This window comes from Mya arenaria, chromosome 16 (genome assembly GCF_026914265.1).
Source record: "Mya arenaria isolate MELC-2E11 chromosome 16, ASM2691426v1".
Taxonomy (NCBI): Eukaryota; Metazoa; Mollusca; class Bivalvia; order Myida; family Myidae; genus Mya; species Mya arenaria.
In genome coordinates this window covers 6,724,075-6,792,988 of record NC_069137.1, presented here as the reverse complement: position 1 = coordinate 6,792,988, position 68,914 = coordinate 6,724,075, and the positions used below count along the sequence as shown (strand labels likewise).

Sequence of the window (68,914 nt, the reverse complement as noted above, 5' to 3'; positions counted from 1 at the left end):
GTATTTTATATAGCCCATATTCACTAGGAATCATGGCACTTCATTGGAAGAGTTTCTGGGTGCAAACAAATTGATGATGGGGCAGCCAGAGCTTGATCCAATTTAAAAGAAAAGTGTGCATTTGGTAGACTGACTCTATACATGGTAATATACCAAGCTTTGATCGGACCATTTGTTTTAAGAGCTCAAACAAAATATAGCTTATGCCATAAGACAAGCCAGTTGTTTAACCATTATAAGCGAAAATTTAGTTCATTTAAAAAGTATTGTGTCATTGATGAATACAGTTTTATGTTTTTCATACAACACATTACCCCCATGATGTTGGAACAGCGCTAGGTTGGTTCTTTTTAACAAAGAGATGTGTCCTTGTTAGACACAGCTGTATGCTTTTCATACAACACTTTACCTCCATGATGATGGAACAGCGCTAGCTTGGTTCATTTTAACAAATAGCTGTGTCCTTGTTCGATACAGCTTTATGCTTATCATACAACTCTTAACTCCATTATAATGGAATTGCGCGCATTTGGTTAATTTTAATAGAGCTATGGCCTTGTTGGATACAGCTGTATGCTTATATTACAACTATCAACACCATTAAGATGGAGCTGTGCACGCTTGGTTCATTATAACAGAGAGTTATGGCCTTGTTGGATACAGCTTTATGCTTTTATTATAACTTTCAACACCATGGAGATGGAGCTGCTCACGCTTGGTGCATTTTAACAGAGAGTTGTGGCCTTGTTAGATACAACTTTATGCTTATATTAAAACCATCAACACCATAAAAATGGAGCTGCGCACCCTTGGTTCCTTTTAACAAAGAGTTATGGCCTCGTTGGATACAGCTTTATGCTTTTATTACAACCATCAACACCATAAAGATGGAGCTGCGCACGCTTAGTTCATTTTAACAGCGAATTGTGGCCTTGTTAGAAACAGCTTTATGCTTATATTAAAACCATCAACACCATAAAGATGGAGCTGCGCACGCTTGGCTCATTTTAACAGCGAATTGTGGCCTTGTTAGATACAGCTTTATGCTTATATTACAGCTACCAACAATATGAAATTGGAGCTGCGCAAGCTTGGTCCATTTTAATAGGCAGTTGTGGCCTTGTAGGAGACAGCTTTATGCTTATATTACAGCTACCAACACCATGAAATTGGAGCTGCGCACGCTTGGTTCATTTAAATAGGCAGTTGTGGCCTTTTAAGAGACAGCTTTATGTTTATATTACAGCTACCAACACCATGAAATTGGAGCTGCGCACGCTTGGTTGATTTTAATAGAGTTGTGGCCTTGTGAGAAAGCCTTTGTTTTTCATACACCTTTCAACACCCTACGGAAGATAGTGTTACCTCCCTTCAGGAAATGGTTGTCAATTTTTCGCTCCGTGAAATGTTTAAATATAAAATGACGTAAAGGTTTTTTAAAGTGTCAAAACTTGCAAATGTGATTGGGATAATGTAACTGGACTTATATATAAAAACTGGAACTAAAGGTACTGTAACTTGAAGTAATAAAAAACGCATTGTTCTCAAAATTTTCACCTGGATATTAATAGCCATTTTATTGTGACCACGACATACATGTGTGATAGCTGTTGTTACATGTAAAAACTTGAATACATCAGTACATAATAGTGTAGAGGATTACAAAGGATTATTTTCTGCGCTCATAGTTCTGGTCGCTCATTAAACTACACTGCGCAGCGAAAGTTATGTCTAACCCAAATAGTACATCTACCCCGATTTCTAAGTCGGCGGCCTCCAAAAGGGACTTATCATCACCCATGGACGATGCAGACACCAAAAAGTATAAACTGTCTGAATCAAACACAACAGTACATATTGAAGATACCAGTGGCATCGCCCCTTGTGCACTTTCCAAAGAAGATCTGTTTTATGTCTCAAAGCAAATATCAGCAACATTTCATGATGACATGTCCACTCTGGTTGAGACACTGATATCAAAGTTAGTGCCTCCTCTTGTCAAGAGTATTCATGCTGACTTAACATCACGCATCAATGCTCTGGAATACGAAAATGCAGAACTTAAAAGCAAAGTCTTTAAGCTTGAAAATGAAGCCGATAGAGCTGAACAATATAGTCGGCGAAATTGCTTGCGTGTTGCTGGTGTCGCAGAAACGACTAGCGAAAATACTGACGACATCGTTTTGGGCATATCTAATGCTGTCTCGAGCGGCTTATTGATCGAAGAAATTGACCGCAGCCATCGTGTTGGGCCGGTGCGCAACGATAAAAAGCCGCGCGACATCATCGTGAAGTTCGTCTCGTATCGCTCTAGGCAAAAACTGTACCAGCGTAGATCAGCTCTCAAAAAGTCTAGCGAGCACTCGTATGTCTACGTCAACGAAGACCTCACCAGAAAACGAAGCTCTCTTCTTTATGAAGCTAGAAGACACGCCAAAACTGGTTCCCTGTCAGGCGCTTGGTCGTCCGACGGGAAAGTGCTTATTAAGGACAAGGCAGGCAAAATACATGCTATTAACTGTCCTGATGAACTGTACGCTGCTCTACCTGCAATGTCCTATGCCTCAGCGGTGCAGAAATAATACACATTTTCGTCATATGACACAGACTTTTTTTTGTTCTGCAGTATACTTCGATCGTTATTTTGCTCGTCAACTGGCGAGTTCACCTGTACCATATTCATTGTAATCTTGTCTTACTGGCCGTTCTGCATCCGTGATCCTATAATATTAAATTAAACAATTATGTTCAACATATCATTTATCTTTTATTATTATAAAGTGAGTGTAATACTGATAAATTATCTTAGTGACGACTGAACAGATAATCCGTTACTATTCTTTGAAAAATAGCAGTGTTATTATGTCACCATATGCTTTTTATAAACTGGTATAACATGCATCGTACTGATTAAATAATAAGCTATTCACTCTAAGCTATGTTTAAATATATAAATTATCGATCTTGATATTTAAATATAGCCTTAAAGATATATTTGGTAATATCCATAAAATATTGAAGATATTGTTACTTGTTTTTAAACATTTGGATTATACCAACATAATATTTTTCATAACTATAATATATATAGTGTAGATAAAGTACTTTTGTTGCCAAATTTTAAGAGAAAACAATACAAGTCCTATTTGTAAGATATTTTATGCACTACTGTTTTGACCAATTCACCATTATCATGTATCGTGGAACATTATATTTTTGTTCCGTTTTTCTTTTTACTTCCATTTTTGTTCACTCATTGTGTCTCCAAGATATTACACTTTACTCTGTAAACAGATATGAATTCAGCGACCGCACTGTTGTATACTTCCTTATGCGACTGCGTCTCTTCTGTACACTTGTTTCACATATAACCTAAATATGCCCCTTGAGTTTGTTCATTCCCCTACTCAACAAACCTTTGACATAGGATCAAGACTTACTCGTCTCTTAACCCTGTTGTTTTCCCTGGTAATATTGTTCAACACCATCTTCGCTTTCTCAGTGCTTGTGAACTTAAAGTCACTAGACACCTGTGGTAAGATATACCGTGGTCTGCAATCCAAGAAGTATGACCTCGCAGGAAGCCGAGTGTTCCAGTGTAATAACACTTTTATTAGGAATTGTATACTCACACTATCCGTATGTACTCTTTGCACCTGGTTGGCAGTACTTCTTAACCAGAGTGGTGACATCCATCCTAATCCAGGCCCTGCAGATCACTCATCACGATCATCGTTAGATTTGTCCCATAATTTATCCTTGGTTCATTACAATGTCCAAAGCATATTACCAAAACTTGACATAATCAAAGCTGAACTTCTAGACTTCGATGTTTTAGCGTTTTCGGAAACTTGGTTATCACAGTCAGTTGACACCAACAATATTCTTCTTCCACATTTTCAGGCTCCTGAACGCAAAGATCGGGCAACCAACAATTATGGAGGTGTTATTTTATATGTCAAGGAAAATATATTTTATAAGAGGAGATTTGATCTAGAAATTTTGGACACTGAATGCATTTGGATCGAGTTGGCTATTAAACCTAACTTGAAGATGCTTGTTGGATTGTTTTATCGACCCCCAAACACTTCTGCTGTCTTGGATTCACGTATTGAGGAGTCTATTGACACGGCTGTAAACACTGATATTTCTAACATTGTTTTGGTGGGTGATTTTAACTTGAATGCTACTCCATATTGTATCAGTCCTAAAATAGTGTCTTTATGTCAGCAATATGGTCTTACCCAATGCATTGATGAGCCCACTCATTTTACCGAACATTCTTCGTCTATTATTGACCTGGTATTTTTAAAAAATACTAGAAGTTTGCTTCTCTGTGAAGTTGGAGATCCCTTGTTTGATCAACAAGTTCGCTATCACTGTCCCACTTTTGTCTTCTTTAAGTTTTGTAAGCCAAAGTTAATTTCTTATCGTCGTCTTGTATGGCTGTATGACCGTGGTGATTACAATACATTTAGAGCACACCTCGAAGATTTTGATTGGGACTTGATTCGCTCCAATGATCTTAATACATGGGTTTCTCGTTTTACTTCTACTATTCTTGATGGTGCCAAGCGCTATATACCTAATCGTATGATCACTATCAGACCTCAAGAACCCAGATGGATTTCATCGGATATCAAGAGGCTAATTCGTCGTCGCAAACGCTTATATAAAGAGGCGAAGAGGTCAAACATACCACCTACATGGAGGAAATTTAGAGAGCTACGGAATCTTATTATTTCTAAAATTAGAGAAGTCAAGGCTTTGCATATTGACTCTATCTCTAAATCTCTACTCGAAAAGAAACATTCCAAAGGCTGGTGGTCTACCATTAAACAATTCATGTCCCCTAACTCTGGTTCTCTTTCGATTCCACCTTTAGTTGTTGAATCTGGTATTATTCATAGCAATGCAGATAAGGCTGATGCTTTCAACACTTTTTTCGCCAATCAAACACATCTCACAGAGCCTAACAGTGAACCTGTACCACCGACTTACCATATATCCTCCCTACTATCAACAGTCGGTTTTAGACCCTCGGATATAGAGCCTCTCCTTCGTTCTTTGCCACTAGGGAAAGCTGTAGGTCCAGACACGATTAATAATCGTGTTCTTATTGAACTATCTGCCGTCCTCGCAAAACCACTTAGTGATATTTTCAATTATTCGATGTCTATTCAATCCTTTCCTGATTCCTGGAAGATTGCTAATGTTTGCCCTATCTTTAAGAAGGGTGAGTCTAATCTTGTCGCTAATTATCGACCTGTATCTCTACTTGACTCACTTGGCAAAGTCTTTGAACGTGCAGTCTATAAGCACTTGTTTAACCATATTGTAGACAACAATATATTGACGGATTTTCAGTCTGGCTTCCGACCATGTGATTCAACTGTGAATCAACTATCTTTTATATATAACAGCTTCTGTGAAGCACTTGACAACGGTAAGGAGGTGCGTATCGTATTTTGTGATATAAGTAAAGCCTTCGACCGTGTCTGGCATAGAGGCCTTCGTTCGAAATTGCATGCTATTGGCGTCCGAGATCATTTGCTTCACTGGCTTGGTAGTAACCTACAACACCGCAAACAACGTGTTATACTTCAGAATTCTTCGTCTTCCCTTCGTTACATTAAAGCAGGTGTTCCTCAAGGTTCCATTTTAGGACCCTTGCTCTTTATCATTTATATTAATGACATTGTTCGCGACATCGAAGCTAACATCAGTCTTTTTGCTGATGACACTAGCCTATCTATGGTAGTCGATACCCCTAACAATACTGCTTCTGTTCTTAACTCGGACTTACAGAAGATAAGCCGTTGGGCAGATACTTGGTTAGTCTCCTTTAATCCCCAGAAAACCAACTCAATGATGATTTCCAGGAAACTCCACCGAACCCTACATCCCCCTTTGACTATGCTTAACCATAACATTTCAGAGACTTGCTCCCATAAACACCTCGGTATGTTTCTTTCTAGTGACTGCTCCTGGTCTGCCCATATTGATTATATCAAAGACAAAGCATGGTCCCGTGTTAATATTCTACGTTCGCTCAAGTTTACTCTTGATCGTCTCACCCTTGAGACAATTTATATGACCTTTATCCGACCATTGCTTGAATACGGCGATATTATATTTGACAACTGCACTGCAGGGAAAAGCAGGAACTTGACAAAATACAACACGAGGCTGCGAGAATCGTCACAGGTGCAACAAAGCTAGTTTCTATTGATAAACTTTACAGTGACCTGAACTGGCAGCCCCTTTCAGTTCGCCGCACCAACCACAAACTTATTTTTATGTTGAAAATCAAATCCAATATTAGTCCTATATACCTTGTTAATCTCATTCCTTTACGCCCAGCCGATCCTAGGTACAATCTTCGAAACTCTTCGGATATTCCACTTATACATTGCAGATCCACACTATACTATAACTCTCTTGTTCCGTCTGCCATTCGTGCTTGGAATACTCTCGATTCAAGTTTCAAGTCCGCTGACTCAATACAAAGTTTTAAAAGGCTGATTAGTAATACTCCTAAGGTTCCTCATTATTTTAACACAGGACCTAGGCGTTTACAAGTCCATCACACTAGGCTTAGGCTAGGCTGTAGTCCACTTAATTATGATCTTTACCGGAAGAATATTGTTTCCTCACAAGCTTGTCTCTGTGGTGTCTCTGAATCTGTCCGCCATTTTATGTTATTTTGTCCCCTTTATACCTCCTACAGAGAGGATATGTTCGAGTCAATAAATTTGCTCGTCCCTGGTACAGCCATCACGCTCGACTTATTGCTAAAGGGTAACGTTCGATTTACTGATCCCGTCAACTCGCAGCTTTTTTCTATTGTTTACTCATACATTGATTCTACCAAGAGGTTTCTTTGAGTACTAACTCTCTAAACAGCTTATGTGTGCGTTGAAATTCATCTAATCTGTTTACTTTGAGACACATCATTCCCACAATCTTCTACTGTTTCTAATGATTTTGTATTATGAGCGCTTAACTCATTTTATCTATATGTTTGACTTACTAAAATATTTACATTTTACTATAGCAATATTCATTTGTAGTACCGCTCAACTTAAAACTTGCTCTATGTTTGATTTATTACAATACTTAAATTTCATAATAGCATTATTCTTCTACATTTATTTTAGACATATTCATCTTCTTGGTAAATATAATAAATGATATTTTGTGCGACAACCTTTTTCTGATTCGTAAAGTATACATGCATACGAAAATGATCTATATAAGCTATGCTTTCGATCAAATTCTTTGTTTTTCATTGATGTATATATGTTGTCTTGTGTTATTTTCCTCAATAAATATGTTTAAACTAACACCCTACGGATGGTAGAGCGTTAATTTGGTTCAGTTTAATAGAGAGTTGTGAAATTGCTATAGAGAGCTTTATGCTTATTCTACATTGCATAAACTCCATGTTGGTAACATATCAAACCGCCTTTTGCCACTATTACCTGTCAAAAAAACGTAGTTTGTGTCATTAGATAAGCCAGTTGGCCGGCAACCTGACTTCTATATTTTGGAAACCAAATTCGTTAGCGCAATCATGACGATTTTGCAATTCTGTATTGGAGAAAACCAAATAAGTGCCATCTAGAAAGTACTACATAAGGTCAAATGCCCATTAAGTCGCGCTTTATAAGAAATGAAACTTTACAAACAGATCATTCACAGACATTTATTCAATCTATCATAGCAATGTTTATCAAACACACACATTTACTCAATCTCTAGTAGCAATACACACCACATAAACACATTTGTTCAATCTCTGAAAACAAGATATATATCATACTCAACTATTCAATTATTGGCTATAATTATAGTTATTTTTGAACAAAGCTAGATATGTCCATTATTACAGTTAAAATACGACTCCACAAATTAGTACACACACTCCATGAAAAGTTACTAAACATGGTCCGTTCATACACTTATTACAAACAATCCATACATAGTTACTACACATCGTCCGTACATATACTCATTACACATACTCCATACATATAGTTCGAATGCATCATACATACACATATTTCTACACACAATTCATACATATAGTTAATGTTAACCATCTATAAATATAATAATTACACATAATCTATACATACAGTTATTACACATAATCATACATACAGTTATTACACATAATCCATTCAAACAGTTATAACACATAATCCATACATACAGTAATTACACATAAACCATACATACAGTTGTTACACATAATCCATACATACAGTTATTACACATCATCATACATACAGTTATTACACATAATCCATTCAACCATTTATAGCACATAATTCATACATACAGTAATTACACATAATCCATACATACAGTTATTACACATAATTCATACATACAGTTATTACACATAATCCATACATAGAGTTAATACACATAATCCATACATACAGTTTTAACACTTAATCCATACATATAGTAAGAATGCATCATCCATACACACATTTTTTACACACAACCTATACGTGGAGTTATTACACACTCTCCAAACATAGAGCTGTTATCCAGAACCCACACATACAATTATTGCACATCATCCATTTAAAAAGAGTTATTACACACCATAAAAATATTTTTATCAAAAACATTCCATACATAGAGTTATTACGCACGGTCCATACATAGAGTGATAAAACATAATCCCTTATAAAGAGTTAGGACACACCATCCAAACATAGTTTTACACACCATGCAAACATAGAGTTACTAATCACCATCTTAAAAAAGAGTTAATATATACCATCCATACAAAGAGTGATAAAACATACTCGCTTATTAAGAGTTAGGACACACCATCCAAACATGTAGTTGTACACACCATGCAAACATAGAGTTATTAATCACCATCTTAAAAAAGAGTTATTATATACAATCCATACATACAGTTATAACATACCATCCAAAAACTATTATTACACACCGTCTATACATTGGGTAATTAAACACCATCCATACATAGAATTATTACACACCGTGTATACATAGAGTTATTACACACCGTATATACATAGAGTAATTAAACACCATCCATATATAGAGTTATTACACATAATGCATACATATATTTTTTCACACCATGCATACAAAGAGTTATTACACACCATTCATACATAGAGTCAATTCACACCATACACACATAAATATATTACACGCCATCCAAACACAGAGTAAATACACACCATCACGCTTATAGTAAATACACACCATCAATACACATAATTAGAACTCACTAGTCCACTCAATACAAAACGGAATAATTACACATCGTCCATACATAGACTTTAATTTCTTCATCTATGAATTGTGTCTACAGCAGAGGTCATTAACACAGCATGCTTGCAGCACTTATATTTTACAACATTATTATAACACAATAAGGGTGATTGAAAGCTTCCAAAGCATGGATATTTAATTCACGATTGGGAATATTTGACTTTATCCAATAAAGTTACATCTTTCTTTTATGAACGGTATAAGACTGAATAAAAAAAAACACTTACATCATTTTGAAACTTGTAAACGATTGTGGCCTAGACAGTTAAAATTTGGCCATATTTCGAAAAAAAAAATCTTAGCCTTTTTCTAAAACACCCTTATGTCGAAACAAAATAATTATGAAAAGTAAATAAATTGCAGATACAATAAGCTTACGTTAATAATACGTCTTCGTAGTTAAATAAGTAAACACTATCGTAATTAACTTATAAAAAGTTAATAAATTGCAGACACCAAAAGCCTACGTTAATATTACGTCTACTTAGTTCAATAAGTGAACAATATCGTAATTAATATGGAAAAAAAAATAAGTTGCAGACACCATTAACTTACGTTAATGTTCCATCTACTACATTCAGTAATTCAACAATATCGTAATTAACTTATAAAAGTTAATAAATTGCAGACACCATAAGCCTACGTTAATATTACGTCTACTTAGTTCAATAAGTGAACAATATCGTAATTAATATGGAAAAAAAAATAATTGCAGACACCATTAACTTACGTTAATGTTCCATCTACTACGTTCAGTAATTGAACAATATCGTAATTAACTTATAAAAGTTAATAAATTGCAGACACCATAAGCCTACGTTAATATTACGTCTACTTAGTTCAATAAGTGAACAATATCGTAATTAATATGGAAAAAAATAAATTGCAGACACCATTAACTTACGTTAATGTTCCATCTACTACGTTCAGTAATTGAACAATATCGTAATTAACTTATAAAAGTTAATAAATTGCAGACACCATAAGCCTACGTTAATATTACGTCTTCTTATTTCAATAAGAGAACAATATCGTAATTAATATGCGAATAGTTAATAAATTGCAGACACCATTAACTTACGTTAATGTTCCATCTACTACGTTCAGTAATTGAACAATAGAGTAATTAACTTATAAAAGTTAATAAATTGCAGACACCATAAGCCTACGTTAATATTACGTCTTCTTATTTCAATAAGTGAACAATATCGTAATTAATATGCGAATAGTTAATAAATTGCAGACACCATTAACTAACGTTATTGTTCCATCTGCTAAGCTTATAAACTTAACATTATGGTTATTAACCATTGAAAAGTAAATTAATTGCAAACACCATAAGCCTACGTTAATATTACGTCTTCTTATAATCATACAATGATCTTTCATTTCACGTACCGCTTACGTATTACTATTATTTACTTACAAAAGAAAATTACAATTGATAGCAATTAGAAATATAGGGTTAAAATTCTTGTAAGTAATATATTAAACACAAAATCCATCAAAATGTGCACAGAAGTACGAACTTTTTTTTCATTTCTTGGTGTTTTTAGTTCAAAATAACGTATTTTCATTCAAAAATCATATGTACAAATTGTACAAAGCAAACATTCAACTATCATTTATTATGTTCAGAACTTATGAATAGGAACATAACGACACAATTATTTCTGTATGAATAGATACTGATTGATAAAGGATATTGAAACAATGTCCATGAATGTATAAATAAAAGAAAACGAAAATCAATCATGGAAAAATGTATATAGCAGACAGTATGTTATACACGCTTTTGCTTGCTTCTTTTCCTCCAATGATACATATTGTATATGTAATCTTAAAACACACTATTGTTATTCTATGATATCTGAATGTAGTTATGAAAGAAAGGTATTTTAATCGTTTGATTACTCATAAATCTATTTGAAAGTTTTGTATTATTATAAATGTCCCATGTCAGCCTTGGGATGTTATTGAAACCAATGGTGAATACCAACGTGGGTATCCAAGAACACCTAGAGTGTTAATTGATAAAGGGAACCAAATAGAAAAAAAACAACTATTGATAAAGGTCGGGTTGCAAAATGGTAAAGATAAGTCTTGAAAAAGGGATCCAAATGGACAAGATCATTCCTGATAAAGGATACCAAATAAATTAATTGATTAATTGGTCAAAATAGAAAATATACCTCTTTGTAAATGGGGCCAAAATTGAAAAGATAATTCTTGATAGAAACGGTTTTATATAAAAGATAACTCTTGAAAAAGGGGGCTAAATTTAGAGACAACTCTTGATAAAGGGTCCAAATTGAAAATATAACTCTTTATAAAAAAGGGCCAAATATAAAAAAAAACAATCTTGATAAGGGGGGCGAATAAAAATAACAACCTTTGATAAAGGGGCAAAATGGTAAATATAACAGTTCATAAAGGGGCCAATTGGAAAGGATAACTGTTGACCAAGGGGAACAAAATACACACTATAACTCTTGATAACGGGGGCAAAATGCAGAAGGTGACTCTTAATACAGGAGTGGGGGCAAATGGAAAAAAATAACATTTGTTGTTTTCACCGTATGTGCCTGAGTTGTTATAATTTATAACACATATTTGCATCACTCTATCAACAAGAAACTAAGCAATTATCTTTCAAAAGTTCTTTTAAAAAACGATACATATGCTTCAAATAAAGGGACAAGTCTATACCTTGTGAAAAGAACTATCAAATGAAGAGAGTATTTACAGAAATTTATGCTAAAATGAATTTGTAATTTAAGTATCTACAAAAGCAATTCCCAATACATTTCAGTCTCACAAATTGTGTACATTGTTTTTCTTACACTTTGCATGAGTGTACTCTAGTATCCCCATTTAAGGCACCAATTGTGCCAATTTTTTTGTTACACTTTGCCTTATTGAACTCTAAGTCTCCATGCAGGCACAAATTGTGTAAAACATTCTAATAACACTTAGCATGAATGAACTCTCCGTGGTGATCGCACGTTGTCAATCATTTCGACGTCCGTTCTACATGCGTGTTTATTCCGTAACTTCGGGCTTCTCTGCAGTGGACTCTGCGAGTGCAGACCTGAATCGACAGAAACATTTCAGCTGGGATATAATTTGATTTCCGTTTTATTTTTAAAGAATAGTTTTTTTTATTCAAACAAACAAGTTATATCATTATTAGCTTATTAAGTCGTTTCAGATCAGTGTGTATCTAAACTATGAAACATCTTGGCTGGTATTCATTATTTTTAATTGGATTTAAGAACGATGTAGCTTATCGGATTAATTGTTATTTATAACTGTCCAATACAGTGACTGAAGTAAATGATGTATGACGCTATGATTAACTTAAGTTGCAAATTGAATACCACCCCAGATGTTTAACTGTGTATCATTCTTAAAATAAAAATAAGTTTTAAACGGCATCATAGTGTTGAGCTGTTTGTAATAATTTGATTTGTTTTTAAATCCGCCTGAGGCATTCGCACAATCATAACCAGTAGGGCATCAGCCTTACAGACAACGATTGCGTCACTATCACTGTCATTTCTAATAATATCCATCATGTGTTTCCGGTCCGGATTGAAATATCCGACCAGAGTGCATGCGCTTAAGTCGATAACGGGGCTTGTCGGAAAAAGACATAATTATTTTTGGTTGCATACCTAAAGTTATTAATTTATAGAAATATTGATGTAGAAATGCTTTTTGTACATTTCGACAAAACGAGCGTGCGATGTTTCTTTCTGACGTCAATACACGTAGACTGTTAACTCTTAACTGTTAACATCAAGTAAAATGCGCTTTATTGGAATGACACAATGTACTTTTTATTAACAATACAATGAAAGAGTAAGAAGTGGCGCGTTGTTGCTAATAACTCATCTGGCATGGGGGGGGGGATGCCAGATTGGATTTTCTTGTACAACGGATAGGCATTTCCGATGAATTCAGCCGTGCTGGAAAACTCCATCTGGTACCCACCCACCCATGCCAGATGAGTCACGAGCTATGACTTATTTCTATTTTTTTTTATTATATACTTTATGTAACCATACTTATGATTTCAAAAAGGTGAATTCCATTAGCATTATCTTTACAAAAACATACGTTCAAAAACAAAACAAAATAACCCTTAAAAGACGTGATATCGAAGAAACTAATTGACGTATACAGTGAATACGAATTACTGCGAGTCATGACGTCAGTTCACATCATCGCACGCGTTTTTTGATGAAATGTACAAAAAATGCGTTTTTTATGTATTTTCTTCACAACATAAGAAATTTAATGTATGTTAGACAATAATATATATCGTGTGTGTCCGGTCCGGATGGAAAAATCCGACCCTCGGGTACGCTGCGTAGCAACGTAGGTGTCCTCGGGTCGGATTTTTCTGAATATATTATTATTCCAGCATGGCTCAATTCACCGGAAATACTTATCCGGTTTGCAAGAAAAAGTATATAATTAGTGGAATACAATGTACGTTCGGCACTTTTCCACGATAAGTCTGGGTAACAATACAAATAAATAATACATCGTCATGGTCGTAAGTATAATACTTGACAATTTTTCAAGCTATATTATTTATGTTGTGTTAAGCTTTATTGGTGAGACTCTAATAAAGTATTGAAACTGACAAAGATACTCAATACGCTAATGTATTTCACACCTTTAGATAAGTAATTCATAATAATTTTGATTTTTAAGGTAAGCCATCCTTAATTAATTAAGAAAACATATTACTGGTAAAGTTTCATTTACAAAATCCGTGTTTAAATAGAGGCTTCGAATGGTTATTAAGTATATAATTACATTTTATATAAGATGTTTCACTTACTTCTTTGCCTTTGCTTTAAAACGAATGTCCCATGTTTTGTCCGCCTTATAACTTTCGGGCCACAAGCTGTTAGGGTTGTCGCTGTTTGGTTCAAACTTGAATTTCTCGATCTGAATGGCAGGGTCTTCCTCCATCTTTTCCTTCAATGACCAGACATCCGGAGGAGGCCCTACATAACACTTGTCTAACACACACTCAACCACATGTGCAGATATTGCCGCTTGGCAGGCGAGACGCTCAACTACGTCATGTGGTATTGATACGATATTAAATCTGAGTTTTGCTGTATGAGCAGGTGAGTGGATGGGAGCCATCTGAGGTAAGTAAAGGTTGTCTTCACTCGGTACTTTACTGGGCAGTATATCACATAATGATATCTCACACGTGTATCCACGATAAATGGCACTGGTAGCAACATACCAAAACAATGGCTCCGATATATTCATGTACTTGATCTCAATATGCTTGGTACAGTCCTGTGACGGGTTTGGTGGAGGCACCATCTGATTCCTCAGCGGATTGTACTCGTCTGATATTTCGGTACAAAACGATAATGCTAATGTTACTGAATGGTTGAGTTGATTTATCCTACCGACGATTTGACAAATTTGTTCTGTACACATCTTATTACCAGATAGTTCCAACACCGTGGTATAATCAGCTGATATAGGCTGTGGAACCAATATCGGAAAGGCTGGTTGTTCAACAGCATGGTTTGATTCCAGGGTTGTGACGTACAAGGTACATTTCACGGATTGACCGCATCTGGTCACGTGGTCAATAAGACGAATAAACTCCTCTACTGTGATTGTCACTTCCAAAAGTTCAATGCTTGGTTTGCAGTCATATGATACTATCTGATGCTCGCATTCATTCTGAAGCTGCGGTACATCATCTTCCTGTTCTATGGAACAGTACTCCAAATCCAATGAAGTACCTCCCGCTTTTATGAAAGACTGTGATAGTCGACTGAACTGCTCCTCTGGCATGCGGATATGTTTCAAGTGTACGACCTTCAGGTGAGAGAAAATTCCTTCCCGTTCATTCTGTGGGATAATGTTTCATTATAAATATTATTATTATTTATACTATTATTATTATTATTTTATTATTATCATTATTATTATTAGTAGTATTATTATTATTATTTATTTATTTATTTTATTATTATTATTATTATTATTATTATTATTATTATTATTATTATTATTATTATTACGATTATTGTTATTATTATTATTATTATTTATAGAATAATACATGGTTGACCATGACTTTTGGTTGATATTTGCCCCAGTGGAAGGAGTAATTGCCCGAGGGCAATTACTTTCACTGGGGCAATTATCAACCAAAAGCTATGGTCATCCATGTATTATCCTGTATAATACATATGTTTTGTCATTTGTCAATGATTTCAAATGGACTTAAACATTATTTTGTGGAATTATTAAGGATATGTCATACGATTAGCATGTAGTCTGAAAGTTTTAAAAATAAGAAATAACACATGGTTTTGAATTGCATTAGCTGTGAAAAATAACGAGAGACTAGAAATCAAAATAGCAAACCTTTTCGTACATGTTTTCAGAATAAGCCTGCAATATTGCCATTCTTCAAATATTTACTGTTTTACATCGGCTGATTTAGATGTTCATTTCAATAGGTGAGCACAGCTAGGGTCGATCAAGCCTAAGAGCAATTTCATAAGAATCTCGGCTTGAGACCCTAGCCATTTCGCTGGAATAATTAACATTTCTCATCGAATAAGGTAAAGCAAAATGTTTCAACAAAACATTTCCTTGTCTCACTGCTTTATGAACTTTACCGAATATAAACATCCGGTACGATTTCGGGTAGTACTCGTTACTCAAACACGGAAGGTGTCATAAGTTGGTAAAACTAATTTAACTTTTCTTGCACCGATAGTTCCATTTCAATCCCTTTAAAGCTTTTAATATTTAAATGTTTGCCTACCAAGTATACGGCGGGCATTTTCATTTTCTTGAAAATGACGTCAGTGTGCACCTTCTCGTTTTCGCCGGAAAATTATGCCATAACATGTGTATTATTTATAGAATAATACATGGTTGACCATGGCTTTTGGTTGATAATTGCCCAAGTGGAAGAATAATTGCCCGAGGGCAATTATTTTCACTGGGGCAATTATCAACCAAAAGTCATGGTCAACCATGTATTATCCTGTATAATACATATGTTTTGTCATTTGTCAATGATTTCAAATGGATTTATTTAAAAACATGATTTTGTGAAATAGTGAAAGATATTTCATATGATTGGCTTAATTGTAGTCTTAAAATGAGAAATAACAAACATGTTTTGAATGGCATTAGCTGCGAAAAATAACGAGTGACTGGAAATCAAAAGAGCAAACCTTTTCGTACATGTTTTCAGATTAAGCCTGCAATATTTATATTCTTCAAATATTTTCTGTTTTACATCGCCTGATTTTGATTTCAATAGGTGAGCACAGCTAGGGTCGATCAAGCATAGGAGCAGTTTCATAAGAATCTCGGCTTAAATGAACCTAGCCATTTCGCTGGAATAATTAAAATTTCTCAGCGAATAAAGTAAAACAAAACGTTTCAACAAAACATTTCCTTTTCTCACTGCTATATGACCTTTACCGAATGTAAATATCCGGTACGGTTTCGGGTAGTACTCGTTACTGAAACACGGAAGGTGTCATTAATTGGTAAAACTAATTTCATTTTTTCTTGCACCGATAGTTTCATTTTAATTCCTTTAAAGCTTTTAATGTTTAAATGCTTGCCTACCAAGTATACGGCGGCCATTTTCAATTTCGTGAAAATGACGTCAGTGTGCACGTTCTCGTCCTCGTCCGGCAATTATGCCGTAATCGCCCTGACGTGCCGTGATAATCTCACGGGCGGAGACGATAATCATTATTGCGGGAACGAATTTTTATAATAAAATGTTACTATTTATTGTAACATGTGTATTATTATTATCATATTATTATTATTAGTAGTAGTAGTAGAAACAACGCAAAGCATTATACTTATTTTTGCTTTAATTAATTCTAGTATACTTATTTAGAGCAAACTTATTACTACTAATTTAAAAAATGACACATAATGGGATTAGAAACAGATGCAACAATCTCCATTCTGATTTTGAATAATTTTCTAGGTCTATATTGGGTAATAACTTTAGAATATGAAAGTCTGTTTCTAGCACACCGGATTGGCATTTCCGATGAATTCAGCCGTGCTGGAAAACTCCATCTGCCCCCATGCCATATGAGTCACGCGCTGTGACGTATTTTCTAATTTCTTTTATTTCAATATATGCGTTCAATAAACATTAACTGTGCAAAAATATACCTTCAAAACAAAATAACCCTTAAAAGACGTGATAAAGGAGGAACTTATTGACGTTTGCAGTGAAAACAAATTACTGCGCGTTATGATGTCAGTAAACATCATCGCAGAGAGTGTATGGGAGTATGTGTGTGCGTGCGTGTAAGGTACGTATACGAACATGGGTGTGTGTGATTATACTAAGTAAAGTTTCAAAACAATATAACTACTTTTTAAAACTTTCATTATAATTAATAATAAAATATTTAAATTGAATAAACATTAAAATTAAAATTAAATTTAAGTCTATTTCAATTTAAGTTAATTTAATTCAATTTAGAATAATTTTAAATTTAATTTAAATTTAAACTTAATTTTAATTTTAATGTTTATTTAATTTAATTATATTACTATTAATTATAATGAAAGTTTTGAAAAGTAGTTATATTGTTTTGAAACTTTACTTGGTATTAGCAGAATGCATTTGTTCGTGCGTATGCAAGTATGCTTTTGCGTGTCTTTGTAGTGTACGTTTGATCGTGCGTATGCAAGTATGCTTTTGCGCGTCTTTGTAGTGTACGTATGTTCGTGCGTATGCAAGTATGCTTTTGCGCGTCTTTGTAGTGTACGTTTGTTCATGCGTATGCAAGTAAGCTTTTGCGCGTCTTTGTAGTGTACGTATGTTCGTGCGTATGCAAGTATGCTTTTGCGCGTCTTTGTAGTGTACGTTTGTTCGTGCGTATGCAAGTATGCTTTTGCGCGTCTTTGTAGTGTACGATTGATTGTGCGTATGCAAGTAAGCTTTTGTGCGTCTTTAAAGTGTACGTATGTTCGTACGTATGCAAGTATGCTTTTGCGCGTCTTTGTAGAGTACGTTTGATCGTGCGTATGCAAGAATACTTTTGCGCGTCTTTGTAGTGTACGTTTGATCGTGCGTATGCAAGTATGCTTTTGCGCGTCTTTGTAGTGTACGTATGTTCTTGCGTATGCAAGTATGCTTTTGCGCGTCTTTGTAGTGTACGTTTGTTCATGCGTATGCAAGTATGCTTTTGCGCGTCTTTGCAGTGTACGTATGTTCGTGCGTATGCAATTATGCTTTTGCGCGTCTTTGTAGTGTTCGTTTGATCGTGCGTATGCAAGTATGCTTTTGCGCGTCTTTGTAGTGTACGTTTGATCGTGCGTATGCAGGTATGCTTTTGCGCGTCTTTGTAGTGTACGTTTGATCGTGCGTATGCAAGTATGCTTTTGCGCGTCTTTGTAGTGTACGTATGAGCGTGCGTATGCAAGTATGCTTTTGCTCGTCTTTGTAGTGTACGTTTGATCGTGCGTATGCAAGTATGCTTTTGCGCGTCTTTGTAGTGTACGTTTGTTCATGCGTATGCAAGTATGCTTTTGCGCGTCTTTGTAGTGTTCGTTTGATCGTGCGTATGCAAGTATGCTTTTGCGCGTCTTTGTAGTGTTCGTTTGATCATGCGTATGCAAGTATGCTTTTGCTCGTCTTTGTAGTGTTCGTTTGATCGTGCGTATGCAAGTATGCTTTTGCGTGTCTTTGTAGTGTTCGTTTGATCGTGCGTATGCAAGTATGCTTTTGCTCGTCTTTGTAGTGTACGTTTGATTGTTGCGTATGCAAGTATGCTTTTGTGCGTCTTTGTATTGTACGTATGTTGTTGCGTATGCAAGTATGCTTTTGCGCGTCTTTGTAGTGTACGTATGTTGTTGCGTATGCAAGTATGCTTTTGTGCGTCTTTGTATTGTACGTTTGATCGTGCGTATGCAAGTATGCTTTTGCGCTTCTTTGTATTGTACGTTTGATCGTGCGTATGCAAGTATGCTTTTGCGCGTCTTTGTAGTGTACGTTTGATCGTGCGTATGCAAGTATGCTTTTGCGCGTCTTTGTATTGTACGTTTGATCGTGCGTATGCAAGTATGCTTTTGCGCTTCTTTGTAGTGTACGTATGTTCTTGCGTATGCAAGTATGCTTTTGCGCGTCTTTGTAGTGTACGTATGAGCGTGCGTATGCGAAAATGCGCCTGCCTGTGTTTGCATAATGCGTATGTACATGCGCATGTGCGTATGCGCGGGTGTATGCGCGGGTGTATGTGTTGGTGAATGCGAGTATGCGTGTTTGCGTAGGGTGCGTGTGTGCGTGCGTATACGAGTATTTATGTGTGTACTTGTTCGTGCGTTTTCAATTTACGTACATGTTTTTGTTTTACAGTCAATAGGTATTTCAAGCATGTAACATTATTTTGTAACATAAGCCTCGTTTATAGATCCGTTATTTTCTTAACTGAAAATCACGAGTGTTATACTATTTAATAACCCATTTAAAGGGGCTATTCACGTATGATGGAGTAGCAAAAAAAAAAGAGAAATTGTCGAAAACTGACATACACTTGGTATCGATGTGTACAATGCATTGTAACTAACTAACTGAAGTACCACATAGTTTGCAATTAATTTATTTTTCGCAGTTTTTTCGTATTTTTCCATAAAAAAAGATTACTGAGTATGTATACCAAATAGAATTCATTCTCATGCGTGATTGGCTAGTCGATGTTTATAAAAAAAGATTACTGGGTATGTATACCAAATAAAATTCATTCTCATGCGTGATTGGCTAGTCGATGTTATCACGTGATATTACCAATTTAGTTATATATCTTTAACATTCCAATCATATAGGGTAAACCTTCGTAGCACAGAGGTCTGCAATTTCGGCCACCCCGGTTCGAACCCGGTCTCGTTTTTTGTTTTACATTTTGGTATTTTTTTTACAATTATGATATCAAAGAGTAAAACATTTTATTATATAATTGTCCTGAGATTCGTTACTGAAAAAAATTAATTTGGTGCCAATCTGGTGTATAGTCCCTTTAAAGACATGTGCACATTTTCATCAGTGTATAATTGTCAAACTTGTATTTCTATATCTCTAAACATGTTTTACCCTTACATATGCAACATTTATCTTGATACCAACAAAACCATAACGGGAGAGGGCCGTATCTGATAATGTTCTTAAATTGTGGCCCCAGCATTTGCATAATTATTTATTATTTTAGTCCGAAAATCGATCATAATAATTATGTACATATGATTATGATTATTAGTCTGTATACATGATCAACAGTTATATGCAATAAAATAGTATGACACTGCATATATCTAAACTTAATACGGGCCGAGTATTTTAAAACAGTTAAGATAATCATTATATACTGCTTTCAAACAGCAGAATCAACTGTCGCATAATGCAGTTGATAGTGAGTGCCCTCGACTCCGGTTAATTTGTAAGAACGGTTTATAAGAGTGAATACTTCGTACTTTATGGTCATATATTTTATACACGCAATACAAACTTCTAGATGCTCTACAAACACACACACATATACAATAACGCCTGCACATGCGAACTATAGATATATTCAAGAATGAACAGTGGTACCGATGCTAAAAAGCAATTGCTCAGCATGCATCATATGCACTAAATATACTATTTTTCTATATTTTATAAAGTTGATTTACCTTTAAAACAAAAGCTGATGTTATTTGACTGCCTAGTTTCATCGATTTTTCATTTCGGGAGTGAACTTATTGGCTGGCACCCGTGCCCGGATTAGGAATTAATTCATACCCAATTTTTAAGAAAGTTATGAAATGTTAAAAAATTGACTAACAGGTCCGCATTATATAATTAACTTGGCAGAGTTCCTTTGACAATTATCCGTTAACTTCGAATGCTAAAATGTTGGGCTAAAATACTTAAATCAGACGAAAATGCACTTATCCGCCGAACTTATACAATGTTAGAATGTGACTCGGATAATACTATAACTTAAAGTTACAACAACATGACACACCAATTAAAATTATCCTACAAGAGCATGGCTTAGAGTATATTTGTACTAACTAAAACATATGGTGATAATTAAAGAAGTCCAACTTCAACACAAATTATTTATTATAGAAACAACGTTTCGGCAATTCGGCCTTCATCAGGTTGTATGTATATAATGAACAGGAAATAACTAAAACGACATAGATATACCAATATCGAAAAAAACGATTATTTCATATGTATTATCAATCAAGGTAGACCTATATAAATAACTCTTGTAAATTAGAGTCAAACCTTCGTGTTCGAAAATTATATAGACAATATTTCTGTCTTAAAATATAGAGTCGTTTAAACTAAATTTAGAGTATCTGCACATACACTAGAATTAGAGACTGGAAGGTATGATAATACACCAAGAAACGAACGACTATGTAAAATTTGTTCAATGACAGGGGTAGAAGCAGAATTTCCCTTTTTGCTTGTTTGCTCTGTAAACAAGGACCTAGGGAAACACTTTTCGAAACCTTACTTTTGTACATGCCCTACATTAAATAGGATTTAAATACTTTTATCATCCAAATAAAAAAAGTTAACTGAATATTGCGAAGTTAATATTTTTCGCAACGAAATTAAGGAATAAAATTTTACCAACATCCTAAAATATTTAAGTTAAATAATGATCCTCAAATGATACTTTTTTCTGACATTTTGTAAAATTATAATTGAATAATATACATGTAAGTAATAAAATTCCATACATATATATGTTTAATAGATTATATCCTTTTGTTAAGTTCTGTTTACCTCTTTGTATATGCTAGTTTTCACTGCTATGAACTTATAATTATAAATCCGTTTCAGTTGAAATTTTTGGTATTCAGGTTTAGGACACTAAAATCAATCAGTAGCCAACGGGAGTAAATACTAGAGATTGTATATGTTAATATTTCTTAACACATTTCATATTTTACTAAAACAAATGTTGACTATATACAATGACAACTTACCTTGCACCACTTTGAAAGTTTTAATCTAAATTAATAGATATGTTTTGCAATAAACCGGATTTGCAAACATAAGCCGGATGCAGTTCGTAAATGTACGTGATTGGTTGGTCTGTATTCGTATTCAAAAATTACTTATTAAAAGAATATCATTAAATTGCAAATAATTATATCAATTACGGCCTGATAATTTAATAAGATTTAAGTTATTCATAAAACAATTTTAATTTTCCGGAAAGGACTTTATCCCACCAGTTCTAATCGATATACAAACCCTTAATACCTTAAAGTCTCCCCGCTGGACTCGATAACATGTATATAAATGATCCGTAAAGGGAACACACCCACCATGATTCATTCGCCGTTTAATGTTTGTTATAAGATTATAAACAAAAGTTTAAATTTCAACATGAAGCGCGCCATAAATTAAGCTGCGCGTTGATATAATTAAATACAGAATTATGCAAAATAATGACAGAGTAAAACATTCATTATATATAACCTTGTCTGACCTTTGGGTGTATGCTCTGCAAATGTCGCTCCTTATTATAGGTCGTTAATATTTGTGATAATTACGTTTTTGGAAAACCGAACATAAAATTCGTTTTTGATAATGATACGATTTTAAGTGCGTGCTATTCCAATGCGCTTTCAAACAAATGCTTGACGCAATTATTTCTGTATATTGTGGTGTATTCAAAAAGTACAATTTACACCGTAAATTGAAAAATAACATATTTTGCAATAAAACAAAATGTAAGTGAAGTACAATCGTAACTACTCGGCATACTCCGGCAAGTTTCGAAAGACATATCGAAGTATTCCGATTGGCTAACAACATATTTGCCCTCTGTTTTGCAGAATGGTACTTAACGGGGTACAAAGCATCGTTCGAAAATGAATTGGTGTAAACTATCAAATGGAAATGAATCGTTTTAGTTATTGGTACAAAAACATACAAATATCATACATGTAATATTGTGTCATTCGGTGTTAATATAGACTTCGTATAAAGTTGATTATATGTTCAAGACACCCCAATTATCGCCTTTAAGCGTATAGTGTACAGCAATTGAAATGTTTCATTAAAATAATATTTAAACACGGAGTATATACAACACGTAATTGGTGGATACTAATCTTATACAACTACGCTGAACAAAACAGTTACCTGGCATGTTCCAAGTGCTGATAACGTTGACATAAGCTGTGGTGCTTGTTGTAGCTCATAGAATGATATTGTAAGCGTGTGTAGTCTCAACTCGTGCAGATTCACCACGTCTGAGTGAGGCAGCTTTTCTAATTTAAGTTTAGTAAGGTGTTCAAGGTTTGCAAGGCGTCGCATATCAATAATTCCCTCGCGTTCTGACCCCTCTTTTAGCCAGTTCAAGTCTGTCAAATTTGACAATTCAAGTGTTTTTATTCTATTCAAACATTTGATGTCAGATTTATAAAATGTAGATGTGAGTCTCGGAGCTTGCTGGGGAGTTCTGAAGTTGATACTGCATTCTACTAAATGATTCAAATTCAAACCCTTGATATCTTTGAAAGATGTATCGTCTACATGTAAGTACTTCAGACCCTTGAATTTCCTTAAATTAAGAACATTTTTGTCGCTTTTCTTCCCTAAATGTAATGCTTGTTTGGTGTTCCCTTGTCTTATATGAAGTGATATAACCGATGATTGGTTTGTCTTATAATATCGTTCTAGGGCAGTTGCTTTCTTATCACCTCTTACACATTCGTCGAAATTATGTATATAGATGTGCTGCAAACACAATTCACTCCCAGTGTTGTCGCCCCTTTCTAGCTCCCTTTGACCTTGTATGATTTCATTCTGATGAATTTTCACTGCCATGGAAGAATAACCCTCTCTATCGCAAAAGTCCGTGAATAGCTCGTTCATCGTTTTCGAAAGTTCTTCAGCAGCTTTGGAATTCATACCACAGAGGAAATGAAAAACTTCGGACAAGCTTGTTCCGCTTTCTCTTCTTTGGTTTTGGTATGTGATTTTGATATGCAAACAACACCTTAAAATGTCTTTTGATATACAAAGCGCTGCTAGGTACTCTTGAACAGTTTTGTGCAAGAAGTAATATTGCGGAGATTCACCTGGAACATTGGTCCTGGATATGATGCCAGATTCAAGAGATGCGGTCTTTTGACTCTCGAAGGTCACATTCTTCTCCTCATCTATTTCAAATACAATTGTATGATTTTCATCTTCAGCAAATAACTTTGCAAATGCTATTTCGCTCAGGGTGGATATAATATCCCTGTATTTGGATCTAGAAGATGAGTTTCTCTTGTCGCACGATTCAGACCATCGTTCCTTCAGCAACGTTCCATATAGATCAGAACGCTTCATATCTGTCGAAAGCTTTCCCTTGTACCAAAGCCAAACGATGTGAGCTAACACGATTGGACAAATACTGAAATGCCACAAATGTTTTTCTTGTATTTCCCTAATACATAGTTCGTGATTCGGTTTTGAGCTTGTACCCTCTGGATCTTGGGACGGTCCTTTGCCTGATAAATCATTTAAACTAGATACTATTTTCTCAACGAGCTTTTCTGGGTTCGAAACTCCTTTCACCATCACGTGTTTGCCAATCTGAAAGCGGCTTACTTTCATCTCAGCGAGTTTGTATGGCCTTGTAGTAATACAAATGGTGCAGTTTTCTTGTTTCAACATGGGGAATTCTTTCATCAAAATGGCATCCTTCAGGGTGCTGCCATTCGTCTAGACCATCAAGGACAAGCAGACAGGTGTTGGATTTCAAGATTTCTCCAAGCAATTCTTCTCCGCTTCTTTTGTCTATGCCGATCCTCTCTATGATGTTTTTTAATATCATTTTCTTTACGTAGCATTCTTTCTTTGCCTCGCGGAGAATTATGTAAAACACAAATTCAAATTGACTTGATATTTCGTTCCCTTTAGTGCTTGTCCGAGAATAGATTGTCTGTCCTTCTTGTTTGGTTTCACACCAATCATGAACGATCTTCTTACATAGGGAAGACTTTCCCGACCCGGGCTCACCTTCAACAAATACTGTTTTAGCCATTGTGCCCTCTTTGATTTGAAAAATGTCATTCAATTCAGCTATATCGCCCCCTTCGCCTTTGCCATTTTCTTTTAGAGTAAGTTTAGGACTTACATATATTTTCTCAAGTGCCTCATCGATGTCAAGCCGAACAGACAATGTGCTTGCAATGTTGTTGTATAGTTTAAATAGCTCTTTTCTCAAATCTGGAAATAATATTATTAACTATACCGCAGTTATCCTATCTAAATATCAAATGATATATACATAGATACAAAGGAATAAATGCCATATACGAAAACAAATGGACTTTTTATTTTTTCAAAAGTTGACATTGATTATTTAAACGTTGTTATATAAGCATACTCTATGTACTATAGTATCCATACTATTGTTCTTAATAGTTTGCACCAATGGCTCAGCAAGTTATATTAAGCATGGATATTTGCGCAAAATGAATATTTTCTTTTCCTCTAGGGCCATTTGTTGGATCGGAAGTCAGTTAAAATTAGTTTTGTAAACGTCTGGAACAAATACTAATATGAACTGCGACAAACAGGAATGGATCTTATAGTTATGTTTGAATTATTAGTTTATTTTGGTATCATATCACAAACTTGGGACCAAAGTTGAACTGTCAATAGCAAGACACTATAGTGAAAACAAGTTTTCTTAAAACATATTTACAAAAAGTCCCATGACTTTAACTATGCATCACAAACTATGAACCACAGATATGTTGTCAGTAGCAAAACACTATGACGTCATAAAGTTTTCATAACCCATATTTCCTACAGACCGATGACTTGCAATACGCATTGAAAACGGGAACCACAGTTATATTGTCAGTAGCAATGCACTATAACGTGAGATAGTTTTCATAACCCATATTTCCTACAAACCCATGCCCTTGTTTACATTTCTCAAACGGGGAACTTTATTCCTATTGTCAATAGCAAGACACTATGACGTCAAATAATTTTCTTAACTTATAGTCACTATATGACACATTTTGCTTGTCGCGGTTCAAGATAATAGTCGATTCATAGGAATGAGCAAAGTCATAGCTAATATTCCATGACCCTTTCCTAGCCATGTCGCAATATCAATTTAGTATAAATACTCAAAATTAAGTTTACTTTGCAATGGGCTGATGTCTAATGATTCCTCCAACGCTTTCAGCCATCCAGGGTCAACCAGTCTAAAGGTAAGAATGTGGTCATGATCTCCATCTGTGTTTGAAAGTTGTGACGGTTCTATCGACGAATTGTAAGGGTGGGTGTTGAAATACTTGTGCATGTCATAATCTCTTATTAAAGGTGTATTTTTGCAACACTTACATTCCCATGGATTTGTCAATACTTTGACAATGTCATTTACAAACTGGCTACCTGTTGGGCCACAGATAGCTTTTTGTTTGCTTGTTACGGCATTAAACTGTAATACCGCTTTTTTGCCCAGATTAAGCATCTTTGGATGACAGCAATCTAGAAATACAATTACTTTTGTCACATGTTTAAGACAATTGAATTTCTGTTCAAGCTCACTGTCTTTCAGCGTATGGGCGTCTAATTGAAATCCTTTATCCCCATGATGACCCGAATAAACTAATACGATGGTGGTGATCTCTGGAGTATCAATCTTGCTGAACGCTTTCTCCAATTGTTCACCGTACGTTGTAGTAGATTTCTTCACTGTGACTACATTGTCCCTGGAAAAGAAATATGTGCGTCAAAGGATTCAAAATTTGGATTATATATGAAGTTAATTTTGAATAAAATACTGAATTATGCAAGAAGTAACTCAATCGTATCACTAAACCCGTTTGTGACCACTCTTAACGTGTCTTTACTAACTACAGTTATTCTTTCCGGCACGTGAATCACCTTACCTTCACGTCACAGAATAAACAAGAGATGTTAGTCAAACATTATGCCCCCCCCCCCTGAGCGCCATATTGTCAGAAGTATATGGTCAATTAACTAAAATATGCATGGACCGAAATGACAGCTGATTTGTCACTGACATTGGATGCCGTTGAGGCAGTTTTAAGATTATGACCATTTGAAGAGTGAGGATAGAGTGTGTTAAGACCATGACCTTTGACTCTATGACCCCAAAATCCATAGGAGTCATCAGCTGGTCACCAAAAATCTAAATGTCAAGTTTGAGGGCTATTGGTGCAGGCATTGACAATTTATCACACATACAAGTGTTTTTCATTCAAGGTCACTGTTACCTTGACCTTTGACCCAAAATGACCCATAAAATCATACGGGATCATCTACAGGTCAGACACAACTCCAAGTCAGGTTCGAGGGCCATGGGTGCAGGCATTGTCGAGTTATTACTCGAAACATTTTCGCATTTAAGGTCACTGTGAACTTTACCTTTCCCCCAATGACTCCTAAAATCAATATGAGTCATTTTCTGGTCAGGCCCAACTTCTATGTCAAGTTTGATGATCATAGGTTCAGTCATTGTTGAGATATCACTGGGAGAAGATTTGTTAACCTTTTTGCGATAAAGGTTACTGTGACCTTGACCTTGGCCCGATAGCCCCAATGTTAAGAGGGGTCATCCTGGTCAAGCACAACCTTCATGTCAAGTTTGATGACCATCAAAGGAATTGTCGAATTTGCTTTCAAGATCACTTTGACCTTGACCTTTGACCCCTAAAATCAAAAGGGGTCATTTACTGGTCAGTCCCAACCTCCAAGTCAAGTTTGAGGGCCATGGGTGCAGGCATTTTTGAGTTATCACACGGACACCCTTTTTACCATTTAAGGTCACTGTGACCATGACCTTTGGCCCGATGATCCCCAATATCAATAGGGGTCATCTATTGATCAGGCCCAACCTCCATTCCAAGAATGACGGCTATGGGTGCAGGCATTGTCGAGTTATCACTCGGACATCATTTAACCATTCAAGGTCACTGTGACCTTTACCTTTGGCCCGATGATCCCCTAATACAGTAGGGGTCATCTACTGTACAGACCTAACTTCCATATTAAGTTTGATGACTATAGGTCTAGGCATTGTTGTGTCATCACTCGGACAAGCTTTAACATTATTTTACCATTAAAGGTCAGTGTGACCTTGACCTTTTACCCGATAAGCCATAAAACCAATTGAAGTCATCTACTGGTCAGGCCCAACCTTCATGTCAAATTTGATGACTTATGTCCATAATTGTTGAGGTATCAGTCGGACAATCTTTGGTCTACCGAAGGACCGACCGACCGACCGGCCGACATACCGACCGACATGTGCAAAGCAATATACCCCTCTTCTTTGAAAGGGGGCATTATTAATGTTTGACGTGATATTTTGCTACATTGTCCCTGGACAATTAAAAGAAAGTAACAGTTGATGAAGACATTTTCATGTAAAACAGTGACGTGGATTAATACACTCTTGAAACAAGCAAGCGATACCGAGTACACGCCATACCTATACTTCTAACTTGAATACCATTCGATGAAATAAACGTTGTATATTGAAAAGAATGAAACATACTTTACACCCATCAAAATTGCTTTTGTAATGACTCTATCTTTCAGCTTTTCTATATCGTCTTCAAAACGTTTTGTTATGTCCTCCTTCTTATCTGTGCCCGCTATGAAAATGGCACCCCAGCGATCACCTAAAATATCCATAACAAGAGCTGTCACAGTATGTGACGAATGCCCCCGAATGTGACATTGACCTACGAACAAGGTCAGTACATGAAAAGTTGATCTTGCCTTTACGTGTCAAATACATATGGCAAGTTATTTTAAATTGCCTCTGAACATAAAAAATACCACCCATACTTGACAACCTACACTGTTATGTCCTTATATTCAGAATTCCCTTGTGAATTAACACTTAGTGTATCTTTCACCTTAGAAGTAGGGACACGGGTCTTGCACACGACACGTCGTCTTCGTATGTGGAACACATGTAGCAAGTGATTTTAAAATCTGTCCATACAAGGGAAAGTAACAGCCCTGACACGACAACCTATACTTTATGTCCTTATATGCAGCACTCCATTGTGAATAAACAATATGTGTGACCTTGACCTTTGAGGTAGGGACACGGGTCTTGCACGCGACACGTCGTCTTGGTATGTGGAACACATGTAGCAAGTTATTTTAAAATCTGTCCATACAAGAGAAAGTTACAGCCCGGACACGACAACCTATACTCTATGTCCTTATATGCAGCTCTCCATTGTGAATAAACACTAAGTGTGACCTTGACCTTTAAGGTAGGGACACGGGTCTTGCACGCGACACGTCGTATTGGTATGTGGAACACATATGGCAAGTAATTTTAAAATCTGTCCATACAAGAGAAAGTTACAGCCCGGACACGACAACCTATACTCTATGTCCTTATATGCAGCACTCCATTGTGAATAAACACTAAGTGTGACCTTGACCTTTGAGGTAGGGACACGGGTCTTGCACGCGACACGTCGTCTTGGTATGTGGTACACATTTGGCAAGTTATTTTAAAATCTGTCCATACAAGGGAACGTTACAGCCCGGACATGACAACCTATACTCTATGTCCTTATATGCAGCACTCCATTGTGAATAAACACTAAGTGTGACCTTGACCTTTGAGGTAGGGACACGGGTCTTGCACGCGACACGTCGTCTTGGTATGTGGAACACATGTGGCAAGTTATTTTAAAATCTGTCCATACAAGAGAAAGTTACAGCCCGGACACGACAACCTATACTCTATATCCTTATATGCAGCACTCCATTGTGAATAAACACTAAGTGTGACCTTGACCTTTGAGGTAGGGACACGGGTTTTGCACGCGACACGGAGTCTTGGTATGTGGAACACATTTGGCAAGTTATTTTAAAATCTGTCCATACAAGGGAAAGTTACAGCCCGGACATGACAACCTATACTCTATGTCCTTATATGCAGCACTCCATTGTGAATAAACACTAAGTGTGACCTTGACCTTTGAGGTAGGGACATGGGTCTTGCACGCGACACGTCGTCTTGGTATTTGTAACACATGTGGCAAGTTATTTTTAAATCTGTCCATACAAGGGAAAGTTACAGCCCGGACACGACAACCTATACTCTATGTCCTTATATGCAGCACTCCATTGTGAATAAACACTAAGTGTGACCTTGACCTTTAAGGTAGGGACACGGGTCTTACAGGCGACACGTCGTCTTGGTATGTGGAACACATGTGGCAAGTTATTTTAAAATCTGTCCATACAAGGGAAAGCTACAGCCCGGACACGACAACCTATACTCTATGTAAGTGTGACCTTGACCTTTGAGGTAGGGACATGGGTCTTGCACGCGACACGTCGTCTTGGTATGTGGTACACATGTGGCAAGTTATTTTAAAATCTGTCCATACAAGAGAAAGTTACAGCCCGGACACGACAACCTATACTCTATGTCCTTATATGCAGCACTCCATTGTGAATAAACACTAAGTGTGACCTTGACCTTTGAGTTAGGGATACGAGTCTTGCACGCCACACGTCGTCTTGGTATGTGGAACACATGTGGCAAGTTATTTCAAAATCTGTCCATACAAGGGAAAGTTACAGAGCCGGACGGACGGACGGACGAACGGACGGTGCGATTTTAATATGCCCACCTTCGGGGGGCATAAAAATCCTTAGTGCTAGGCAATATTAAGGCAATGACAATATCATCAACACAACGGGAGGCTAACAATCAACGTTCAACGAATTTATACTTAAATGTACAGAACATTTAAATTTTGGTCAAAATTTAACAAACTGGGTCAAATTTTTCTATAATGATATCAATGGTGTTATTATAAAAAAAAATGGTTTTCTCTCTGCAAAGTTTCAAATTGGGCGCGGCGTCAGACAAGGCTTCCCCCTATCTTCTATATGTATTGAACTACTATCTAATACAATACAGAAAAATAAACTTATTGAAGGAATACTACTTTATAACAATGAAAACAAACAATCTCTTTTTGCTGACGATGCTACATATATTAATGATGGATCCCAAACATCTTCGAAACTTTGATAAAAACAATAGATAACTTTAGAAAAATATCTGGCCTAAAATTAATTTAACAAAATCTACAATCTTAAGAGTCGGGAGTTTAAAATCATCATGTATTGCATACTTAGATGGTTATCAATTTCAAAACGACAGTCAGGAAGCCGAAACACTTGGAATCGTTTTTAACAAGAGCAATAGCAATGTGATTCAAAATAATCTCGTTCCAAAGCTACAAAGTTTCAAAAATTGCCTCAAAAGTTGGCATTAGCGCTTCCAAAACTTATCTATCTAATGACAGTTTTACCTTCACCACCTAAATACATCCTTGATGACATTAACACGTCTATTTTTAAGTTCATTTGGGACAATAAACCCGACAAGATAAAAAGGGAAGTACTTATGAACGATTTTAAAGATGGTGGCCTTAGTGTTCCAAATATTGGTATGTTAAATAAATTGATCAAAGCGTCATGGGTGAAGTGACTACTTGATAAAACAAATAGGCATCAATACAAAACTTTTTATAATGACGCTTTACATAAATTTGGAAGCAGGTTGGTTTTCGAAAGTAATCTCGTCAAAGATACAATAAACATCATTGCACAGAAATATAAATTATTAGCTGAAGTACTCTTATCATGGTTGAAATAAGCACATCTATTAAAATCAATAGTTCAAGTTAAATAATACTATGGAATAACTCCGACATAAAGGTAAATGAACAAAGTGTTTACTATCACAAATGGTATGAAAAAAGTAAGATAAAACATAAATTGATAACCCTTAAAGCAAACTATGGAAAAGAAGATAAATGGAATCAAATTTTAGGAACAGATTTTGAGACAAATATGTGGAATAAAATATTTACATTGCCATTAACATGCACCATTGATTCAACAATAAGAACCTTCCAGTACAAATTCATTTATAGACTAATACCAACAAACAGATACCTATATCAATGCAAGATCACAAACTCCAGCTTGCCAATTCTGTTCAGAATATATAGAGACAATGGAACATCTTTTTGGGGAATATAGGTTTGTTTAAAATTTGTGGAACAATCTTAATAACCTATTCTTGTCAATAAAGATCCCATTAAGTCTAAATATTAAAACCATAAGCTTTGGATTTTTTTCAAAAATCAAATATTAGTCGTCTCATTCATTTCTTGATTGTGCTATCAAATATTTTATATACTTTATGAAGCTTAGAGATATTACTTTTAACTTTTACGGCTTTCAAAAACTACATAGGTTTGCGATACAAAATCGAACATGAAATTGACAAACTAACAGTCCACGAGCAAAAATGGCATGTATTAAAATAAAAATTACTTTTAAGCAACACCCTCTTGTATAGTCATTTTTTATTTCTACTTTTTTCGTGGTTTATAAATTTACTTACTTTATTTAACTTGTCAATATTTATTTTTTTCTAGTTAAAAATTGATCTCTGCTTTTTGTGTCTTTTCTTTCTTTTTTATCATTTTGTTTAACAATATAAAAATGTCTATTTTTTCTGTATCGACACCATTCTCACTTCTTAAATAAACATTACATAATAAACACCATATGTTATACATTACGTATGTATGTGATCAATTGTGTTGTGTAATGTGGAATATTTAATAATAAACAAAAATCAACGTTCGATGCAGCGGAAAGGTTATCACTATCCAAGGGGGGTCTACTTTATAGTTATCAAGCCAAAGCAAATACCATCAAAGCGTAAGGGGAGGCTACTATACAGTGATCAAGCCAAAGAAAATGTCATCAACGCGTAAGGGAGGCCACTATACTGTGATCAAGCCAAAGCAAATGTCATCAACACGTGAGGGAGGCCACTATACAGTGATCAAGCCAAAGCAAATGTCATCAACACGTGAGGGAGGCCACTATACAGTGATCAAGCCAAAGCAAATGTCATCAACACGTGAGTGAGGCCACTATACAGTGATCTAGCCAAAGCAAATGTCATCAACACGTGAGGGAGGCCACTATACAGTGGTGAAGCAAAGGCCAATAGCATCAACATGTAAGAAGAGGCTACTGTACAGTAATCACGACAATGACAACGACACAAACACGTAATCGGAAACTGCTATACAGTTATCATGGCAATGTTCAAATACCTCACACGTAATAGTGGTTATTATACAGTGATCACGGCAATGTCAATGCTACCAGGACGTAAAGAAAGGATACAATACAGTGATCAACGCAATGCCAATGCTACCAGGACGTAAAGAGAGATTACAATACAGTGATCATGGCAATGTCAATGCTACCAGGATGTAAAGGGAGGCTACAATACAGTGATCAAAGAAATGTCAATGCTACCAGGACGTAAAGAGAGGCTACAATACAGTGATCAAGGCAATGCCAATGTTACCAAGACGTAAATGGAGGCTACAATACAGTGATCAATGCAATGTCAATGGTACCAGGACGTAAAGAGAGGCTACAATACAGTGATCAAGGCAATGCCAATGCTACCAGGACGTAAAGAGAGGCTACAATACAGTGATCAAGGCAATGCCAATGCTACCAGGACGTAAAGGGAGGCTACAATACAGTGACCAAGGCAATGTCAATGCTACCTGGACGTAAAGGGAGGCTACAATACAGTTGTCAGGGCAATGCCAATGGTACCAGGACGTAAAGGGAGGCTACAATACAGTGGTCAAGGCAATGTCAATGCTACCAGGACGTAAAGGGAGGCTACAATACAGTGATTAATGCAATGTCAATGCTACCAGGACGTAAAGAGAGGCTACAATACAGTGATTAAGGAAATGCCAATGCTACCAGGACGTGAAGGGAGGCTACAATACAGTGATCAAGGAAATGCCAATGATACCAGGACGTAAAGGGAGGCTACAATACAGTGCTCAAGGCAATGCCAATGTAACAAACACGTCAGCGGAAATTACTCTACAGTATCATGGCAAAGTGTATGTAGTGCACACGTAAGGTATTTATACTATACAGTGATCATTGCACATCAAATGTTACTTTGATGTGAGTGGTAGCTACTATACATTGATGAAGCCAATATCAACATGTAAGGAAGGCTACTTCAGGGTGATCGTTGCAAAGTCAATTTTTATCAGGATACTTGTTCAGTTTGCATCTCCTTTAAAAGTTTACGTTAAGAATGACTTTAAGAACCAGGTAAAACTTTTACAAAATACATGCTTTACCAGTTTTAACGATTGCTGAACAAACTTTTGGTTGGTTTTATCTGTGAAGCTTGATGTGATAATATCATCAGATCGATAGTCAGCAATTCTGGTCTGGTTTTCAAAAGTGATGATCAGGCTTTACAGTTTAATGGGTATGAAATACATGTTTATACTCTCTGAAATTTGCTCACCGACTGGGGACCGTATTTTGTCTTCATCACACGAGTGGCACTTGACTGGATTGTATCGCCAGTTCCACAAACAACCAACGCATATATGTATTTTGGAAACACAGAATCGATCATGTGTTAGCTTGGCGAAAGTCTTCTCTGAAAGAAATAGTATAAAAAAGTGTATGAGTTTCTTTATTCGTTTTCCCGCTTACATGTGATATACATATGCATCATTCAATAAAGAAAATATGTTGTCATAAAATGTGTACGTTACTATTTACTACCATGTATTATACGTTACTTTTTTGTTTGCTGGTTATTGACCGACCATGTAAAGTACGTTACTTAATGTTTCTATTCGTATTAACACACCGGTTATACAACGTTACTTTCTTTTTTTCTTTTCTTGATATCAACTAGCCATGTAAAACACGTAATTTAATTTTAATTTGCTGATTAACTATCAACAATCCGTTGAAAAGCTTTACTTTTTTGTTTAGTAACTATTGATCATCCATATCAAATTCGTTACTATCTTTTCTTGGTTTGCTAGTTATCCATGTATAATACGTAAGAAGAATCCCTCATTTCGGTACGCGGTATTAAGGAGTTTTGTTAATGTAGTACTCATAATTTTGGTAGGTTGTATGCGGTACGCAGAACCTCACCAGTTTTTTTATGCGCAGACGTTCAACAACAATTAATTTTACTTGACACGCAGTATCTCTGGAAATCAATTAAGGTGTAATTGAGACTCATTTGGGATTGGAATATACTCTCTCTGTTCCATTCAGCTTTATTAATTACCTCCTTTTAAACTATTTTCCTTAGAATAGTCAATTTATCGAAATATTGCGGTCGGTTTTACAAAAAAAATCCACTCTTTTAAAGGCTGGTCACAAGTCGCCAAATGCATGGAAAATGTGCCGTAATTTAGAATATAACACTTAATCATGAAAAAGAAAATATAGCTATAAGATACCAGGCTTGTTTACGCAGCAAATCTCACACTTTTCCTCCTTTTTTCCATCGTCTTGCGATGGTGTCCACCAGTTGATATCCTCTCCTCTAAGACCCGACTGGAAATGTATTTTAACTATATAAACGTACCTTAGATGCATCTGTTGAAAAGACATGCTGTCAGTGCTTTACAATCACAGACTTTGGATAATTATATGTAAATTAACGAAAAGATGCGGCAATCTGAAATTGATTTCTTTCTTCCAAAACAGATACAAGATAGCGTGTTTAAAATTATCAAATGACTAAACCTTAGTGTTTTTTTTTCGTTACATGTTGTTAACACTGAGTAAGTTTTATAAATGTTTACTACCTATTACAGAGTTGAGCAATGGACATGGTCGTGCTACTGGATCAAGCTTTCTCTATAATCAAGCCACCGGTTCGAACCTAATATGAACTAGATGAATATCAAAGCGTCATTTGCATTTGTACAATATTCTTACCTGCAATTCTTTTTTTATGTCTGTCATCGTATCAGCCTGAAAAAGTCAAAATAAAAACGTTCCAAATTTGTGGAACCTTGTTAATTATACATATATTCCTTTTGGACGATGTCATTTACAATTAACAAAAGCTTTGTTAGGATTTACAAAGATTAAATTTTATAAATACTTTAACGAGAGACAATCTAGAAAACAATTACCAAAAATACAACAAGAGCTGTCACAGAGACAGCGCGCTCGACCATTCCGCCGCTTTTCAGTGTAAGGATTGAAAAGTTTTGGCGAAACATGCATGGATCACTGTTAGATTAGATTTCAATGCAATACATGGTGTGCTGAGATATTAACATAAATGTGGTTACATGCAAAAATTTAACCAGAATTTTTAAGTGTAATAATAAAGGGCCATTATTTGCAAAATGCAGTGAACTTACTTGGTTATTAAATTAGGTTGGGTGGTTGAATACCATTGCATAAAGTGTCAATGCAATACATTAAGTAGTTGCTGAGATATTATCCTATGTGTGCTTACATGCAAGACCTTAACAAGAATTTCTAAGTCGCATAATAAAGGGGCAACAATGATATAATATGAATGATAGAGTTATCTTACATGATTAAATAAGAAGGTTAAATGGTTGGGAGCCTGTGTGTAAAGTGTCAATGAAATACATAATGTATTCGCTGAAGTATTGACTTGAAAGTGTGTACATGCCAAACCTTAATCAGAATTTCTAAGTCGAATAAAAAAGGACAATTATTTTGCATTAAATGCAAACTAGAGTTATCTAACTTGATTGATTTAGTAGGTCGGATGGTTGAGTACCATTGTATAAGGCCTCAGTGCAATTCCTCAAGTAGTTGCTAAGATATTAACCTATGGCTCTTTACACACAAAACCTTAACCAGAATTTCTAAGTCTAGTAATAAAGGGCAATTATTTGCATTAAATGCAAACTAGAGTTATCAAACTTGGTTAATTAAGTAGGTTGAATGGTTGAGTACCATTGTATAAAGTCTCATTTTCTCAATGCAATACTTCAAGTAGTTGCAGAGATATTTACCTATGTGTGCTTGCAAGCAAAACCTTAACCAAGGGGTGACGCCGACGCCGACGCTTGGGTAAGTAGTATAGCTCTCCTTATTCTTCAAATAGTCGAGCTAAAAACTCATACTCATCAATATATGCTTATAATAAACGTTTCGATTAGTTAGCTGGAATGTTCAGGCAGTTCGATGTGGATTTAAACAAGTTTCTAAATACTCAAGCTGACACTTGTCCGAACCCTTATCTAAAACCACCCTACTTTTTCAACATTTGCTCTTGAACTTCTCGTTCTATGTTTGTTGAGTAAATTGAATTGTAGAAATGCTTACGGACAGGGAGCTATATTTTGTATCATCAAATATTCAGGGAAAATGAGGGATCGGTGTGAGGACTTTATATTTACCCTTTGTATATGTGCAAGAACATCTGATGCGGCTTTCTTCCTATTTTGTTGAAGGGCTTCCTGTGCCACTACAAATTAAGCAAAACGTATTCAAGTAGTATTAGTAGTTATAGTAGTAGAAATAGTAAAAGTAGTAGTAGTAGTAGTAGTAATAGTATTAGTAGTAGTAAAAACAGTAGAAGTAGTAGTAGTAGTAAAAGTAGAAGTAGTTATAGCAGCAGCACAGTAGTAGCAGCAGCAGCAGCAGCAGCAGCAGCTGCAGCAGTAGCAGCAGCAGCAGCAGCAGTAGTAGTAGTAGTAGTAGAAGCAGTAGTAGTAGTAGTAGTATGGTAGTAGAAGTAGATGTAGAAGTAGAAGTAGTTGTAGTTGTAGTAGTAGTAGTAGTAGTAGTAGTAGTTGTAGTTGTAGTTGTAGTTGTAGTTGTAGTTGTAGTAGTAGTAGTAGTAGTAGTAGTAGTAGTAGTAGTAGTAGTAGTTCACTTTTGTCATTTCACTGATAAAACTCTTTATTTCATCAAAAAGCATAATGCATCTATATATATATATAAGCGGATCATACTTTCTTTGAAGGCTTGAACATCTTTGTTTTTGTCCTTTTGAAACTGTTCCTCCTCAACACCTCCTTCGACCGATTTGGGTGATAAAAATAACAATCGGGCATTATTCTGCTCATCCAATAGAACGTTTTGCATGCAAATGTTGCCGTGGGAAACAGGTTTTCTGAAGAATTACATTCTTTATGGATGTTTTTTGGAGACATTCAATCGATTCTAAATGAACTTGTGACCAAGTCCGTAAACAAGATATGTTTGTCAATTATTATGCCCCCCTCAGCGCCATGTTGTCAGGATTTTTTGGACAATTAAATGAAATATGTATGGACCTCCAAAGTTTTTGTCAATGGGTGGAGGCAGTGTCAAGTTATCACACAGAAAAGCTTTTGCATTCAAGGTCACTGTGACCTTGACCTTTGACCTGATGACCCCTTAAATTAAAAGGGGCCATATATAGGTCAGGCCCAACATTCTAGTCAAGTTTGATGATCATAGGTCCAGGCTTTGTTGAGATATCACTTGGAGAAGCTTTGTTAACTTTTTCGTGTTAAAAGTCACTGTAACCTTGACCTTTACCCAAATGAAACCGAAAATCAAGAGGGGTAATCTATTGGTCAGGCCCAACCTTCATTTCAACTTGATGACCATAGGTCCAGGAATTGTCGAATTTTGCCTTCAAGGCCACTGTGACCTTGACATTTGACCTGATGACCACCCACTAAAAAAATAGGGTTCATCAACTGGTCAGGCCCAACCTACAAGTGAAGTTTAAGGGTCATTGGTGCAGGCACGGTTAAGTTTTCACTTGTACATTTGTTTTATCATTCATGGCAAATGTGACCTTGACCTTTGACCAAATGACCCTCAAAATCAAAGGGTGTCATCTACTAGTCAGGCCTACCTCCATGTCAAGTTTGAGGGCCATGGGTGTAGGCATTGTCGAGTTATCACTCGGACAATTTTTATCATTTAAGGTCAATGAGACCTTGACCCTTGGCCTGATGATCCCAAAAATCAATAGGGGTCATCAACTGGTCAAACCCAACCTCCAAAGGTAAGATTGAGGGTCATTGGTACAGGCATTGTCAAATAACCAATTGGAGAACAATTTATCATTCAAGGTCACTGTGACCTTGCCCTTTGACCTGCATTCTTGATTTATCACTCGGACAAGCTTTCAAATCCTTTCACCATTTGAGGTCACTGTGACCTTGACCTTTGACCCGATGACCCTTAAAATCATTTGTTGAGTAATCACTTGGACAAGCTTTGGTCTACCGACCGACCGACATGTGCAGAGCAATATACCCCTCTTCTTCGAAGGGGGGGGGGGCATAATAATTGCCACAATCTTGTATGATGGTTGTCTACTTCTAGACAACTATATGTCGCATACAATTATTTTCAAAAAAGATGTGGTATTGTATAACCTAGCTTACATTTTCTTCTCTGGATAAAAATATAAATCCCAAATAGACAAAGTGATGAGACCTACTTCTGTATGTTAGATAAGACTACATTAAGATTATATAATTTAATGCATTTTAGTACATATAGTCAGTTATACTTTTGTACAGTATAAACACGCTCTTAAATATTCCAAAAATGTTAAATGCATATGTGTATCACAGACCTTTCACATTTTGGTGGCTGATGAAGATATTCAATGGCCCGGCATATTTGGTAAAGTATTCGTAACATATTCTTCCATTGTAACGTTTGCGGTTTTTTCCGTTTCTCTTTCTTTCTGTATAACTGTATCCAAGGTCCCTCTTCCGAAGTATGGTGCGACGAAGTTAACAGTCCTAACAATAACAAATATATATGTTTGGGTTTAATTGTAAAGTCTTTGAATTACTTCTGAAGCGTTAATGCTATTCTTTACAATTTATCTCTCTCTTTTTTGGACATAGAACTTGTCAAGTTCTCAAGTTTGAAAACTATGTACCACTTATAAACCCGTTCCATTTCCCCTTACGATAGCAGATATGTGTATTCGTAAATTTTAAAAATCAGTAAAATCAATATAATAGATAAAGACATTTGACACAACTTGGTGCTCCGCATTGCTATACCAACACAAAATTCGTGATACAACTAATGGATGCAGTGAGCGTATTATCAAATTATAAACAAGTAATGTATGTTTATCATTGTTCCTCCAATAACTACTGATTTGACTGGTTTTTTTTATGACAGTTTGTTCCAAATTTTTTCAAGATAGCATAAAGTATTAACCATTTATTTAGAAGCCACTTTTGGGACCAAGTACAAGATACAATATAGCAAATAATGCTGTTCATTTATGTAGAAGGCCACTTTTGGGACGATGTGCAAGATACAATACAGCAAATATTACTGTTCATTTATGTAGAAGGCCACTTTTGGGACGATTTACAAGATAAAGTATAATAAATATTACTGTTCATTTATGTAGCAGGCCAGTTTGGGGACGATTTACAAGTATAACAAATATTACTGTTCATTTCTGTAGTAGGCCACTTGGGGAACAATTGCGTAATGTAGAACTATCTGTTCAAGGTTATTCTGAAACACATATACATCGCTATTGTTAAGTTATGTAACATGTATCAAATACTAGTTCAGATATTCCTTTACTACAAATACTAAATAAGCATTTATATCACAAGACCAAACAGATAGTGAGACAAATGCAGGGAACGATTTGAAGCCATCTCAGTGAGATTTAAATTCATTTCATATAGTGCATGTGTTGTATTGGTTTGTGAATATTTTAATTCACAATTGCGAAAACAAATCCAAACTGAGTAAACATCAGAATTAAATTTCAATTTCGTCTTTTATACATTTATCGTTTTCTGTTGAATGGCGGCAATTCTGAAAAAGTGAATCTCCTTAATACTGTGTGGTATAAAATGATTAACTCATACCAAGCACGGGATACCACTTTCAGCTAGAGTAGCGGCTTGCTTAAGTCGGGTAATTCAAACTATACGACTACACTGTACAAAAACCTTTAAATTAACATATTTCTATATTCATAGTAAACAATACTTCATCGTCAAAGTTTTGTTAAAATGATGATACCTCAATTTCTTCCTCAGAGAGATCACCCGCCCAAGCTTTTTCAACCGTACGTATAACAAGACGTGTGTCGTACAAAGGGACATCATCTCGTGCTGTACAAAAGACATGCCAATAAATATTAATACGCGTATCTATTATTGAGAAGGCAAACTCTACAGCAGTTCATGTAAAACAGTATGCTGTAATGATTTTGATATAACGTAAGAAGCTGAGAGCAGTTGGATGATATTTCCATTTCACTCGAGCATAACTTAGTGCCCTAAATACGTACTGTGTTTATTTAGTAAGTGTGTTACTATGTTTTCCTAATGCGCGCGTCTCTTTTTCTATTAAATGCGTGAATACTTTATCTACACAATGCATGAATACCTTTAAGTATCTTATACATGCGTAGCTTTGTCTACTGAATGCATGAGTAACAATGCCAACTCTATTCAATGCATGGGCAGCTTTGTCTACCTCATGCGTGTGTAATGTAGTCTATGTAACGCGCGGCAATATTGTCTATTTAATGCGCGGGTAAATTCATGTATTATTGGTGACTTGTTTTGGTAAAGAACTGTTCCATGATGTTAATAACATGCCAAACAATAAACATGTACATCCCCCTGATAATTTACAAATAAAAACAAGAACTTGTTCACTTAACTCTACTGTGTCTACTTACAAACAAGCGTTGTTTCATTTCCCTGTTGTGCGTTGTCATTTGTTGCTTTGACAGGCCGGCATAGTAATTTCAGCTTTGAAAATACTCGTTCGTCGAGCTTCCCAGCTTTTCCGTTGAATGCTAGATGCTCATCCATGGTGATTCACTTCAAAAATAAAAAAAGTTATTTTTTAGAGAGATAGCCAAATGACGAATGAATGTCTGAAAACGAGCTTTGACTGTACATCGTCATCATCACCATCACCATCACCATCACATCACCACCATCATCATCATCATCATCATCATCATCATCATCATCATCATCATCATCATCATCATCATCATCATCATCATCATCATCATCATCATCATCATCATCATCATCATCATCATCATCATCATCAATAAACATGAGGATAGTCAAGTTGCATTGGTTTAATGCGATTTAAAAGCGCGTTACTTTGCTGCTGTTATCATTGGTTTATCATAGTTCTCCTTAGTATGTAAAAATAAAGCGTTTCTTTTAATAATTTCAAGAAAAATGTTGTTCATTCAAAGTGAGGAGACCACTTGTAAATCTAAAAATTGTAATTGATTTCGGTGGCATTTATGCAATCTTTACTGCCCCGATCAAAAATTGCCATTTACTCATGAAGAGCGTTAAATAAGTGATTTGCAGTATGTTCATTAACACGGTATTTGTGGTATAGGAATTGAGTGATATGAGGCGATTTACCATAAAACAAAAAAAAACGGTCTGTTTCTCGCTATTTACTTACTTTCAGAAAGACAGGACCAATACAAGCAATTTGATCATTGAACATTCGCTAACACAATGACAGTGATTTTAACATTTTTAGGACAATAAACAATCCAAAAATTAAAATGTGTTTCCCATTTTGATATCAGCTGTTTTCTTTCTGTATTACTTTATCCAAGGTCCCTCTTCCGAAGTATGGTGCGACGAAGTTAACAGTCCTAACAATAACAAATATATATGTTTGGGTTTAATTGTAAAGTCTTTGAATTACTTCTGAAGCGTTAATGTTATTCTTTACAATCTAACTCTCTTTATTTTGACATAGAACTTGTCAAACTCTCAAGTTTGAAAACTATGTACAACTTATAACCCCGTTTCATTTACCCGTAAAATAGCAGATATGTGTATTCGTGAGTTTTGAAATCAGTAAAATCAATATAATGAACAAAGACATTTGACACAACTTGGTGCTCCGCATTGCTATACCAACACAAAATTCGTGATACCACTAATGGATGCAGTGAGCGTATTATCAAATTATAAACTAGTAATGTATGTTTTTCATTGTTCCTCTAATGACTCCGGATTTGACTGTTTTTTTTATGACATTTTCGTCCAAATATTTTAAAGATAGCATATAGTGTTAACAATTTATGTAGTAGGCCAATTGGGGAACGATTTACAAGATATAGTATAGCAAATTATTTTTGTTCATTTTTATAGTAGGCCACTTGTGGAACGATTTACAAGATATAGTATAGCAAATTATTTTTGTTCATTTCTGTAGTAGGCCACTTGGAGAACTATTTACAAGATAAAGTATAGCAAATATTACTGTTCATTACTGTAGTAGGCCGCTTGGGGAACAATTTACATGATAAAGTATAGCAAATATCACTGTTCATTTCTGTAGTAGGCCGCTTGGGGAACAATTTACAAGATAAAGTATAGCAAATATCACTGTTCATTTCTGTAGTAGGCCGCTTGGGGAACAATTTACAAGATAAAGTATAGCAAATATCACTGTTCATTTCTGTAGTAGGCCGCTTGGGGAACAATTTACAAGATAAAGTATAGCAAATATTACTGTTCATTTCTGTAGTAGGCCGCTTGGGGAACAATTTACAAGATAAAGTATAGGAAATATCACTGTTCATTTCTGTAGTAAGCCACTTGGGGAACTATTTACAAGATAAAGAATAGCAATTTTCACTGTTTATTTCTGTAGTAAGCCACTTGGGGAACTATACGCACGCATGTACACACACACGCACGCACGCACACGTACGTGCACATGTTTACACACACACACTTAACCACGAACACTAACACACGTACGCACGCAAACACACACAAGCACGAACGCACGCACTCACGAACGCACGCACGCACGCACACACGCATGCTCACACAGACGCAAAGGCGCATACACGCACGCGCACACACACGCACACACAGACCAGAAACAACAACCAAATATTCGTATTGTTAGTGTACACTCATAAGGATTCCAATGTTATGGATGCAAGCTAATTGCGCCAATACTATAATGCTGATAACGACGGAGTGAGTATCTCAATTGTGGATTGTACACACCATTTATCCATTATATATATATATATATATATATATATATATATATATATATATATATATATATATATATATATATATATATATATATATATATATATATATATATATATATATATATATATATATATATATATATATATATATAGTATATAGGTGTGTCCAAATAGTTTAACATGATTATAACATAACTCTTTTAAACACTAATTATTCTCAAAATCAAAGACATTCTTGTTCCTTAAATAACCTCAACACAGCGTTCTACTTCAAGAGGATCAGATGTGCAACACCCAACATTCGATACTAAGATAGAAGTCAACAGGTTCGGCTGGTATGCTAACTCAACCCTTAGTATTGTATTGAATTTCATGATTGAGAAAGAATAGTTTGCCATATGGTGTACGCCAAAACGTGGCCAGCAACTGTGTAATTATTATTGTTCCACTGATTCGTTTTGCTTTTTCATGAACAATATACTGTATATTAACTTTATCTCTCAACTGCAAATGTTACACATAGATACACGTTGAAGGTCATGTACAAAAAGCTAAGGGTTAAAATGCGTGTTCATTTAGCTTCATGCTGAGGTACACATGCAACAGATGTACGTACAAGTAAGTGAACAAGTAACTGTTAAAGGATTCATGTGCAAGAATTCTAACTTTGAAGTCCATGTACAAGAATTTTAACTTTGAAGTCCATGTACAAATATTTTAACTTTGAAGTTCATGTACAAAAAAATAAATCTTGAATCTCATGTTCAAGAAAGTACACTTTGAAGTTCATATACAAGAAGCTACACGTTGAAGTTCATGTACAAGAATTTAAACTTTGAAGTTCATGTACAAGAAGTTACACTTTGAAGATCATTAAGAAGAAGTTACACTTTGAAGTACATGTACAAGACGCTACACGTTAAAGTACATGAACAAGTAGCTACACGTTAAAAATCATGTGCAATATGTTACACTTTTAAGTTCATGTACAAGAAGCTACACGTTGAAATACATTTACAAGTAGCTAGCTATACGTTGAAGTTCATGTAAAAGAAGTTACACTTTGAAGTACGTGTACACGTAGCTACACGTTAAAATACACGTAGCAACATTAACAGATAATGTACAAGTCGCTACACGTTGAAGTTCATGTACAAGGAGTTACACGTTGAAGTTCATGTACAAGAAGTTACACGTTGAAGTTCATGTACAAGAAGCTACACGTTGAAGTTCATGTACAAGAAGCTACACGTTGAAGTTCATGTACAAATAGCTACACTTTGAAGTTCATGTACAAGAAGCTACACGTTGAAGTTCATGTACAAATAGCTACATGTTGAAGTTCATGTACAAGTAGCTACACGTTGAAGTTCATGTACAAGAAGCTACACGTTGAAGTTCATGGACAAGAAGCTACACGTTGATGTCCATGTACAAGAATCTACACGTTGAAGTTTATATACAAGACGCTACCCGTTGAAGCTTATGTACAAACAGCCAAACGTTGAATTACATGAACATCTAGCAATACTTTGAAGCACATATACACGTAGCTATACGATTCATTCCATGTACACTTAGCTAAACGATTGAGTTCATATACATGTAGCTAAACGATTGAGTTCATGTACACGTAGCTAAACGATTGAGTTCATGTACACGTAGCTAAACGATTGAGTTAATTTACACGTAGCTAAACGATTGAGTTCATGTACACGAAGCTACACGTTCAAGTCCAGGTAGATGTAGCTCACGTTAAAGATAACGTAAACGTTAGTTTACGTCTGAGTTCATATACATGTAGCTAAACGATTGAGTTCATGTACACGTAGCTAAACGATTGAGTTCAAGTACACGTAGCTAAACGATTGAGTTCATTTACACGTAGCTAAACGATTGAGTTCATGTACACGAAGCTACACGTTCAAGTCCAGGTAGATGTAGCTCACGTTAAAGATAACGTAAACGTTAGTTTACGTCTGAGTTCATGTACACGTAGCTACAAGTTGAAGTCCATGTACATCTATTTATACGTTTGAGTTCATGTACAAGTAGCTATAAGCTTGAGTTCATGTACAAGTAGCTATTAGTTTGAGTTCATGTACAAGAAGCTATAAGTTTGAGTTCATGTACTAGTAGCTATAAGTTTGAGTTCATGCAAACTTAGCTATACGTTGAAGTACATGTACACCTATTTATACGTTTGAGTTCATGTACAAGTAGCTATACGTTTGAGTTCATGTACAAGTAGCTATATGTTTGAGTTCATGTAAACTAAGCTACACGTAGAAGTACATGTACACGTAGTTACACGTAGAAGTACATGTACAAGTAGTTACACGTAGAAGTACATGTACAAGTAGTTACACGTAGAAGTACATGTACACGTAGTTACACGTAGAAGTACATGTACAAGTAGTTACACGTAGAAGTACATGTACACGTAGTTACACGTAGAAGTACATGTACAAGTAGTTACACGTATAAGTACATGTACACGTAACTATACGTTTGAGTTCATGTAAATGTAGCTATACGTTTGAGGTCATGTACACATAGCTACACGTTGAAATACATGGACACGTAGCGAAACGTTTAAGTACAAGTACAAGTTTTTACACGTTGAAGCTCATGTACACGTAGCTACACGTTAATGTACATGTACACGTAGCTACACATTGAAGTACATGTACACGTAGCTATACGTTGAATTTAATGTACACGTAGCAACAAGTTTATGTACCTGTAGTCACAAGTTGAACTTCATGTACAAGTAAGTAAACTGTCATGTATATTTAAACATATCTTAACAATGGACAACATGTACAGAAAGTGTCATGTTAAAGTAAAAGTAATTAAACACTAAATTACATGTTTATGTTATATTTTAAAGTATATGTTCGATTAAGTAAGCGTTTAAGTTTATTTTAACGCGTAACTTTAGCAACATTAGCAAGAGGTTAAAGTTGAAGTACAAATCTCTTAACACTGAAGTTCATGTACATGTCGCTTATCAATGAAGTACATGTACACGTAGCCAAACGTTTAAATGTTTATGAAAGTAGAAACACGTTGAAGTTCATGTTAATGTAGATACAGGTTTAAGTACACGTACAGGTAACTACACGTTAAAGTATATGTAAAAAGTTAATCAAAGTGTACGAGTAGCTGCATGTTGAAGTACGTGTACAAGTGGCTACACAATGTTGTAAAACGAACTACACAAATAATTATGTGTATGTACACGTACACGTATCTACATGTTAAAGTACGTGTACAGGCATTTTCACATTTAAGTAGGTAACAAGTAGCTAAACGTTGCAATACATGTATCAGAAGCTACACGTTGAAGTACGCGCACAAGCATATACACGTTGCAGGAAGTTCATATACAAGTAGCTACATGTTGAAGTACGCGTACAAGCATATACACGTTGAAGAAAGTTCATATACAAGTAGCTACAAGTTGAAGTACGTTTACTAGTAGCTACACGTTGACGTACGTTTACTAGTAGCTACACGTTAAATAACATATACGTTGAAGTACATGCAGAGGAAGCGACAGGTTGAAGTACGTGCACGAGTTTGTTAAACTTTGAAGTACGCGTACAATCATATACACGTTGAAGAAATTCCATGTACAAGTAGCTACATGATACAGTACGTGTTTAAGTAGTGACATGTTGATGTACTTTTACTAGTAGCTACACGTTGAAGTATGTGTACAATAAGCTACACGTTGAACTTTGTGTTTAAGTAGTTACACGTTGAAGTTTATTTCCAAATATAATTATTCCAAAAGAACATAACTTTTACATCATGTCTTAATTAGAAGATCTAATAATGAGTTCGAACTAGTTGTCCATTTTGTTCTCGAGTTCTGCCATTTAATAAGAAACCTTGTAAAGACAGGGAATTATGAATAATAAACTTATGTCGTGTTTTTTATTACATAAAAGCTGTTTATAACGCACCTATAATAACGCGGAGGTATCAGACAACATTGAAATATTCAAAATAAATGGTCCGTAAATTATGATCATAATTCACGGACCATTTATTTTGAATATTTCAATGCGTGTCATATAAAGAAGATATTTGTACTTTCGAAACAGGGAAAATTGAAGCCTCCATGTTTTTAAACTTTGAATAAAATATCGTTACAAATGCTCTTATCATCGAAAATGTACTATATAAACTACATTTAGAAAACTAAGGGCAGATACCAGACGAATAGCAGATTGTAATATATGTAATGGAATGTTCTTATACGTCTATTCCCCAAGCAGAACTTTTGAAAAAGTGTAATCTTACGGTTGTAAGTGGACGTGCACAATAATTTCGAGTGATCCCATAATCCGACGCATTGTATTAAGATGTAATACAGATGTAATATGTAGATGTAGATGTAAAGGCCATGATGATTGTATTATGTTTATATTTTGGAAAAATATTTATATTTATCAATTTATAATTCTGTATTTATTTATTTATTTATTTATTTATTTATTTATTTATTTATTTATTTATTTATTTATTTATTTATTTATTTATTTATTTATTTATTTATTGATTTATTTATTTTTTTTTTTTTTATTTATCTATTTATTTATTTATTTATTTATTAATGCATGTATTTGCTCATTAATATATGCAATACACTTATCGTCGTATAAGCCAGATTCATTTACTCGTTTATTCTTCGAAAGAGTCCTCTTACAGACATAAGAAACTGCTAAGCTAGGACGAACACCAATATTATCCTCGGTTTCGCCATGATTGATATTCGCCCTAGCGAAACGGCCTGTATGTATTACATAAATCGTGCCGTTCCACAACGATGAGCATCCATATACCTGTGTCAAAATCGTACAAGATAAATAAAGTGATTACACTAATTTATAAAACATAATTATGATTATTGATAAAATCAATGTACGTACTTGTACCCGTCAAGATATGCCCGGTTAACCGTTCACAAATGTCCGTACTGATCTCGTGGAGTCCGTTTCGAAGATCCTCGATGCTGTGCTAACCCTCAACAGGAGCAATTATAAAATATGCGGCACTCGATACTCGGCAATAGCCAACTAGTTTGGCTAGTATGATGTTTCACCCCGAGTTATGCCTCATGATTATGGCATACAGTTTGCCGAAATATTAAGGTAAAAAGGGATAAAACTACTTGTTATCAATATTTGTCTCTTGATTGGTTTGGTTCACCTTGAAGTACTTGTACACGTAGCTACACTTTGAAGTCCTGGTTAACGTAGATACACCTTGAAGTAATTGTACAGGTAGCTACACCTAGAAGGCCTGGTTAACGTAGCTACATCATGAAGTAATTGTACACGTAGCTACACCTTGAAGTAATTATACACGGAGCTACACCTTGAAGTAATTGTACAGGTAGCTACACTTAGAAGGCCAGGGGCCGTGATTACGAACAGTCTCAAGACTGAGTCTGAAAGTTGGACTCAGTCTCAGCACCTGAGTCCAAGTCCAGACTCAGCTGAGCTTGTCGAATATAACATGATTTCAAACAGTCTCTGACTCAGTCTCAACGTTGAGCCTGAGTCCGATTCCGCAATAGTTATACTTGCATGAACGTAAGCGGCCATTGTTTACTTTTTCAAGCGTTATCGTTCTTGAACTTTGCTCAGAATTTCTAGACGCATATTACCAATGTAGTCAAAATCAGATACCTGTACAATGCAAGCGCCTGAGTGACTGTCGGCTGTGTTTGATGTAAAATGTCGCTAGAAAAACAAAGGACGACCTGGGATGAAAAAGAGCGACTGTGTGCCGTGCGGCTAGTGATTGAACATTACGACGTGTTATACGGAGGATTTGCCGACGGAATCACATTCAAAGAAAAGTCGGCCGCCTGGAATAAGGTGGCCGATGACTTGAATGCGTAAGTTAGATAAGCTGGTTAAACGTTACCTTAAATGATTAAGCTTTCAGTGGCTATTTTCATCTTAAATTTAACGCAATGAGTGTATAAATATCAATACAAAGTTTGCATTAAAGAACTTCTTTTATGAGCAATAGGATTTTAACAGCATACAGCATTACATGTACCTGCTGCTTTAAGGTGGTTTGAAAGACCTCATTTGTCTCATTTGAATATGTTTCTCTTCTGGGAAAGTATTTTCTTGCAGAAATTCTGACTGCTTGTATTTATATAGAATCTATGTTGGAAGTGGAATTAATTTATTTATATTATTTTAATTACTTGTAAAATATTTCCTGTTCATTATAAAAAAATTTGATTAATCTGAAGGGTGGCCATTTCAATTGCAGATCAAGCAATGTAAAGCGGACACCTGCAGAGGTTAAGAAATTGTTCCAGAATGTGAAAAGTAGAGGTATAATGTAATAAATGTTTTGATACTTATCACTGGTATATTATACAGATTTTCATAATTAATAATACATTATTATCTAATCAAAACACTTCATATGTGCAAAGTCTTAGAGTAAAATCTTTAAATTATATCATGGTGGAAATTCAGTAAAGCTTTACATTCAATTATTTATGTATTTAAACATCAGCATAAAGAATCCATTATTCTTTTAGCCAAGAAAAAGTATAACGAAAACATGGCCACTGGTGGCGGTCCAGTTGGCAAGATAACACTGGCCGAGGAAATTGTCCTTGAATTTCTGAAGGACAAGCCCCAACTCATAGGGATCCCAGGCGGGATAGAATCTGGAGGTACCCCTTTGAAGAATTGCTGAATGTATCAGTTAATTGAATTATATGTTTCAGCCATTTTTTTATCCTGTTAAAATAATGGTAATGTGCAACTGCTTCAATCATAGATGTTACCTTTTAACATAATAATTCCCATAATGGAAGTAAAATGATATAATGGAAACAATGTAAAAAAACATTTAACATGGCACAATCTAGTTTACACTGTATTGCATGATGTTTTGTAGCTATAAGAACCATTAATAGGGAAACAAATCTTATTTTCAGTGATAGAGCCTGTGGAAGATGCTGCCAGTGTTGCAGATTTGGTTGTGCAACAAGCCCCAAGTAAGAGTCTTATAATAAACTTTTATGAGGCCTTTTATATTAAAGTTCAGTTTGTCTTGATAAATGATAGTCATGATTTTTTTTGAGGGCACCATTCTTATAATCAATGTTAAAGAATAAGGAGGGCTGTACTACTCGTCCCAGCGTCGGCGTCTGGTTAAAGTTTCAAGGTAAATTTTGGGATTTAGGGATTTTCCCTTATAAGTCTAATATCCTTCCTTCGATTGACTTAATATTATTAATAGAAAAAGGGTTGGTATTGAATAACCTAAGAATGGGTCTACATATTGTGACCAAACTTGGTATATAGGAAGAGTTTATAGAGACCTTTCCTGATATTGTGTTTTGGGTTTGTCGAGTCTTATGACAGCTCTTGTTAGTTACCTTCTTCTCTCATCTTCAATTTCTACATGTAGAATGATATCAATTGAAGTGATGTTTAGTTTTTGTACACAGTAGTTTTATAGTATGTTACCATTGCCTCCAGTTGAGATGTAGTATAGCATCCTAAAGGGGGTTAGAATGTTTTCTAAAGAAAGAAAGTGGTCAAAATTGTCAATGTCTTCACAAGTGGTACTGCTCGGTACTCTATGTTCTGTCCAATTACTTTTCATAATCTAATATGAGAGTAAGTTTTACACATTTTCTTATACATCACTGTAACTTTGCATGAACATTTCAGTGACAGAGAGTAAGCACATCAGCACGCATCAAGAAACAGTGTCAGTTCATGCCATTGAACATCCAAGTGTGTCCCATGAACACCCAGATGAACCCAGAGTGATGCAGACAAATACAAAGAAACGTAAACCATTTGTATAACTCATTGTTTTGATATGTTTCTATGAGTACATTTTCAACGGTATATTCATATTTAACACAAAATCAGGAACATAGGATATATATGTATATCAGTCAAATCATAAATATTAAACACTTACACGAAATGATGAATGGCATAATATGGATGCAGATGAAATTTGGTTAAAAAAGAAAACATATTAATTTCAGTTGTTAACTGCCTTTTGCATTTGAAAGATATATTTTTTTTCAACATTGGTGGTCTTAATGCCTTATTTCATTTTCAAATCATCAACAGCAATATATGCATGTTTTTAGAGTAAATTTGCTTTCATTATAATCCATGCTAAGGAATATTTTCATATTTGTTGTGTACATTATAAATGTATAAACTTAAAAACAAAAATATACAATTTCTTCATAGGTCGTAGGAAGTGCATGGATAGGATTGAGCTCACCGAGGAGCTTCATGACCTTGAAGTTTGCAGAGCAAGAAAGGAGATTGAACTTTTAGATTTAAAAATAGCTCAACAACGTGAACTTTTCCAATTGAAAAAATCTGTTCTGGAGAATGCCATGCGAAATGCTAACATGGAGTTCAACATTACTTTTCCAGGATTAGGAAATGAAAGTTACAATTTTTCATAAGATCTCTTTTTGAATGCAGTATAAATTGTTAAAGCTGCACTCTCACACATTTACCATTTTTACAACTTTTTCATGTTTTGTCTTTAATTATATCATAGATTTCAATATTTCTGTTCGAAAATTAATATTTCATGGCTTAAATGCATAAAATATCAATTTTTGCACTTGATTATAAAAATATGGGAACTAATTTTTGTCATGAATCTCACATAACTGGTTCCCTTGGATTTTCACAAAAATTGGCTCGTTCCAAGATAAAAAATAAAAAAAACTTGTTCAAACTGTGACAGTGCAGCTTTAAAGATCCACTCTTACTCCTAGATAATATTTACCACACTCCATGATATTGTTTTAATATTCCAAAAAGGATGAATAGATGTCTAAAATAATTTATTTAATGAAAGATACTGAGTTTAATTTGAAAGAAATGAAACATTTAACAAGCTACTCATTTGTTCTTCAACATATACAACATGTGTTATTGAGATGGAAATTATCCTTTATTATTAAGTATGTAGAAGTATTTTCTCTGATGATGTATCTAAAATCATTTTCATTTAACAAGTTATTTCTTCATACTAAGACTTAAGTAGACCATAGTAAATATTTTAGCATTCACCAATCATTTACCGTAATATCAATTTGAGCTACTCATTTGTTCTTCAACATATACAACATGTGTTATTGAGATGGAAATTATCCTTTATTATTAAGTATGTAGAAGTATTTTCTCTGATGATGTATCTAAAATCATTTTGATGGAAAGTATTTACAATCAAAAAATCTTATTTGTGTAATAGGAATAAGTCTACATTTATTGATTAAATTGTAATACATTTATTGTTTCAACTTGAATGTCTAGGTTATTTTAGTCATTGGTATTATATGGGGTATTACTGTTGATATATCATATCTTACAATAATTTCATGAAGTTTTACTTTGTTCAATACAACTCAAAAACAACTGATGAAAAATTGTGTAAATTTGACCCAGTGGACTCATGCAACAGTTTCAGAAAGAATTACACTCATGCATTATGATGAACAAAATGTGCAAAATTACTGTTACATTAAAAGTGAGCAGAGCAAATTTTGATAAAATCAATATTGTGTTAAGCAAACCATTTAATACAAAAACAAAGATGAGAAATAATACTGGTCAATATCTTTTACAAATCAATAACAGAACTGTGATATGACATGAACAGTATACATTCTTTACTCAATACACACCATGAAACTGAATGTTACTGTTTAAATGAAGTTGAAAATATCCCTTATTGCTTATAAACTATTGCAAAAGAGCATAAAAAATCAAAAACAATCTGTAACAATTCAGATAACATAATTGTATAATATTGTTTTTCATTTCATTTCATTATGGAACCTCACTTTACTGTAATATCTGATTGTTAATGTTGTGTTATTATCAGTCTTCCATTTGGTAAAGTTACATAGTTATAATGAATTGTTTGTTAAACTGACATTTATTTATGTGTTAATGAATAAGAAATACAATCGTTGATAGATTTTCAAAGTGATATCCACAACTTACACTTTTGCCATTAAATGTATAGCACATGTTTTATGTAGTTTCTCCTTTTGTTAAACATGTTAAACATGGACTTACAGCTACATAAAGTATAAAAGTTTTTGTTTTTTTTCAATTCATCTATAGATAAATATAGCCAGTTAATGTCTTAAAGGAACCTGTTGTCTTCAATGCATATCCCTGTTAAGTAGCCTTGCATATTACATTCAATAATTGGTATTATCAAAGATATTAAAGCTGCACTCTCACAGATTGAACGTTTTGAAAACTATTATTTTTTATCTTGTAACGAGCCAATTTTTGAAAATCCATGGAAACAAGTTATGTAAGAATGCTGACAAAAATTAGATCGCAGAATCTTATATTTAAGTTTATAAAAATTAGATGTTTTCTGCTTATTTCTTAAATAGTTAGTAACTGTTTAACTGAAATATGAAAATATACACGTACAACAATGACAAATGATTGACAGGGTTATTGTTCAAACAGCAAAGTGTCTTTGGGTAATATAATCCCTTTGGGTCCGCCCATTAACATCAACACCTTGGTTGTCCACTTGTGGCATGTCATCATCCTCGTATGTTTGGCGTCCATACACATCTCCATACTCAAAACCAAAGTTGTGCAACATTGCACATGAGGCAACATAAACAGCCGCTCTGTCTGGTGTCGTTCTTATTCCGTATTTCAGTACTGCGAAGCGCCTCTTCAGCATTCCAAATGTTTGTTCTATGAGCACTCTGGTGCGGCACAAAGCTGTGTTGAATCTGAAAATATCAGAAATACTTAAAGGCTGCACAAGATTTACTTTTAATATCATTTCCCTGGATTGTGATCAATGATAAATGTCGTGAAATTTGCCAGCAACATTCACCAGTTTTATGACGTAAGCAGTTCATAATGCAGGACGTCAGCTGTCCATATTATAGGACGTCAACATTCCATATGATACTTCTGGGCAGGTCCGACTGACCAAAAAACTTGAAATGGACCACTGATGTAATTTATTTTTTATTAAAATGCATTGCTAAATAAACATTATGTGAACAAAAAAGAGACAGATGTATGAGATCATAATTATACAGGTAAAATATCATCTGATATTCACTGATGTGATAGAAAACAATTATCAATGAATATACTTGATTTTTTATCAATACCTTTCCTCCGACAGATTTCTAGGATTCGCATAGGGCGTCATGAGGTATTTTCGACATGGGTACCCACTGTCCCCAAGCAGCAGTCCATCAATTTATCCTGCGAAGAGAAACATTCATATCACTTATCTGTAATACTTTTAAAAACCGACTTATTTTATATTCATATTTTGATGTTTTCACTTTGGTTCGTACATAAAAAAAAAATTAAGAAAATTTCATTCAATATTTCATACAGTTCAGGACTGAAGTTGGTAATATCAGTAAACACACACACAGTATCATAAATTTGTGAACCAATCGCAGAATCAACAAATGTTATTAGCAAACAGGGTTACTGTATGTATGGAAGTATTCATGTTATCACATCATAAACCTGCAGCTTCATCTAAGTCAAATGCACTTACCAGTCTCCAACTTCTGGCACAAGATCCCCTCCGAGAACATTCGACTGTCATGCACAGATCCCGGCCATTTAGCAATAACATCAGTTATCCTGTAATTTGCATCACATACCATCTGAAAGATAACAAGTACAAGTTAGTGACCATATTTTCACCATTATTAGATCCTAGATGAAGAATCCAAATATGATTTGTTTTGTTTCTTAACCAACAGTTTTTAATGTTAAAACAAGCTTCAACATAGGAACAAGTATTGGTTTCAGAAAAAGATTTCCAAAATGAATCGAAAACATATACAATTAATATTTTCATACCTGTACATTCAGGGAATGATAGCCCTTTCTATTCACATAATCTGCCTCGTTGTCTGGTGGTGCCTGTATCTTGACATGAGTGCCATCAACTGCTCCAACTACATTTGGGAAACCTTGTATGGAAAAATACAAATTTTATCAAATACTGAATAGAAATATGATAGTTATTTCAAAAGTAAAAAACTTACCACACTTTACACACAAATCCTGTAATCCATTTATGGCACCTTCAGTACTATAAATTAGCTGGGTTGAATTGTTGAATTATCAGTAATTGACCAAAAACAACATAATTTTATTACATTGTTTCAAATCAAAAACTAATTAATATTAATCTGTACAGTAGCATAAACTTCTCATAATGGTACATTTATCCACCAGGCACAATCTTTAAAAACACACTCCAAGTTATGTTCCAGTCAATTGTAACCACGGCCCCCCTCCCCTGGTCTGGGGAATAGCTGGGACGTTGACTTTCGGTCCCGCCAACCAGGCTAAAATCTCCGCCCTACGGGGATGAACAGATGGTAAATCCCCGCCAAATGCCCCTGCATCCAAGGGATCCTAGGTAAGGCCCATTCACCGCTATATTTGAAGCGAAGACAAAACCACTGCATTCATCCGACACCGCGGGGCCACATGATAGGTAAAAACACGGTCAATTTCCCCGGCTATCCCCGGACCTCGGGGGCCGTGGTTACAATTGACTGGTGCATTAAAAAAAATCCACAAACGTTACAACACAGAATGTCCACAAAAACAAATGTTTAAGTCCACATGCTTTGTCATCATAAATTTAGTGTCTTTGTTGTGATTGATTCTTTTAATAAATCCACAAATACGATATTGCTCATCATAACTTCAAAAAATAAACAGAAAGAAATCCAAATCAATAAAATGACATTTCCGTCTGAGTCACCTCAAAATATTTGGCTGTGAAATCAGCAAAGAAGTACATCAAAACAAGAAAAAGCCAAACTTACCGGCGACACTGTAAAACTTTCGTTTTACACTTTCAATTTCCAACCCCGTTGGAAATTTAACGTATCTGTTTAACAGTCCTGCAAGGATAACAGATACGGCATGAATTGCCTTGCCGACAGCCGACCTGGACACGCCATGAGCCTGTGCAATTACGATGTGATGCGCTCCGGTTGCAAAAAACTGAAGGCAGCACAATACCGTCAGGAGAGGGGGGAGCGGGTTGCTCCTCATCGTCGCTGTACCGATCGTTGGCTCCACGATTCCAACTAATATCATGATTGAGTCCGGAAAAAATCTATATCTTTTCCGGACACTCTCTACATCTAAAATCTCTAAAGGGTTGTTTCTGTCGGTAAATACACGCGGTCGACGAGGCAACCTAAATCTACGATACCGGTAATATCTGTCAAGTTGTCTGTCCGCCATGACAGTTGAGATTTACTTCACGTGAGACAGCTACGTAGTAGACTCACGTTTTCAGACTCAGTCTCAATGATTTGAGTCAGAGTCTGAGTCTGAGTCTCTTTGTAAACACCGTTAAAAAATAGAGTCTGTAATAAGTGAGTGTGAGTCCAGACTCAGACTTGAGACCGTTCGTAATCACGGCCCCTGGTTAACGTAGCTACATCATGAAGTATTTGTACACGTAGCTACACTTAGAAGGCCTGGTTAACGTAGCTACACTTAGAAGGCCTGGTTAACGTAGCTACACTTTGAAGTAATTGTACAGGTAGCTACACTTTGAAGGCCTGGTTAACGTAGCTACATCATAAAGTATTTGTACACGTAGCTACACTTTGAAGGCCATGTTAACGTAGCTACACCTTGAAGTAATTGTACCGTGAGCTATACCTTGAAGTAATTGCACAGGGAGCTACACCTTGAGGTAATTAAACACGGAGCTACTCCTTGAAGTAATTGTACACGTAGCTTCACTTGGAAGGCCTGGTTAACGTAGCTACATCATGAAGTATTTGTACACGTAGCTACACTTTGAAGGCCATGTTAACGTAGATACACCTTGAAGTAATTGTACACGGAGCTACACTTAGAAGGCCTGGTTAACGTACCTACATATTGACGTAATTGTACATGTAGCTACACTTTGAAGGCCTGGTGAATGTAGCTACATCATGAAGTATTTGTACACGTAGCTACACTTTGAAGGCCATGTTAACGTAGCTACACCTTGAAGTAATTGTACACGGAGCTACACCTTGAAGTAATTGCACAGGGAGCTACACCTTGAGGTAATAATACACGGAGCTACACCTTGAAGTAATTGTACACGTTGCTTCGCTTTGAAGGCCATGTTAACGTAGCTACACCTTGAAGTAATTGTACACGTTGCTACACTTTGAATGTCGTGTTAACGTAGCTACACCTTGAGGTAATTGTACACGGAGCTAAACTTTGAAGGCCATGTTAACGTAGTTACACCTTGAAGTAATTGTACAGGGAGCTACACCTTGAAGTCCATGTTAACGTAGTTACATCTTAAAGAAATTGTACACGTAGCTACACCTTGAAGTCAATGTTAACGTAGCAACACCTTGAAGTAATTGTTCACGGAGCTACACCTTCAAGTAATTGTACACGAAGCTACACCTTGAAGTTATTGTACACGGAGCTACACTTTGAATAATATATACACGTTGCTGATCGCTAAAGTTCATTTACTATAACGCTAATGCACGTGTATACGACGCTACACGTTAAACTTAATGTACACGTAACAACAAAATGAAGTACATTTACAAGAAATTTCACGTTCAATTACATGTATACGTACATAATCAATTAGCTTTACGTCAAATAATGTTAAAGTTTAAAATCGTTTACAGGTATATATGCACCGTTAGAAAGACGTCGAAGTCAAAGTTCACGCAGCTATAATGAATTCAATGCTCAATAAGTCAAATGTTGAATAACATGTACATATTGCTACAAATATAAGTTATTGTATCTACACTTTGAGACACATGTACACGTAGCTACACGTATTAATATTTGTACATAAAGCTGCACGTTGAGACACATGTCAACGTAGCTACACGTATTAGTATTTGTACATATAGCCTCACGTTGAGACACATGCAAACGTAGCTACACGTATTAGTGTTGTACTCATAGCTACATTTTGAGACCCATGTACAAGTAGCTACACGTATTAGTGTTTGTACCAATAGCTAGACGTTGATGCACATGTACAGGTAGCACCACGATTCAGTACGTATACATTTAGCTACACATTGAGGCACATGTAGACGTATCTAAACTTATTAGTGTTTGTACATATAGCTTCAGATTGTGACACATGATTTGTACATATGAAAACACATTAAGGGATATGTTCACGTAGCTACACGTGTCAGTACTTGTATATATAACTACACATGTATCCACATGTACGTAGCTACACGTTTAGGCACATGATCACGTAGCTACACGTGTCAGTACTTGTTGAGATAACTACACATGTATCCACATGTACGTAGCTACACATTGAGGCGCATGATCACGTAGCTACACGTATTAGTACCTGTGTTCCGTGAACACTGTTAAATTTTCTTCAATTATCTATAACAAGAAAAATGATGTGGACTCTTGCCGACAAGTCAATCAGACAAGTAAGACGATACACATGACTGGGTTTCCTTATCCAATACAACAAAAATGAAGCGTTTGTTTCAAAGAACGGCCACTGTTCAAATTGTTTCGAATTGATGCGCATAAGTACTAAACATTTAAACGTTTAAGGTGACTTGGACTGTAGTGCAGTTGGTCAAACGGGAAAGTGGTGCTTATCCTTGAATATGTGAATCTTTACAAGAGCTTATTTCGTAAAGAGCTCTGTATATCACCGAGAAGTTCGTAGCATTACATTCAGACAGAGACAAGTAAATAGGACAGAGAATATACTGGACACTGCAGAAAGCAACAACGTAGCAGTGTTATTGATGTTGTTCGTACTGTACATGTATTTTATGGTCTAGGGTTTTAAGGTTATGACTACAAGCGTAATTGGAGAATAATTTAATAACTAAGGCCACAACAAATTGATCATTTGTTCGTCGGATTTGCCGCACCTAAAATTTGAAAAACGAAAAAAAATTGAAAAAAAACTTTGTTTTTGCGCCCGCACATACTTTTTGGCCCCGCATATTACTTTTTTTGTTTACTTCTGAATTCCATCTTTTTCTGACGTTCTTTTACATAGAATTTAAACCTGCAACGTCGAGTTCGCCTTTTTTTGAAGGTATTTCAATGCTTTACATTCTTCGCGACCAAAATTTCCTCGTGTCAGGACAACATCAGGTCCGGGTAACCGCAAATCAACCGATATTTGTTGACAGTCTATTTTGTCGGGAATATTTTGCAGGACGCACCGATTTGATTTATTTCCGGTATTAATTTTCAGGTTACTTTCAGTTTTCGTTATGTAAAATACACGTTTAAAGTGAAAATCAGTGTCATAGTCAATGGATTATAGTCTCCAGTAAACAACAACAGTTTCACGGCGTCGGAGGCAATAATTATTCATGTGTGTTTTAAGTAATTAATTGTTTTGTACTCAAAATTTAGTGTTAAACCTAATCAATCGGAATTTGAGTGCAAAACTTATATTAAAATACACGGACACACGACTTACAACAATTGAACATGTTTTTGTGAATTATTTTTAAATTCTAAAATGCATTTCTCAATTTTCTTATACTCATTATTGTTTTTAACTGATAAAAATAGTAGGACTTGTATATGTTTTAGAAATATTACCCCCACCCTCCCTCATTCACCCCCACCCAGGGTCCGGGGGTATACCAGGGATAGCCGGGGAAATAGGCCGTGTTTTACCCTTCCAGTAGGCCCGACAGTGCCGGGTGAATGCGGTGGATTTACCAGGGGTTGGCTGGACCGAAAGTCCAGTAAAGTGGCCTGTGGTTAAAGTTGGCTGTTCCTTACAGGCCGTCATGATATTCTTTTTCAAGGCACGGACCTATAAACCATAGGTTCATGGTCAAGGCGAGGTCTTGAAAGGAAAGCATCTTTATTCCACCACCTGCTCTAATATAATGACCGTTGCCATATTTGTGGTGCTGCTTTAATTATCATAGTTTTTTTTAGAAATGTTCTCTGAGTTATTTACATTTTCAATATTCTGCAATTTCAAAGTCACTTAAATTTTATCATGTGCTTCAAGAGGTTCAAATTTAGACCTGACCCAATATTTAGAAATGCTTAAATGATGAATTACTCTTTCTAGTCTAAAACGTTTTTTGTGATAGTAAGTTACGGAATGAATACAATAGTTTTCTATTTGGTCTTCCAATAATTGCATGTTACTATAAGGAATGTTGTCTACAATATATCCACTTCTAAATTAAATTTAAATCATGTGATACAATCAAAACCTTTTCAATTTTTTTTTCATAATACTTTTCATAATTATATGATCAATTTGGTAAGATATAAACCTTCTTTTTTTTTCTTCGCTTTGCGCTCGCCTCTGAATTGCCTTACATTTAAAAAAAGGTTTGGTTTTTTTTCGCTCGCTCGCTCCTACTTTTTTTGCAAAATCCGTAGAACAAATTTGTTGTGGCCTAACACAGTGTTTGTATAGTTTATCTGTGTCACAAGAGACAGTATGATTTGCCGTCTGGGCAAAGCGTTGATTACGGCGTAGTGAGTTGAACAATCCTGGGCTTAACGCAAGGTTGAACATCCATATACCTGTGTTAAAATAGTTTGATATAAACGGGTTAAATCGTAGTATTTAAACATAATTATTAACTTGAGAAAAGCGATTCTATTTACCTGTACCCATAAAGCTCACATCAAGCGTTCCGATTCAATAGAAATAGCTGTTAAATAACCCACATTCGAAACGTAAATACTTACATAGCAGTCAATCGGTTCAGCTGGTATGTATTAAACCCTGACTTCAAGTTTAGAAAGTTGGGTTTGTTGAAGCGATTACGCCAAAAAGTGGTGAAATAAATTTGTATTTTAAAATTTTCTCTTAATAAGTTTGGTTTTATTATCAAAACTCTACTGTAAATCAACGTTTTAATTCAATATTAACTTCTGCACAAAGCTACACTTGTAGTTACGTGTACATATCTACTTGTTAAAGAACATGAACAAAAAGCTAAGCATTGAAGTACTTTAACACTTTAGTTCGTTATAAGTACATATACATTAAACTTCTATTTAAGGTGCATGTACATGTTGCTACGCGTTGAAGTACGTGCACAATTGGCTTCACGTTGAAATTCATGTACACTAAGTTACACATTGAAGTACATTTACAAGTGATTACACTAGGACATTCATGAACACTAAGTTACACATTGAAGTACGTGTACAAGTGATTACACTAGGACATTCATGATCACTAAGTTACAATTGATTACACTAGGACATTTATGAACACTAAGTTACACATTGAAGTACGTGTACATGTGATTACACTAGGACATTTATGAACACTAAGTTACACATTGAAGTACGTGTACAAGTGATTACACCAGGACATTTATGAACACTAAGTTACACATTGAATTACGTGTACAAGTGATTACACTAGGACATTTATGAACACTAAGTTACACATTGAAGTACGAGTACAAGTGATTACACTAGGACATTTATGAACACTAAGTTACACATTGAAGTACGAGTACAAGTGATTACACTAGGACATTTATGAACACTAAGTTACACATTGAAGTACGTGTACAAGTGATTACACTAGGACATTCATGAACACTAAGTTACACATTGAAGTACGTGTACAAGTGATTACACTAGGACATTCATGAACACTAAGTTACACATTAAAGTACGTGTACAAGTGATTACACTAGGACATTCATGAACACTTAGTTACACATTGAAGTACGTGTACAAGTGATTACACTAGGACATTCATGAACACTAAGTTACACATTGAAGTACGTGTACAAGTGATTACACTAGGAAATTCATGAACACTAAGTTACACATTGAAGTACGTGTACAAGTGATTACACTAGGTCATTTATGAACACTTAGTTACACATTGAAGTACGTGTACAAGTGATTACACTAGGTCATTTATGAACACTTAGATACACATTGAAGTACGTGTACAAGTGATTACACTAGGACATTCATGAACACTTAGTTACACATTGAAGTACGTGTACAAGTGATTACACTAGGACATTCATGAACACTAAGTTACACATTAAAGTACGTGTAAAAGTGATTACACTAGGACATTCATGAACATTAAGTTACACATTGAAGTACATTTACAAGTGATTACACTAGGACATTCATGAACACTAAGTTACACATTGAAGTACGTGTACAAGTGATTACACAAGGACATTTATGAACACTAAGTTACACATTGAAGTACGTGTACAAGTGATTACACTAGGACATTTATGAACACTAAGTTACACATTGAAGTACGTGTACAATGATTACACTAGGACATTCATGAACACTTAGTTACATGTACATCTAGCATTTTACTGAGGTACATTTACATGTAGGTATGCATTGAAGTTCATCTAAAAGCAGCTACACGTTGAAGTTCATGTACTGGTAGACACACGTTGGAGATCAAGTGAACGTACCTACATGTTTGAGTTCATATTCTCGTAGACGCGTTGGATTTCACGTACACGTAACTACATGTATTACACGTGCATGTAGCTACACCTTAAAGACATTTCATGTACACACAGATACACATTAAGTTCAAATAGCTACACGTTAAATTACACGTATAAGCAGTTACACGTTGAGGATAGTCTTGTACAAGAAGTTTGACATTGAAATTCATATACACTTCGATCCACGTTGAAGTACATGTACAGTTTGGTAAACGTTGAAGTTCATGTACCAGTAGCTACACCTTGGAGTATATGTACATGTAACTTAGCCACACACAAATGCCTGCACGTTGAAGTTCATATGTCCGCAGATATACATGTTGAATTACACGTTCAGTACATGTTCAAGTAGCTTCACGTCGAAATTCAAATTTAATAAGCTATACGTTGAACTTCATGAACACTTCGTTACACACTAAAGTCCATGTACACGTCGATCAACGTTAAATTTCATGTACATGTCGCTACACGTCGCTACGATGAAGTACTTCAATCATTTAAACGAAAACCATGAGTACAACTCCTTTTAATTTGGTGCCATACTAGCTTTAAACTACTATCGTGAAATTATTTGATGTACTTGAATATATAACACATTTAACCAATCCTAAATAAAGAATGACACGCTGATGAAGGGTGATAAACCATAAGGTATGTGCATTATTTGAAATTCCATTCATTCAGGAAGAACATCCCTTTTGGAAAATCAAAACAATATTATTAATTGTGGTTAATCTTATTTGGGAGTAATAGTGCATCTTTAATATACAAATGTCTTGAACGTCTAGGACACTCTGTTACTCAGCTTCCGGTAAATGATATATCCCGTCAATGTTCGGAACGCCTCGGGCCTCTGTGGCTCAAATTCCCGTAAATGATAAATTCCATCGATGTTTCGGAACGTCTCGGGGCCGCTGTGGTTCAGCTTCCGGTAAATGATAAATCCCGTCAATGTTCGGAACGTCTCGGGGCCGCTGTGGCTCAACCTCCGCTAAATTATAAATCCCTTCAATGTTCGGAACGTTTCGGGGCCTCTGCGGCTCAGCTTCCGTTGAATGATATATCCCATCAAAGTCGAAGCTAATTTGAATCGCGATGACTGGTGTACAAGCTCTTTAGGCCACTACTTTTATATAAATTGGTTTACAAAACCGGCGGGTCTAATTTTCCGAAAAGTACAAAAAAAATAAAAAATAAAATTTCACTTTTTTTTTCAAGATTATTTTCCCGACCGTATTGATTTTGGTGCGAAACGAAAGAAAAACGAACAGATAAGAGTACGAATGCAGTAGATCTCGACTGGTTTGTTCCGTAGCCGTATTCGCCGATTTATAGTGATAACATGTGAGCCAGTCAACTGTTATGGCAGCGCCGTTGGCAATGGCGAAATTGACGATAGCAGTCATTCTTTGTATGAAATAATTAAGTTAAATATGCAGGAGTTGTTAAAATAACAATAGCAAAATACATTGGCAAATTTAACAGCCGACACAAACAATAACTGTCACGTGATTGTTGTTTTTCCCCGCAAATTTAGGTCATGAAAATATTGTTGTTTATAGATGAAAAATAAGTGGCAGCGGCTGCCATCGAATAAGTAGACACAAATATCTGTAAATTATGTGCGAGAAAAATATTTTATGACATTTTATGGTTAAATATCAAATAACAGTGCACTTAGTGTGAGTGGTGAACTCGAAAGTAAAATTTCTAAGTTGACACCGGTGATCTAGTTTCACAAGTTCGGTCGGTTGTGTTTATGGATTTTAAATCACAAACTGGTTTGGAAATACTTGTCATTGAGTCAATGTAAAAGCTTGTGTTTATTCTAGATTACATGTTTATTCATGTTTGGGTTAATAGTAGAGTAAAAACAATGAAAGAGTTGAACACATGTGTCAATGCCATTTACTAATGCCAGGAGTTGTGTGCAAAACATTAAGATAAAACAACACGGAAAACTATTTTGAATAAGTCCATTTTAATTTGTTATGAACTTGATATTTCACTATAAATGAGATTTGTTGTTGTAACCAAGGAATTCTCTTTAAAATGAAAAATAAACAATCATGAAGTATAGATGCCCTGTGAACGCATGATACACAAAATGGCGGAGTTGGGAGAAGATGAAAATATCCGATAAATAATTATGGATTTCACTGTTACTATCATTGGTACATAAAGTTAAGTCACATGCTAGATTTATTATTTTGCTATGTGATTTTTATGTACTGATGTGGTAATTTGCTGCAAGATTTGAATTTGAAATGGATTTGCTGAACATCGCATGGTAAATATCCCGGTCCGAAAATATTCGGACTTAGCATGGATTGGGTTACACACAACTAGGACCCCGCATGGTAAAGGTTATTAAAACTCAAATCTAGGTCTAGTTTGGTTTTTAGTTTTTCAGGAATTGTTTGCACAATATTAAAGCACAATTTCTTCATACAATATTACTTCCTTATTTACAGAATTGGAAATTATTTCACTTTATTGACATTTTCCAATATTGAAATAACTGACACAATGCTTAGAAAATGTAATGTATTGTCTTAATACAGTGCAATTATTGTGTATTTTAAAGCGTAAAATTTGCCTTCCCTTTTTTTCCAATTTAATATTGGTCAGTTTTTAAGTGTTCTGCATTCACTTTTGCTTTAGCATACCATTAAAGCTAAACAAATGTCCTGCTGAGTAATATTCAATGTATCTTTGATAAAAAGTGTAGTTTATACATGTAAACATGTTTTGTAGTCAATTTCATTGATGTTTTATATGCACAGTATGTAAGATTTAATCTGTGTGTTTAATTAGAAATTAGAACTTTGAAACTTTGAGTGTATTAAAACATGCATTAATAGCAGTTTTAAAATTTAAAATGCCAAGTAAATGATATAAATTTTCAATGTTTTTATGTTGTTCTCTGATTTTCACCCTTAAAGAGTATGTTTTGTGACTTTTATCCTTTTTTTTTTTTTTTTTTTTTTTCGACCACCCGGTGGACATTTTTTCCAAAAATTCTTGTAAACCAAAAAATAAAAAAGGAGTGGCCTTAGCTCTTTATGCTTGATGGTCGTACGAAACGCGTAGATTTTCCTTGTAGCTCAACACTTTCTGCACCATCGCTTAGAGTTTAATAATATAAATACTTCAGAATTTGCCTTACATCATGCGCGGAGGGGGGGCTGGCATTGGAGGACGAGGGGTTAAGAAATTTAAATCGATGGATATAAACACACATCTAATTTATATGGTGCCACATTTGCTTTTAAACTATTCTCCTGAATCCATAAAATTTAAAATCAATAAAAAAAAAACATGTAGTCAAATCTATAAAAAAAATCGTTCTTAAAATGGTTGGTCTAAATACTCATACGCAATCGAAGAGCGTAAAAACAATGAGGTTTACGCATTTTGGAGCATTGGGGAGCGAGGGGTTAAATCATTATAGAGAACGGAGAGCCGGGGCGGGAGGGACGGGGCATTGGAGAGCGAGGGGTTAAATCATTATATAGAACGGAGGGCCGGGGCGGGAGGGGCGGAACATTGGAGAGCGAAGGGTTGAATCATTATACAGAACGGAGGGCCGGGGCGGGAGGGACGGAGCATTGGAGAGCGAAGGGTTGAATCATTATAGAGAACGGAGGGCCGGGGCGGGAGGGACGGAGCATTGGAGAGCGAGGGGTTAAATCATTATACAGAACGGAGGGCCGGGGCGGGAGGGACGGAGCATTGGAGAGCGAAGGGTTGAATCATTATACAGAACGGAGGGCCGGGGCGGGAGGGACGGAGCATTGAAGAGCGAGAGGTTATATCATTATACAGAACGGAGGGCCGGGGCGGGAGGGACGGAGCATTGGAGAGCGAAGGGTTGAATCATTATACAGAATGGAGGGCCGGGGCGGGAGGGACGGAGCATTGGAGAGCGAAGGGTTGAATCATTATACAGAACGGAGGGCCGGGGCGGGAGGGACGGAGCATTGGAGAGCGAGAGGTTATATCATTATACAGAACGGAGGGCCGGGGCGGGAGGGACGGAGCATTGGAGAGCGAAGGGTTGAATCATTATACAGAACGGAGGGCCGGGGCGTGAGGGACGGAGCATTGGAGAGCGAGGGGTTGAATCATTGTACAGAACGGTAGGCCGGGGCGGGAGGGACGGAGCATTGGAGAGCGAAGGGTTGAATCATTATACAGAACGGAGAGCCGGGGCGGGAGGGACGGACCATTGGAGAGCGAAGGGTTCAATCATTATACAGAACGGAGGGCTGGGGCGTGAGGGACGGAGCATTGGAGAGCGAAGGGTTGAATCATTATACAGAACGGAGGGCCGGGGCGGGAGGGACGGAGCATTGGAGAGCGAAGGGTTGAATCATTATACAGAACGGAGGGCCGGGGCGGGAGGGACGGAGCATTGGAGAGCGAAGGGTTGAATCATTATACAGAACGGAGGGCCGGGGCGGGAGGGACTGAGCATTGGAGAGCGAGGGGTGAAAACATTATACAGAATGGAGGGCTGGGGCGGGAGGGACGGGTCATTGGAGAGCAAGGGGTTAAATCAATATACAGAACGGAGGGCCGGGGTGGCAGGGACGTAGCATTGGAGAGCGAGGGGTGAAAACATTATACAGAATGGAGGGCTGGGGCGGGAGGGACGGGTCATTGGAGAGCAAGGGGTTAAATCAATATACAGAACGGAGGGCCGGGGTGGCAGGGACGTAGCATTGGAGAGCGAGGGGTGAAAACATTGTACAGAACGGAGGGCCGGGGTGGGAGGGACGGAGCATTGGAGAGCGAGGGGTGAAAACATTGTACAAAACGGAGGGCCGGGCGGGAGTGACGAATCATTGGAGAGCGAGGGGTGGAAACATTATACAGAACGGAGGGCCGGAGCGGGAGTGACGGGGCATTGGAGAGCGAGGGGTTGAATCATTATACAGAACGGAGGGTCGGGGCGGAAAAGACGGAACGTTGGAGAGCGAGAGGTTAAACCATT

The 68,914-nt window shown here is 35.8% G+C and overlaps 4 protein-coding genes across 4 annotated transcripts; 1 reads left to right on the top strand and 3 right to left on the bottom strand.

The window, feature by feature from the left end:
* Positions 1-12,026: 12,026 nt before the first annotated feature.
* On the bottom strand, positions 12,027-24,992 carry LOC128221833 (uncharacterized). The gene is made up of 3 exons (XM_052930437.1): positions 23,546-24,992; positions 14,189-15,234; positions 12,027-12,424 (listed from the first exon to the last, which is right to left on the bottom strand). The coding sequence occupies exons 1-3, from the start codon at positions 24,971-24,973 to the stop codon at positions 12,376-12,378; spliced, it is 2,523 nt and encodes an 840-aa protein (XP_052786397.1). The 5' UTR covers positions 24,974-24,992; the 3' UTR covers positions 12,027-12,375.
* LOC128221834 (uncharacterized) lies at positions 24,992-49,332 on the bottom strand. The gene is made up of 13 exons (XM_052930438.1): positions 49,283-49,332; positions 42,009-42,153; positions 41,342-41,433; positions 40,752-40,819; positions 39,906-40,077; positions 38,278-38,438; positions 37,720-37,787; positions 36,269-36,304; positions 35,785-35,881; positions 34,821-34,958; positions 28,941-29,067; positions 26,558-27,129; positions 24,992-25,624 (listed from the first exon to the last, which is right to left on the bottom strand). Exons 4-13 carry the CDS (start codon positions 40,756-40,758, stop codon positions 25,011-25,013), a joined length of 1,992 nt encoding a protein of 663 aa, XP_052786398.1. The 5' UTR covers positions 40,759-40,819; positions 41,342-41,433; positions 42,009-42,153; positions 49,283-49,332; the 3' UTR covers positions 24,992-25,010.
* A 654-nt stretch (positions 49,333-49,986) lies between these two features.
* LOC128222400 (uncharacterized) lies at positions 49,987-52,836 on the top strand. Its single transcript, XM_052931379.1, has 6 exons — positions 49,987-50,256; positions 50,646-50,710; positions 50,923-51,060; positions 51,328-51,387; positions 52,070-52,192; positions 52,613-52,836. Exons 1-6 carry the CDS (start codon positions 50,093-50,095, stop codon positions 52,834-52,836), a joined length of 774 nt encoding a protein of 257 aa, XP_052787339.1. The 5' UTR covers positions 49,987-50,092.
* Positions 52,837-55,913: 3,077 nt separating this feature from the next.
* On the bottom strand, positions 55,914-57,780 carry LOC128221835 (putative nuclease HARBI1). Its single transcript, XM_052930439.1, has 3 exons — positions 57,247-57,780; positions 56,264-56,376; positions 55,914-56,064 (listed from the first exon to the last, which is right to left on the bottom strand). The coding sequence occupies exons 1-3, from the start codon at positions 57,671-57,673 to the stop codon at positions 55,939-55,941; spliced, it is 666 nt and encodes a 221-aa protein (XP_052786399.1). The 5' UTR covers positions 57,674-57,780; the 3' UTR covers positions 55,914-55,938.
* Positions 57,781-68,914: the final 11,134 nt, after the last annotated feature.

Coding starts and splice junctions, on each gene's coding strand:
- LOC128221833 (XM_052930437.1), bottom strand. CDS start 24,973: ATGGTGAAAGGAGTTTCGAACCCAGAAAAGCTCGTTGAGAAAATAGTA. Junction 15,235..23,545: donor CAGCACTTGGAACATGCCAG/GTAACTGTTTTG, acceptor ATTATCCCACAG/AATGAACGGGAAGGAATTTT. Junction 12,425..14,188: donor TTTAAAGCAAAGGCAAAGAA/GTAAGTGAAACA, acceptor CTGTCGATTCAG/GTCTGCACTCGCAGAGTCCA.
- LOC128221834 (XM_052930438.1), bottom strand. Junction 36,305..37,719: donor TTCTTGCACATATACAAAGG/GTAAATATAAAG, acceptor TGACTTTTTCAG/GCTGATACGATGACAGACAT. Junction 27,130..28,940: donor GCAATTTTGATGGGTGTAAA/GTATGTTTCATT, acceptor TTTCTTTTCCAG/GGACAATGTAGTCACAGTGA.
- LOC128222400 (XM_052931379.1), top strand. CDS start 50,093: ATGTCGCTAGAAAAACAAAGGACGACCTGGGATGAAAAAGAGCGACTG. Junction 51,061..51,327: donor AGGCGGGATAGAATCTGGAG/GTACCCCTTTGA, acceptor TCTTATTTTCAG/TGATAGAGCCTGTGGAAGAT. Junction 52,193..52,612: donor GCAGACAAATACAAAGAAAC/GTAAACCATTTG, acceptor ATTTCTTCATAG/GTCGTAGGAAGTGCATGGAT.
- LOC128221835 (XM_052930439.1), bottom strand. CDS start 57,673: ATGGCGGACAGACAACTTGACAGATATTACCGGTATCGTAGATTTAGG. Junction 56,377..57,246: donor AAAGTTTTACAGTGTCGCCG/GTAAGTTTGGCT, acceptor TTTCCATACAAG/GTTTCCCAAATGTAGTTGGA. Junction 56,065..56,263: donor ATCATTCCCTGAATGTACAG/GTATGAAAATAT, acceptor GTTATCTTTCAG/ATGGTATGTGATGCAAATTA.